General features: G+C 37.5%; 1 protein-coding gene across 1 annotated transcript; it reads left to right on the forward strand.

The window, feature by feature from the left end:
* Positions 1-14,225: 14,225 nt before the first annotated feature.
* Positions 14,226-48,006, forward strand: LOC125403388 (aldehyde dehydrogenase, cytosolic 1). Its single transcript, XM_048438690.3, has 13 exons — positions 14,226-14,380; positions 17,471-17,575; positions 20,099-20,239; positions 21,029-21,158; positions 23,047-23,108; positions 24,759-24,887; positions 26,052-26,165; positions 30,720-30,822; positions 32,348-32,532; positions 38,413-38,577; positions 40,781-40,938; positions 44,888-44,962; positions 47,408-48,006. Exons 1-13 carry the CDS (start codon positions 14,315-14,317, stop codon positions 47,478-47,480), a joined length of 1,506 nt encoding a protein of 501 aa, XP_048294647.1. The 5' UTR covers positions 14,226-14,314; the 3' UTR covers positions 47,481-48,006.
* Positions 48,007-72,089: the final 24,083 nt, after the last annotated feature.

The following is a 72,089-nucleotide window of genomic DNA, read 5'->3' on the forward strand; positions in this document are numbered from 1 at the left end:
GCAGATTCAGAGAGGATTAAAAAAAATCCTACATGGTATTCAATGTTCTTAAGAATATGTTTAGTCTAGGGAGAGAAAAAAAATGATAGAGAAAGTTCTTAAATAAGGAAGTAGGTGTGATAACACATGTCTTTAATCTCAGTACTTGGGAGGCAGAGACAGGCAGATCTCTGTGAGTTCATGGCCAATATGGTCTACACAGTAAATTCCAGGACAACAAAAGCTACACAGAAAAATCTGATGTGAGATTCCTGTCTGTATGTTTATTGATTAATAAAGAAATTTCTTTGCATCTATAGCAGGGCGAAAAGAGTTGGTCGGAAAAACTAAACTGAATGCTGGGAGAAAGAAGGTGGAGTGAGGAGAAGCCTTCTAGCCCCCAGAGATGGATGCCAGACAGAACCTTGCTGGTAAGCCACAGCCATATGGCAATACACAGATTAATAGAAATAGATTAAATTAACATGTAAGAGCTAGTCAATAAGAAGCTAGAGGTCATAGGCCAAGCAGTGATTTAATTAATATAGTTTCTATGTGGTTATTTTGGGACTGAACAGCTGGGAACAAACAAGCAGCCTCCAACAACAGAAATCCTGTCTCGGAAAACCAAAAATTAAAAATAAATATAAAACAAGTAGAACAAAAATAAAAGTTGTGTAAAGATGGAAAATACACAGAGAATTTGGATACTATATGATATTGTGTTGTCTTTGAATTGTTTGACTGCTGAAGGAGCATCAGTCACTAAAAGACATTTTATTATAAATGCTGCTGGATTAATCCAATGAATATATTTTGAAAATGCCTTGACTTAAAATTTAAGTTAAAGATATGTTACTTTGGAGAGGAGGTTTTGCTTTTGTTTCCACAGGAAATGAGAGGCTGTGGATTTATTCTGGCTTAAGAATAATAAGGTTTCATCAAGAAAGATGCCCTGAAAATTTTCCATTAGCTTAGGGTGGCCCAGATAACCCAATGTTTTAGAGTACCTCTGTTTCAGTTTCCTTTGAGTTCTACATCCAGAACAGTTTCAAGACTACTGGTTGAGATGATCCAGTCCCACAGAATACTCAATTCAGTACTTGACCATAATCCAAAATTTTCTTTGAATTCCTATAAGATTATCAGGACTCCCAATAAGCAAAAAGTAGCTTTGAAAACAATGCCCACTTTCCAAAAAATGGATTATAGATATTTTTATTTGTTTAGTGTGTTTGTTACAATTTGCTATGGAAAATAATCAGGAAAAATGATAAGTAAAGTGGTTTATATTCAGTGTCTTGTTTTGAAAAGAAAAAGGAAGAAATGCTGTGGGATAATGTTCTTGTACCCTATAAAGATTTGTCACTCATATTGTTTTAATAAAACACTGATTTGCCAGTAGCCAGACAGAAAGTATTGGTGGGGCAACAAGACTAGGAGAACTCTGGGTAGAGGAAAGGCAGAGACAGTCACCAGTCAGATATGGGTGAAGCAAGATGAGAATGACTTACTGAGAAAAGGAAACAAACCATAGGGCTAAACATAGACAAGAATTATGGGTTAATTTAAGTTGTAGGTGTTAGTTAATAAATAGCTTGAACTCATAGACAAAGCAGTTTATAATTAATATGAGTCTCTGTTATTTGGAATTGAATGACTACTGGACTGGGCTGGAGAGAAACTTCCACTTATACTAGACTTTACCTGCTGAAGTTAACAAGGACAGCACCTGGCAACTAAGTGCTCATACATGTGTTTCTGGGAGGCAGCTCATACTCAAACCAGAACAAATATAATTTTAGCTGTTTGATCCAGAGGTGAAATGCAAATAAACCACCAAGTTAATTGACTTTAAATGCTTACTTTTGTTGACCTTAAAATCTTTTGCCATTCCACCTGCAAGATCTTTTCTATTAAACCTTATCAGGGAGATTTATTTGATATATGTTTTCCTCCTAGACCCCTCTTCTTTACTGATTGTGACTTGGTTATCATTTACTTAACTGCTAATGTCCACTTATAAGAGAATACATATCATACATTTTTTTGGTCTCTCTGTGCCTGAGTTATGTCACTCAGGTTGATTTTTTTTTGAGTTCTATCCATTTGCCTGCACATATCAAAACATTATTTTATTTTATTTTTTAAAGAACTGAAAAGTACTTCATTGTGTAAATTGTGTACCAGTTTAATCCATTCTTTTCTTGAAGGTAAATCAAGGCTGTTTTTAACTTCTTTATATTATGAATAAGCCCACAGTGAACATGGTTGAACAAGTGTCTCTGTGGAAGGATAAGCATCCTTTGGGTATATGCAGAAAAGTGATATAGCTCAGACTTGAGGTAGTTTGGTTCCCAATTTCTGAAAATCCATCATATAGTTTTATGTAGTCATTTAAGAAGTATTTTGCTCCCACCATCAGTGAAGTACTATTTAACTTGCTCTACATCCTCACCAACATGTGTTGTCACTTGTGTTATTGATCCTAGTCATTCTAACAGGTGTAAGATGGAATCTCAAAGAGTTTGATTTGCAGCCAGGTGGTGGTGGTGCACACCCTTGTTGTCAGTACTTGGGAGGCAGAGGTAGGCCCGTGGCTGTGAGTTTGAGGCTATTCTGGTGTAAGAGAGCTACTGTACATCCAGGATGTTACACAGAAAAACCGAGTCTCAAGAAAGCCAAAAAAAAAAAAAAGAGTTTTGATTTACATTTATCTGATGGCTAAGGATGCTGAACATTTCTTCACGTGTTTTTCAGCCATTTGAGACTCTCAACTGAGAATTCCATATTTAGAAATGTGTATCATTTTTAAATTAGATTATTTGGTTTTTGATATCTAGGATTTGAGTTCCTTTTGCATTTTGTTTATTAATTCATCACATACAGTGTTAATAAAAATCTTTTCCCATTCTGTAGGCTTCTGGTTAATCTTTTTGATAATATCATTTCCCTTAGAGAAGTATTTCAGTTTTATGAGATCCCATTTATTACATTTATTAATCATTGATCATAAGGCATGAATTATCAGTATTTTTTTCAGAAAGTCATTTCCTGTGCCAAAGTATTCAAGGTTATTACCCACTAATGGCGAATCAATCCCACACCAGTTATGTTTTAAAAGGGTATTTATTTTGGGGGGTAAAACTTACATACACCATAAACCGTCAGGAAGGGAGCCTAGTCACTGGAGCAGGAGCCAGAGCAGGAGCTGGAACCAAGCGCTGGAACCAAGAGGCAGCCGAGCCTTGCCGCTCTTCTTTTAAACAGAAATATACCATGCCCCAGTGGGCTGGTATTTCAGCAGCTATTGGCTGATGGAGCGGAAGGCGCTCCCGCAACACTGTGGGCTCCTGCTTCAGCGACTATTGGCTGACACAGTGGAAGGTACTCCCGTAGCACCTCCCCCTTTTGTTTAAGTAAGAGAGTTCTAAGCCTACTACAAAATTATATACAGTAAGTACAAACCTACAAAATTATATACAATAAGTACAAATATCCTATTCTAACTAGCTAAAGTCTTGTATAATAAATAACTTGGCCAAGTCATGAGAGGAAAGTAGCTACATTTATCTAGTCTTCAACCCCATAGAAGATCCGAGAAGGGAAATAATGTTACCTGAGTAATGAGGAAGTACAATCAAAGAACTTCCATATCATGCAACATATCACAGAGACAACTGGCCATCTGGGCAATCACCAAAGACCTGTTTGCAGCGTTGAAGCAACCAACTTTGACTAAGGCCTAGAATAACTGACAGATTATTTTTAACAGGCAAGAGATTTTTCAAAACTGTCTTACCCTGTCTTGGCAAGATTTGACAGTTCTGTTCATCCATTTCCGGATACCGTGTATTTGTCAGTGGTTGAGATATGGGCAGTTCCTTACCCAGAGGCCAGTTTTATCAAAAAGACAAGCTCCAAGTGGAGTGTCTTTGGTGCTCAACAATCTCTTGGGAATAGGTTGGTGTTGCCAGGAGTGATTGTGTCTCACTACACAGAACTCTAAGGTTAAATTAAATGCCATTTTCTACAGCTCTTCGAAGAGGTTGAAGACTATTTATACAGAATATAATCTCTATGTATCTAAAGAACCTGATAAGTCTAACCATAAATATGACAGACATAGATGACTATTGATCTACAATTTTTAACACATATCTAACTTAAAGGGTAAGAGAATAAACAACTGTGCAATAAATGAGGACAATGACCTCCAAATGTAAACAATAAATATCAATACATAAACAAGATATGAGTATCGTAATCAGAGGTAGAAATGTACACTTCAATATGGTATACATATATCAATACAATATATATCAATACATAAAAATGTTTTAAACAGGTAGAAGCATGCTTACATACAATATTCAATATATGCTGATGTAATTATCTATAAACAATAACTCACAAATACCATTATTTTCTATCCAATCATCCCTTTTTCTTCCCAAAAGATCCCTGAGCTCATAAAATTCCTTTCCCAACTCTCAACCATATACTAATTATAATCAATCCCTAAATATTGTTCCTAAACCTGAGGATAAACTTTACTGGGAGGGGACATCGTCCTCTAGAATTACTTCCAGCTGTCATGGGGGTGAGGTTCTTTCTGGAGGATCCTGTGAAAGTAAAATGGTAGTTAAATTTCAAGATCAATGTCTTTTAAAATTGCAAACAGTCTCTGAGTATTTTGTGGAGGTCTGGACAGAATGTTGTACAAGATGCGCACCATTTCAGCTAACCAAGTTGGAATCATCTGTGCAGCTGATACCCGAAACAGGACTTGTAGTAGCACTATCAGTATCATGACGTCATATCAACCGAGTGGAGTAGTTGTTATGGGGGTCCCATCTTCTTCCTGGAAACTTTAAATGTCAGTGCAGAAAGAACTCATTGTTCATTGTGGAAAACTTCAACATTAGTTATATAGACATGTACAAACATATATTCAATGAAAGGTATGATAGACATATTCAATGAAAAGTATGATAGATATGAAGAAAAACAAAGATGTTTTCTAAACTCATATTTCTTTCTGTTTCATGTCATGGCTCTTGACATAAGACAGAGGCTCCAGATACTCTGGGTTTTTCTCCTAACAACAGGCTTGGAATTAGAGAGGGACTGAGCCAAGAGTCCAACTCCAAAACCAGCTCTATAAATTCAGAAATTTGATTTCCAGCAGCAACCCAATTTCACTTTTATCAATTTCAGTATATCTAGTTTATGATGAGGTCTTTGATCCTCTTGTATTTGAGTTTGATGCAGGATGGTATGTATGGTTCTACTTGCATTTTTCTACAAGTACACATTCAGTTTGAGCATCACCTTTAGTTGAAGATGTTGTCCTTTTACAGTATGTATTTATGGAATCTTCATCAGAATTTATGGGTATATGGACTCATGAATGGCTTTATAATTTGTTTTCCATGCCAATATTATGTGTTTTTTTTTATTACTATAGTTCTGTAGTACAGCTTGAAATCAGGGAAGGTGAAACTTTCAGCAAATCTTTTATTACTCAAGATTGTTTTAGTTATCCTATGTTTTTTCAACATCTGTAAAGAAGTCTGTTGGTATTTTAATGAAGATTGCTTTGAATCTATGGATTGCTTTTAGTAGGATGGTCATTTTTTACTATGTTAATCCTACCAATCCATAAGCATGGGACACTACTCCATTTTTTTGCTACCATCTTCAAAAACTTGAAGTTTATATAATGCAAGTCTTCCACTTGCTTGGTTAGAGTAACCCTAAGATATTTTTATTATTTGAGGCTACCGTGAAAGATATTGTTTCCCGGATTTCATTCTCAGTCTGTTTGTCATTTGTATATAGGAGAGCTACTATTTTTGTTTGTTTGTTTGTTTTTAAGTTGATATTGTATCTAGTCACTTAACTGAAAGTGTTTATTCAGTGAAAGTTGCCTGGTGGACTTTGTAGGATCACTTGAATATACTGTCATATCATTTGAAAATAATGATGTTTTGACTTCTTTCTTTACAATTGTGTTTTCTTATCTCTTTCAGTAGTCTTCTTATTATAGCTAAAATTCTGGTACTATTCTGGATAGAGAGGAAAGTGGACAGTCTTTCCATTTCCTGATTTTAGTGGAAATGCTTTGAGTTTCTTTCCATTTAACATGATGTTAACTAGTAGGGATGGGAGCAAGATGGAACAGGTTGAGATGGGAAGAGATGTCTGGAATTGAGGGAATCTTGGGAGTTGATGTGGAAACATAGTGCAGTGAAAACTTCATGGAATCTGTGAAGTGATCTTATGATGACTGCAAGTAATGGGGAATATGGAATCTCAAGTGACCATCTTTTATAGCCGGGCAAGACCTCCGGGGAAGGAACTGGGTTGCATTAAATTGCCAAGGGGGTGCATGGAAATCCCCAAACAACCTGAACTGATGCTAAGACAAAGGATTACTCCCTGAAAACTGACAGAAGAACCCCATTGATGAGTACAACAGCCACACACAACTCACTGAACATGGAGAAGCCAAGCTGGTGCCTACAAGAAACTTTTATCACTATATTCTAGTCTCTTTGGTGTGAAAAAAAATACTCTATGGGGTACAAAAACAGAAGTGTAAACAGCAACACAGTTGCAAGACTTTTGACCTTACTATCTGTCCTGCCTAGAAAATATGCTAGGGAAATGGTGGCACAGACCTTGTGGTACTAGCCAATGAATGTTTGATTTAACTTAAAACCTACTCCACAATAAGGAATCTATGCTCAACACTGTTCATGTGTCCACAAAAGACGGTTTGTGTAGCCAAGAACCAGAGACTAGATAGACCAGAGAACTAGGGTAAACCCAAACCTAACTGATCTAAAATAAAACAGTAAAATAATTCCTAATAATACTCTGCTATACTCATAGATCTATGCCTTAGCCAGTCATTATCAGAGAGGCTTCCTCTGGCAGCAGATGGGAACAGATGTGGAGACCTACACTCAGATATTATGCCGAGAAAGAGTCTAAATGGGAAGCCTCTATTAAATCTGTCCACCCAGAGCTCAGGCAATCCTGCAAAGAGGAGGTGGAACAATATTAAGAGTCAGAGGGCATGGAAGACAGCAGGAAAACACAGCTCTATGAATCAACTAATCCAGAAACCTTTCCACTCACAAAGACTGCAGCAGCAATTGCAGAATCTACATCGGTCTGCATTAAGTCCTCCTCTACATACCTTGTGACGTTCTATACATACAAAGTGAAAGAAGTATCACTCATGGCTCCATTAGAATTTGAGGATGACTTTATATTTCTATAAGAAAAATGTCTTCAGAGTTTTGATAAATGATACTTAAAATACTTTTATTTTTGGAGTAATTTCTATAAAAACTTTGGTTGTTTTAGAGTCCAGACTAACTGTCCATTTACTAATGTCTTTTTACACCAATGACTTACCAATTCCAATATAAAATTATTCTTGTACTACATTGATAATGAAATAGAAAAGAAGAAATAAATTCACTTATGTTTGATATGGACATAGTTATGTTAGGGCTATTGGTGTGTGTGTGTCCATGTGTGCACATGCCAGAAGTCAACGTTAGGTTTCTTTCTCAATCACTGTCTAGCTTGTTATTGAGGTAGAGCCTCTCATTAAATCTGAAGCACATTGATTGGTTATATTGGCTGCTAAAAAATCTTGGGACTGTTCCTGTCTCTATCTTCCATGCTGGGACAACAAGCTTGCAGTGATGTGCCTGGCCTTTCTGCTGTGTGCTCAGGATAGGGAACTGGGACCTTATGTTTGTGCAGTAAGTGCTTTCCTGATTAAGTCATCTCTCCTGACCCAAATGTAATTATTTTCAAACATACTTTATATCTGAGAGAGGTAGAATCCATAGTCATGAAACCTGTGTCTAGAGATCAGGTTGTGAATATGCTAGAGAAGCTTGCACATCTCCTATTTGAATGTAAATATTCCTCATATTAGTTATTTTTTATTTTCATTATGTTGTTTTTATATTTCTACTAAGATTTTTCCTTAGTTAAATTGCTTCTTTTGCGTAACAAAAGCATGATCCATGTGAAAATTATAAGTAGCAAGCATCACTCAACACAGTAAGAGTCCCTATTTTTGTTTCTAGTATTTACTGTGTACCTTTCTACTTCACATTCTCATTTGAAAGAGAATTTGTAATGAATCTGGCAAGGGGAATATCATTTAGAATGGAAAATAAATTTCAAGAAAAAAACATTATTTTTTTATTTTTCTCAAATTGCCTAGAAATAATTGGAAATGTACAACCCTAAAAATGTAGGAAACACATATCATTCAGCTAGGTTATTTTAATTCCTGAATATTTCAGGATTGTTTTACCTTCAAATAAAAGAAAACATTGATAAAGATAAAGAAGACTGGATAAAGTAAGATGAAATAACTGAACTATGTATGTGAATTACTTGAACTCTAAAAATCATGAAAGTCAGTCCAGATCTTATAGAACATAAAAAAAAATGCTGGTTTCTTTAAATCTGTGTACTGCCTCTATAGCAAGGCAATTAGCGTGCTATTTGGAAGAGGGGATAAAGGAGGGAGGCGAACAGAAGCAGCATTCATCACTACTTGCTGAATGTGAAGGAAGCTGGAGTCAAGAGAAGCCCTTTTGTCTCCAGGTGCTTTTGTCAGGGCATGAGAAAATAAGTAATACTTCTGTGAATGGTTCAGTAACAACTGCAGAGGAGACTCTCTGCTTAATGTAAGGTGGACATTTTATTCCCATAGCCATATCCGTGTGCACATAACATTTTCATTTGCCTTGTTAAAAACATTTAAGACTAAGCAGCTTTCAGCTTTCCTTGAACCATCTTTGCTTCAAGGTCAAGAATTAGGTAGCTGGTGATTTTCCCTTGCTGGCATTGTGAGCAGTGAAACTGAGGGTGAGTTCTTCTGTGATGAGGTATCCCAATGACTTAGCACTTTGTGAAAGGAAGGGGTGGGGATCTGTTTGCTTGACCTGTGTAATGTCTGATAGCAGGGACAATTGCTTAGTGGGAAAACCTTGCTCCAGCCTTGAGCATTGCTACACTCCCCTTGCTTTGTCAACATGTAATAATTGGGGTCATGTTAGTTTGTTACTAAAGTCCTTAGGTAAAATAAATGTGTTTGTTACTTTAATATACCTTTCTCTACTCCATCTGAAAACCTGATGACTGACTATTATTGATAGTAAGTTTCGTTCTAAGGTAAAAATTTAGCCTTAAGAGAAAACTTAGGAAATGGATATTTTAGAAGATAGTGTTGCATTTGCATGTTTATACCAAGCAATAAGAAAGGACATTATTTAAGGAGATAGTTCCCCCCAGATACTTAATGAGCACTTGATATGTAATATAGGGGTAAGAGAATTGAATATTGAGCACAGGGTCAGATGGACCCTACCAGCCTTCCCTCACTCTCCCTTTCTTCATAAATTAGGATAAAATCTATGATGTGCAGATCCATTGACTGTTCAATGGCTCCTACCACCCTTTGAAAGATAAAATGTAAGCTTCTAGGCATGTGTTAAATCAGCTTCATGGTAGGCCTGGCTCAACTATCTTGCTAAACTCCTTTCCCTGTAAATTCAGAGCTTCAGATCGCTTTGAAGAACAGAATATTCCTAAAAGCACCAAGCCCTCAAGCCTTGAAAGTACCTCCTTGCATCTCTGGGAATTCCTATGTCATTGGTATTTAATTCCACTTCCCAGTCTTCTCCCAAATTCTTTCTTCCTTTCATCTTCCTAAATGCTCCTGTACAGAAGTGGCTCTAATGCTCCAGGTGCTGGCACTGTCTTGGGCAACACTCACTGCTGTACAGTAGGATGCCTGACTCCAATGTCCTGAAAGAGTTTTTTTTTCCCCCTTGGTGGCAATGCCACATAAGACTGTTGAGACTTTAAATCATGCTTTACTCTCTTTAATAACTATGTTTAAGTACACTGATGTTTGTATATTCCTGATAATTGTTTTAATGTCTCCGTCACTTTAGAAGATCTAGAGATTCAGACTTAGGTCATGCCAAACATACCATTTCAAGGGTAAACTTATGTGCAATATTCTTCTGTATGTGTTGCTTTTATTGGCTGAAGTATCAAGCTGTTTGGGTCAATGGTTTAGTGGAGTAAATCCTGGGGGGAAATAAACAGAAATATAGATAGAGCGTAGGCAGAGTCACGAGGACCCCATGTAGTGGCAGAAGGAGAAAGACGCTGATTCTGGAAACTTTCCGGTAAGCCATAGCCTTGTGGTGATACACAGATTAATAGAAATGGGTTAATTTAAGATGTAAGAGTTAGATCATTAGAATCCTAAGCTAATAGGCCAAACAATGTTTTATATAGTTATTATGTGATTAGTTGGGTCTGGGTAGTCAGGAACAAATGAGCAATCTCCATTTATAAAATGGCACCCAACAGGGAACATGAATCCATGTAAGACCTAAAAAAGCTTAAGAGAAAAAAGTTGGAGCTTCTAGAACCATAAAACATGAGCCATGTGCTGCTTCTTTGTAGCCACATTTTTTCAGATAGGCTCTGTTTGCTGGTGGTAAGCAAATACATGACTCCATTAAGATAAATCTTTCTGACTCAACATTAGGAGCAAAAACTGTGCAACTTTTTTGAGAGTCAGCTTCCTAGATCATGCTGGCAGCATTAGCTCTGGCTGTGTGGTAGCAGGCTCCTTACTTCTTTTGGATCTTCACATTGAAGACATTTATCAGAAAAGATGGTGACATAGTAAGGTGTCAGGGTGCTTGCCCATCATGTCTAAGGCTCTGGTTCCACTCCATTGTACCAGAAAAGAAAGAGAGATGGAAAAAGTCCAAGTAATGAGGCCATGTGTAGAAAAAAGGAAATCATCAAGAGGCTTTTCTGGGTTCTTTCTTATAAAGTCATTTTTATGGTTTTTTTTTCTTATAATGTCATTAATCTCACTGATAAGATCTTCCCTGTCATGACCCATTTTTTTTCCCCATAGATACCATTTCTCACAGCAGCACACTGAAGGTTATGACTTTAGCATGTGCACTTTGAGAGAACGCAAATATTTGGCCCACTGAAGAAGAGTTCATTCTACTATTCAGTTATGTTTTGTTACCTAATCTTATTTAATTTCTGTTATTCTTATTAGTAGAATGTTCATCTGCCCATGTAAGGAAGAGCTTTGCTCTCGTAAAAAACTGCTTGTTCAATGGAGCTGTGCACTGATGTGTTGTCTGTCGAGCTGGTTTCAGTGATGGCAGAAGTCATGGTCTGTACATTTCTTGGTATAAGTACATGTTTAACAAGAGTTGGAAGTCATTGCTTAAATATAACCCTGTATTTTTTGTATGTTTGTGTGTATGAGCATGAAATATAGCTTATCATTGAAAAGGAAGTGATTAGATGTTATTTGCAAGGACCCCATGTTAAAAAAGTACCAGCTTGCGTGCGGTAGTGGTGCATGCCTTTATTTCCAGCACTCGGGAAGCAGAGGCAGGTAGATCTTTAAGTTCAAGACCAGCCTGGTGTACTACAAGAGCTAGCTCCAGGACAGGCTCCAAAGCTACAGAGAAGCCCAGTCTTATAATGCAAATAAATAAATAAATAAATAAATAAATAAATAAATAAATAAATAAGGTACCAGTTCTGTCATCAAATCAAAGCTTTGGGTCTAGTCATGAGGAGGGCCTCCACAGTTCCCATCATTTTACTAAAACCTTATTTTCCCTCTTTAAGGGGAAAAATGAAAAAAAGTCTTTGGCTTTTGTAATCATCCCCAGAAACAAACTTTTGTATAAAGTTAATTCTGGGCTTGGGAACAGTTAACTTGGAAATACCCGACCATAGCCCAGTACTGAGCAGAAAAAAAACATCCTGGCAAAGGAAGTCAAAGTTTTGGAAAGTACACATAATGGTTAGTAAGTACTTGTTGAAAATTAATGGGCTGTGATGGTAGCTGCCTCAGAAGTTTGTTTTTTTTTTTTTTAACTACATGCTGTGAGTCTCGGTTTTAGGAGTACATTACTGCACAGTTATCTAGTGAAAGACAGTGAATGATGTACCTACTCAGAGAGTAAGTGGGAACGCTAAGAATGTTTTACAACCTGTGATTTTACCTCCTCGACATCAAATAAACAAGTTTTGGATCCACAAACAACTGTGACTCTTGCAAAATGCAGCGGTTTGGGCCTTGTCCAGAGCCCTAGTCTGCATGTTATGTAATAGCTGTTGTGCAATTGTACATTTAACTCAAAGGACATTTGTAAAAGTATAATCATGCTTTTCAAAAACTTAAAGGGAACAAGAGATTAGAGGAGCAGAAATTTCTATCTTAATTCAAATGAGAGGCACAGGGTACTCAAGGATATGCAAAACATACTGCCTGAGAATCTAGAAGAATGTTCTGTTCTCCAAACCTGACTTGTCTCCTATTTTTCCCAAATACAATTATTTTAAAAGCATAATCTCTCTGACGACAGGGCAAGTCAAGTTAGGTCCCCCTCTGTCTATTGCTTAGGGTCTTAGCTGGGGTCATCCTTGTGGATTCCTGGGAATTTCTCTAGAGCCTGTTTTATGCTAACCCTATAATGGCTTCCTCAATCAAGATATCTCTTTCCTTGCTCTCATCTCTGTCTTTCCTCCATCCCCACTATTCAATTCCCTCAAGTTCTCCTAACCTCTCCTCTTCTCCCTGCCTCTTCCTCATCCACCTTCCCTTCTCCTCCCACCCCCATACTTACAATTTTGTCAGGCTATCTTGTCTATTCAACTTTGCAGGTGAATCTATATATATTTTAATTAGGGCTCACCTTAATGCTTAGCTTCTCTAGGATTGTAAACTATAGACCCAATGTCCTTTGTTTATGGGTAATGAGTGAGTACACACAATATTCTTCTTTTTGTGTCTGGGTTACCTCATGCAGGATAGTGTTTTCTAATTACATCCGTTTGCATGTAAAACTCAAGATGTCATTTTTTTACCTCTAACATGAAAATGTGACACTTTTTTTTCATACGTTCTTTGGTTGAGGAGCATTTAGGTTGTTTTCAGGTTCTGTTTAAAACAAATAATGCCACTATAAATATAGTTGACCACATGCCTTTGTCGTATGATTGAGCATCTTTTGGGTATATGCCCAAGGATGATATTGCTGGATCCTGAGGTACATTGATTCCCGATTTTCTGAGAAAGCACTATACTGATTTCCAAAGTGATAGTACAAGTTTGCATTCTCACCGGCAATGGATGAGTGTTCCAGTTACTCCCCACCCTCTCCAGCATAAGTTGATGATTAGCTTAAATATACAATAGAACCTTCATCCGGCAACTGATGGAAACAGAGGCAGGGACCTGCTTCGGAGCACTGGACAGAACTCCAAATTCTAGTTGAAGGATGGGAAGAACGAGAACATGACCAAAGATGTCAAGACCATGATGGGCACACTTACTGAAACAGTCTACATGAGCTAATGTGAGCTTATCCACACCAGCCAGACTGGGAAGGAACAAGCATAGGAACAAACTAGGCACTCTGAATGTGGTTGACAGTTGTATGGCTGGGCAGACTTAGGGGACACTGGTAGTGGCACTAGAATTTATCCCTACTGCATGTACTGACCTTTTAGGGGCTCTATTTTCTTTAGATGGATATCTTGCTCAGCCTAGATAAAGTAGGGTGGACCTTGGTCCTTCCCCAAAGCAATGTACCTTACCCTCTCTGAAGATTAGATGGGGTGGGGTGGGAGGGTGTGTGGCGGGGATGGCGGAAGGGGAGGTAGTGGGAACTTGGATTGGAAAATTTTAAAAATATACAATAAATTAAGAAAAAAATGTTCCACAGCATAAGCAAATATAATACATCTTAAAGTAATATTCTATAGCTGTTCTCTCCCCCTAGCTGCTATTGATAACAGAATCTTTTCTTCCTTACTTCACAAAGTCTAGTCAAGAAGGGAAAGTTACATGGTAACCTAAAAAGTCATGAAAACCTTAGAAAATGATAACTGGCTTCGAGTGTCCAGAGCTCCTGGTCAAGTATTCTCTTAGCACAGGTTTGGCCTGGTAAATTAATTCATCTGTAAATAGTGAGCAGTTTCTAGGTGGAACGTCAGGCTGAGGTGCAGGTTCCTTAAGGATTCACATTTAAAGGCAAAGGCTCCCTGCCAGCCTTAGATGTTACAAAAGAGTAGTGACATTTCTGCCTTGCTGTGAGTCTGCCCATCCAATCATATCCTAATATGCAAATGAACATTAGAGCATTTAGATAAATAGGAGCAATTGCCCTATCTGAACCAAATTGCTGAGCCTGTCACCAGTGCTCCAGGAGCAAAACCAGCAATGTCTTCCCCTGCACAACCTGTAATTCCTGCTCCGCTGGCCAACTTGAAGATTCAGTATACCAAGGTAAGAAAGACACTTTTAAGTACGGCTTTCCCTGGGGTCCTGGTTAAAGCATGGTCGATTGGGGCTTCTTTTCAGACAGAAAGACAAAAAGCTTGCAAAGCGAGTGGCCTGATTCAGTGGTGAATTCTAAGCCATATCAGACAACGTCTCATAAGACACACATCCAAGGGATAAGGATTTCACTGTGTGTGAATGGTTCTTGTGCCAGAGGCAGTGAACCAGAGTGAGCAGCAGGTCTATTAACCCTGTGCAGTGAGCACTTATGGGGAGACAAACAGAGGAACTCTGTGGAAGGAGCCAGGCTCATGGGAAGTCTCTCACTGTCTCTCTCAAAATAGCACATTGGAACAGGGAAATAAGGCTATATGTTTGCTTACAGTGTTAAGGTTGGAGAACTTAACCCTGAACTTTGATTGGAGTCTCCTGCCGAAACCCCCAAATGGACTTGTATTGTTTTTCTTATTTTCAGATAGAAATAGTAGTTGTTTATTCCTCCAGGGAGATTTGTTGTTGTTGGAAAAAAAAACATGCCATTATTAACTGCTAAATATTTAGAGACACAAGATCAGGAATCTGACCCAGGCTTGGAAATCTGCAGCCAAGGAGAGCAGATGATTAGACTGGGCTTGTCCAGAGGACTCTCGTCATTTTACCTACTGAACAGTTCCATGTGTAATTCTGTTACATATCTTAGGATTCAAAATTAAGAACCCCCCTCTCAAACGCACACACACACACACACACACACACACACACACAATCAAGTTATTAGAAAAGTCACTTAAAATTAGCCGTGTTATGGTCTGATGCAGAAAACAAAGTGAGAGACGAACTGTTCATCTCTGGGGAGGACCATGCTGTGTGCTGAACCACACAAGGAAATCAGAGAGTGTTAAAGTTAGTGAGGAGACTTGATGCCTTCTCTCATCTATTTCATTATCTCTGTGAGCAAATGTAGCTGGTTTTGAATTCCTGAAGTCTTTGCATTTTTCTAAGCACCTGAAGTGAGGGAGCTGCCTGGTTTAAGGGCTCTTTGCTTAGGCTAAGGTCCTTAGAGAGGAGGGTAACTTGGCAGTGATCCATTCATGCTAGACATGTCTGGGGCATGATTTCATCAGGCTTTCATGGACAGAAAATGCTTCCAGTGTAGGTTTTGCCAAAGGAGAATATACGAACTAGGATGTGTCCACACTCTCCAACAGCTCACAGGTGTCAATGTGTGTGCACTCCACAGACTCTGACCCTCTTCTCATTTGGAAGAAATACCTGTCACAATCTACAAATCAGGTTTTCCAAGAATATGGGAACTGTCCACATTGTTTTTATAGTTATAGTTTAATCACTAAGAAAAGTTTGGTTTGCATGATTTCAAAGGAAAAAGTATATTGGTCATCAGAAAGCCTCTCCTCCTTTCTTTCTTTTGCCATTTATGAATTTTCTTAAGACTGTGTGTGTGTGTGTGTGTGTGTGTGTGTGTGTGTGTGTGTGTGTGTCTCAAGGAGGTTTTAAAGTGTGCTGTCTTTACTCGGGGTTGTTTTGTTTAACACTCACTAATTAAAGATGAGGTGAAAGTACTAGAAAAAAAGTTATTCCTTAAAGTCCCATGTGCAAATGCAGGTAGAACCAGTAATCCCTAAACATAGACAGATGTTTTCAGATTGAAACTTCTTTGCTGCAAACATTACATAAAGACGTTCTAGAGAGAATGGAGAGACTAAGTATTTAAGAGTAAAGAACACATTTATTTGATGTTCAAATACTTCTCTACTTAATAATAAAAAACACCATTTAGTGAATTTTGATTTTCTGTGTATATTTGGTCTATATATTAAGCATTGTATTATTTGATGTGCTGGTTACAGCACTGTCCCACTTGGGAAGACACCAGCTATGTATGCAAATAAATCTCAATGGGGAGCTTTCTCTATCCTTCTTCATGTTCCTTTACTGCATTCCTTGGAAAATTATATTTGATTTTCACTCTTAAGAGATGTTGAAACGATGACTGTGAAGTAAGTTCCTAGTTGCAAACTAGAAAGGCAAGGGTGAGAAGTATTTATCAAATTGCTTTGCCTGACTAGTGTCTCAATTTTTGCATTATTTTCCTTCACTGTTTTAGTTTTCTTCTTTATTATTGCAAGAGGTATATTGTATTGCTGTCAAGAAATTTCAGGGTAATTTCTTGGGGTTCTCAGTCTCATGAAATGGAATCTGGAGGACTATTATTGGAACTTAGAAGGAAAACCTCAGGGAAAAACAGATGTGAAACCTCAGCAGCTAGCTACTAGAGTAGGAGACTGGAGGAGGAGGGGAGCATTCTCATCATTCAGACAGGCACTGAAGTGGAACACATGGCCAGCAAAGAGCCACATGGAGGGCAGGGATATTTTTGGGGGAAGGAATAGGAAGTTCAAAATATTGAGAGAAAGGATCAAACTGTTAAGGAAAGCATTCTCAGAAGAGACATAGAAAGAGGAAAAGGGAAAGTTATTCTTTTTTGAATAATTCATAAGAGTGATCAAACTTATCATCCTACAGTGCTGTGGTTCAAACTTATGCATTAGAGGTGGATTTTCTTGGAGAGAAAGTACAGTATTTCATTAAAGGACTCATAATTCTCCTTATCTCTTTAGCTTGGCTTAAGGGTCGCCCAGCTTCCTAGAGTGGTCCCCTGCCCAAAGTGATTGAACTGGTCCAACTCTAATGTTAAGTCTCCACCTAGGTCCGAGATTCTATTTTCTTGACCAGGAGATTTTTTTTATACAGAGGAAAGAATGGAGTTAAATGCACATAGAAAAAATTTCTTAATAAAACCCAAGTCCAGGGCGCAAACACTGAAATCCACACCCTTTTCCAGGGATCTAAAGTTGCCTCTTCGAGATACTATATCCCAGTAACACACATCTAAATTCCCAGTTGTCTAACCTCTGTGTTTTTTAGGTGTTAAGTGACACACATGTGAGCATTTTTTAGACAGGGAAAGAAACATAATATTTGGGCAACACTTAATACCTCAACTCTAGTTTATCAAACCCTTCACCGTACTGTGTATTTAAATACTTTTTGTCTGTCTTTGCTGCATCTCCTCAGATCTTCATCAACAATGAGTGGCATGAATCAGTGAGTGGCAAGAAATTTCCTGTCTTTAACCCTGCAACTGAGGAGATCATCTGTCATGTGGAAGAAGGGGACAAGGTAAGTTTTCCAACACCCACAGGTCTAGTTCACACCAGAGGTCTTTGTTTCTCACTGTTTTGAGTTCTAAGCCCACTGCAAGTTCAGTGAAAGGCATGAAAACGTGGCAGCTCAGGCAGTTGGGTAAATGTTCTACTGTCTTTGACATAAGAAATTGCCTCATATACATCTGGTAGAGAATACTTATACACAATACACAATAACTTAAAAAATTAAATATCAAGAGACCAAGAAATGCTAAAAAAAATCCACAGGCTATAGATCTGATGTTAGCATTTCTAATACTACCCAGGAATCTAAGAATAACGAGGTAGGGTGCAAAATCTTGATGTTCTGAGGCTATGGCAGCATAACGAAGTATTAATTTTTAAATAGTGTGTCTCTTTTCTTAAGAGTTAGCATTAGCATTTAGTATGGGGAATGGGGTTTTAATATAATAACATATTTAAGGTGCCTGTCTGTAGTTTTTTTAAATAATTTTTTAATACCTCTTTGGCTCTTGGCTCTTTAGTTCTTTGAGGGGCCCAATTCCCAGTTCCCAAATAAATATACAGAGACTTATTCTTCCTGGCCTTAACTTGGCTTGTTTCTAGCCAGCTTTCCTTAACTTAAATTATCCCAGCTCTGTTTGTGCCTCTGAGCTTTTATCTTTATCCTATAGGCCTTTCTTAACTCCTTACTCCTTGGCTTGCTGTGTAGCTGGGTCCTGGCCCCTTGCATCCTCCTCTCTTCCTTTTCTCATTCTTTGATATTTCCCCTGAGATTTCTCTTCCTATTTATTGTCTCTGCCTGCAAGTTCTGCCTTTCCTTTCTCCTTTCCTGCTATTGACCATTCAGCTATTTATTAGACCAATCGGGTGTTTTAGACAGGCAAAGTAACAGCTTCACAGAGTTAAACAAATGCAAGGTAGAAGAATGTAACACATCTTTGTATCATTAAACAAATGTTCCACAGTATAAACCATTGTAACACATCTTTAACTAATATTTTACAACATCAGTCAGCTTATTATGCCTTTTCCTTGACAATAGAATAACACTAAAAAAAGAAGACTATGAGTCTGTAGATATAAGTTAATAAAAAGTCATATTATCGATGCTTTAACATAGAGGCCTTGAACATTTAGCTTCTATGTGACATTTTTTTTTTGATGCGGGGGTTAGTTCAATCAGGAAAAAACTCTCTACCTGATAAACAAGAGCTGGCTTCACAGCCACATTCCTTTATCTGTATCCTGTTTTGGAATTGTTAACCAAATTGTCCTTTTAGAAATGTTGATGTTCAACCAATTTGTGAGAGATCTAATGAAGAGTGATTGGCTTTCATTAGAGGAAGGTTCTAACCTGGTAAAGTGCACAGTCTAGTCTTATATGCTATACTTACTCATTAGGTCACAGGCTAAAGGTTTCAGAGATTCTATCCACAAGGAGAATGAGACTGCCAATAGGCCAAACGTAGCCTTTCATGGTATCACAAGGGTGGGGCAGGGGCCAGAGCAAATATGTGTATATTTCCTCTTCTGTGGCTTTGACTTCAAACTGTAGTATTTTATTTTCCTAGGTCACATGATTTGATGATAGTAAATCACAGTTAACCTGGTCACTGTTGTTTGTTTAATTCATATGAAGCGTATGTTTTATATCCAAGCATAGATGAATATGTTTGTGTCTTTCCATAATGTGTAACTCTATTGAATAGCAGTAAATTCACAAGATGTAAGTATTCAAATGTGAACAATTTGATATAAAAGACACCCAGCTTAGTAGTCATCTTGAGGAGAATATGAGAACTAACATTAATTCTCATATCACACATCACATAGCAAACATATTTGGACCACTGTATATGCATTTATGGATAACTAAGTTAATACAAGTTAAAGAGTCTGCAGCAGAGTTCAGAGGCTTCAGAGGTGGTTTAGAAAGAACCTGTATGATAAGGAATCCGTGCCTGCGCAGAGCTACGGGGAGTGGCTGGGCTCGGGGGAATAGAGAAGCTGCAGAGCTCAACTGCAAGACCCAAGGCCAAGCAGGGTCTGGAACAGATAATAGCAGTGCAGACAGGTGATCATGTATAGGGGTCGGCTGCCCAGCAGGCTGCTTCAACAGCAAGGTTCCACATGAGCCAAGGGGTCCTTGGTACCTGAAACACACACTGGGTATCAGACAATAGTTTGTTTGGAGTCCATGCGTTGCAGTCTTAGTCGTCCATCAAATTTTGTGATCCAGGCAAGGGAGTTGCACCCTTTTCTGTGTGACTGTTAAATTATTTCTGTGATTTCCTTGATTTGATTAGAATATGCCTACTTGGCTACAGACTTTCCATTCTCCCTAGAATATGTACAAGACGGCTTGCTTTCTATCCCCAAGAGTATGTTACTCATCAAACTGTGCTAGGCACATGGTATATGGTGGAGTTCCTTGGTCCACCTGAGAACTGTGTTCTAGTTTACTAAGTTGTGATGTTTAGCTCGCTAGTCTAGAGTTTTGAACATCCTGATATGAATGCTTTGTGACCTCCAGGCAGATGTGGACAAAGCTGTGAAGGCTGCACGACAGGCTTTTCAGATTGGCTCCCCATGGCGCACCATGGACGCTTCAGAGAGGGGGCGGCTGCTGAACAAGCTGGCTGACTTAATGGAAAGAGACCGTCTACTGCTGGCTGTGAGTATTAACTTACACCAAAGGGACACAGTGGGTAAGCTCCAGGGATCATTCACCATTCCAACTGGTGATGGGGCAAGGGCGATCGGTAATTAAAAATCAACCAGACTAGTTCAATATAAAAGATAGAGCTTTAATAAACAGAAGGAAAACTAACACCAGAATCCCAATGGTCCATCTGAGAACACGGGCCAAGAGAGGGCGGGGAAGCTCACCTGCCAGGTTTATAGGTAAATTTTTGCCTTCGGGCAACACGCCCCATGGACAGAATGTGATTGGCTGAGCTCCACTATCATCCTGGATGGTCACTTTGGTTTATAATTGTATGAGCAGACCATTTATACAAGAGAAGAACAGGACGGTGATGGTGACATTATGCATAGTTCAGACCCTGAATTGTTGCTACAGTCAGAAGATAAGTGCAAGCTTGTTGGAACTTTGATAGAGGTGGAGACAAAAAATCAGTTTCATAACTGTGTACTTATGTAACCTGCTCTTAGACACACTTAGCCAAAGGTACTTAGAATCGACCAATATATTAGTGGGATCAGGCAATCAGAATGTCACTACCTCTCTCATCAGGATCTTGTTATTTGACCACAAACAAGTCATTTAATTCTTTTTAAGTTTCTTTCAAAAGAACTTAAAAAAATTCTTAAGATTTAAGAATCCTTAAATTTCTAAAACTCTAGTACATAATTATGAAAATCTAAAATGGTTGACTATATATTCTTTATGCAATTTTTATTGTTGAATGTTTAGACTATGATATTACTACCTATTTTTCAGACAATGGAATCAATGAATGCTGGAAAAGTATTTCCTCATGCATACATGATGGATTTACACGTCGGCATAAAAACATTAAAGTACTGTGCAGGCTGGGCTGACAAGGTCCATGGCCAAACAATACCGAGTGGTAAGTACATTTGGGAAACTACCTACATGATGGCAGAAGTGAGGCCATTTGTGCAGAACTGAATACCTTCAAATTCTCCCTGACAATTGTATCAATCAACTAGGTAAATAATTACTTTACTTTTCACGTTGACCCAACAGAGTTCTGGTGCTGGAAGTTCTTTTAAGATTAAACATTGTTGAGAATATAGACAGAATTCAAGTATGAACATTCTCATAGACTCACCTACTAATTTGAGTGAGATGTCTTATGGTCTGAAGTTTTCAAAACTGGCTACAGAAATCATTTACTGAATACCATTCTCATAATGACATTTGTACTTATCCTGTAACATTATTACCTAAGACTTTGCATGTCCAGAATGAGTAAGTTGTGCTGATTTGTGCCCAGTATATTTAGTCCAATATACCTCAACAACTCAATTTATACTAATGTATTTCAAAAGCATCGAATCAAAATGAGACTCTGATTACCAGCAGGATTAAGAATTTTTGCATGGAAGTGTGGTGTACTGCTTAGTGGGGCACGAAAGCAGCAGAACAGACACACAGCAAATATTTCATGTGAGAAAAGAATCCGTTTGGGAAGGGTTGGAGGCAGTTTCATATCTCTATCTACAATGACTTCAGGAACCCAAATAATCCATTTCACGTTCTGATGTGCACTTCCATTCTAACTGGAAGATACAGTATAAGATATATTAGCTTCTTACATCTCTTATAAGATATAAGAAGAGAATGACAACAGTGGTACTATGAACCAGGCTATTTTGTAACTCTTACTCTACTCTTGGGAAACATAGAGATGACTGTTTAAAGTACCTGTGGATCTGAACAGGGAAAGAGGTTGTGTGCTAGCTTTAGATTCCTGTGAAAGCCAGAACAAAACATACAACAGCAAAACTCCAAATGGGACCACATCAAAGTGAGTATTTGCTGTGATAAAACACTATGAACAAAAGCAACTTGTGAACAAATGATCTCTTTCACTTGTATTTCCACACAATATTCTTTCTCTGAGGGAAATATGGGCAAAAATTCAGCACAGAAACCTGGAGACAGTAACTGAGCAGAGGCCATTGACAAATACAATGTACTATAAGGTTACTTGTTATGGCTTGCTCAGCCTGATTTCTTATGCAATCCAGGATCATCTGCCAAGGTCTGGCCCTACTCACAGTGGACTGGGCCATCCCATGTCCAACACTAATTGAGAAAATATTGCATTGACTTGCCTACAGAGCAATCTCATGAGAGCATTTTCTCAATTAAGGTTTCCTCTTCCAAGATATATTTAGGTGTGAGTTGATAGTGAGGCACAATTGTCAGTCAAATCAAGAAAGAAAAGAATCTCATTTCATTTCAAATATTTTATTCATAGAATAAGAGATTGCATTTATGTTTGGTAGGAAAAAGGAAACAATAAAAACTATAACAAGTCTTAGAGAAAGACTTCTAATTCCTTGGAGAAGTTGTCACAATTTTAAAACATGTACCTGTTTAAAAGATGGAGCTCCTGGGACATGTGTGATGCTGGGAACTTTTGCATATGGTTCTGTCTTTATCAAGAGGGAACCTCATCTCCCAGTTTCTTTCTGCACCACTCTGTGTATGAGAGTGATGGAAGGCAGCCATCTTGGAATACAGAGAATGGAGTTTCCAGCCTATAAGATCTTCTCCGATCCTGTCACTTATTTTGCTGTAACTAGGTCTTTAGATTGAAATTGCTATTTGAGAGCTCCATTGTTTATGTTATTAACCTTGTAAATAGGATTTGTTTCTTTTTTGCTAGTCACTGTGAACCTCCTCTACTGCCAATCACACGTCACCCTGCCCTGAGTGGATCCTGCATTTGCCTTATTGGATGGTGTGTTTGCTCTGTTTTTCAGATGGAGATATTTTCACTTATACAAGACGTGAGCCTATTGGGGTGTGTGGCCAAATCATCCCTGTAAGTCTTACTTCATGACTCTGATGGGGGAAAGAACTCTGTAATTTCTTTTGATCTGAAGCCCATTCCCACACAAGTGAAGCTTATGTGATGGTTATGTGTGAAGTAAATTCAATAAGCATGACTACCTGAAGCACTTGGTCCTTTAACTTTGCTTCTCATATATGAGCTGTCTTGTCCAGAAACCCCTCAATATAATGCTTTGCCCTTTTGAGGATGTTTCAATATTGACAAATAAGCTCTAAGAATTTATTACATTTTTTTCCAGAAATTGTGCTTTGTTCTGGTTTCATGAGCTGTGCTTTGTGACTATATGACAAAGGTTTGTCACGGCTCATCTGTGTTTGAACATTTCTACGGGACACAGCAGTGCCCTCTGCTCCCAGCACTGCTCTCTTCTCCTTGAGACTTCCCACTGTGGATGGTGACTCAAGAAAGACTGTTTACATTCCGGAATTTTTTTTTTATTTCAGTGGAATTTTTTTTATTTCAGTGGAATTTTTTTTTCAGTGGAATTTATATCAGTGGAATTACTTCAGTGGAATTTCCCATAACAATTGGGAAAGCATGTGCCCTCTATTTAACTTTAGGTAGCAGGTTTGGAAAGTCAAAATTCTTCTTCCAAAATATCATGTTCTGGATGTAACCAGATTTCCATGAAGGTTAACACAGGACACTAGCCACATACAGCTGACATAGTTTAAAAGGCTAAATTAAAACACAATGAAGTATCCCAAAGGTTTTGGAATGACAGTCATTCTCTTTTAGTAAGACTGAACATACCAAAATATTCATGGAACTCTTCAGTACTTTAAAGACTTAAAAAACACTCAAACATATCTACATTACTGTACCAGGTAGCACTATTAGAAAAGTATAAATTTTAACTGTCCCGTTTTGTCCTGTTTTCTTTCCTGGGGATTAAACACTGGCTTTCCACATGATACACAAATGTGCACTATGCCATAACCCTGAATTTCTTGATTAATCCTTAGAACATCCATCTAAAGAAGAGTGGACTTTTTTCAGGACTCCCCGGGTGGCAAATGCCTTAAATAGAAGAAGCTGTCACATATCTTATTTTTTTACTGCTGTCCTGTTGGTTTATTGGGATGATCTGAACTCAAACACTCACCCTATGGATGAGGATTTGATATCCCTTTGATATTAGTCTGGCTCACTGTTATGGAGAACACATTCAATATGCTTACAACCTTGTGATCACTGCCTAGCGCACACAAAATCTCCTGGATGTGGATTTATCTGAATTATTATTATGGATAAAATACCGTAAGTGCCTTCCAAGAAGAAAGATGAAGAGGATTTAACACTTTTAAAACACAAGTAAATTACAACATGTTTAACATATATGAAGCCATAAAGTAGCACCTTTTCTGTAAATTAAGAGTTCAGAATAATAAGACTTAATTACAATTGATAGTTCTTTCCTGTACCCTCTCCTACATAGTTTGTTTTGAGCTCTTTTTTTTTTTAGCATTTCATGGTTTCTTTTGTAAACATAGGTAAAATAACCTAGATAATTATACACAACTTCTAAAATATTAGTCAATTTTTGTCAGGGTGGCAAGTATCAATAACAAATGAAGTTTGGAGCGATATTTGTTTCCACTGATCAATTTTTCTTTCTAGTGGAATGGTCCATTGGTCATGTTCACTTGGAAGATAGGTCCTGCCCTTGCCTGTGGGAACACAGTGATTGTCAAACCCGCAGAGCAAACCCCTCTCACTGCTCTTCATATGGCATCGTTAGTAAAAGAGGTAAGTCTCCAGAGTCTAAACGTGCAGGCGATTTCAAGGTCCCCCGTTCACCTACAGCCTCATCACTATGAGCTTTGCTGATCACACTGCTGATCCTGTGCAGTTGCACAGATGAAAGCCGCAGAACCACAGGCTGCAACTTTCGTCAGTCAGTGAAAATGTGTCTCTATCTAAATAATGACAGAGGCTCATAGCCAGTCACCCTGTAAGGGGACACTTACATTGTACAAATCTCATGAATGTAAGTTAATTAGGAATGCAACAATTTTTCAAATGGTGAAATACTGAGTTTTATCTTCATTATGTAGATTTTAAGTTACCTGGTTGCTTCTGTAATCTTTGAAGTTTTTTTCATTTTTAATTTCGTTAAAGGTTAGCGGCTTCTCTGCCAATATGTCTGCTGTTTCAATATGTTCCTAGTTTTGATGGTGGTGACTGTAAAATCTGTCTTTCTGTGTAGATAATATAACATACACTCTGATATCTTATCCATTTGAGTTCCTTTTATAAAATTTGACACAGTTAATCATTGGAGTGATCAATTGTCGCAATTTTGTTGTCAACTTGACAAACCTAGGAAACATTTACCTCATCTGAGAAATTATCTTTCTCAGATTCGCCTGTGGCCATGTTTGTGGGTTTTTTTTTTTTTTGATCACTCATTGATGTAGTAAGGCCCAGCCCACTGTGGATAGTGCTATCGCTGGGCACATTGACCTAACTGTATAAAAGAGGTAGCTGAGTCAGCCAGAGAAAATAAGGCAGTGCATATAATTTCTCCATGATCTGTGGTTTAGTTCCTGGCTCCAAGTTCCCACCTTGGCTTCCTTCAACAATAGACATAACCTATAAATCAGATAAACTTCTTCCTTCCCAACATTGTTTTGGTCAATGTTTTATCATAGCAAATGAGAAACAATTAATACACCAAAGGCAACAGATTTGCCCATGGAACACAGTGTTCTAAGAGATTACCACCTTTAGAGATACTTTCATATGCATAAGAAATTAAAGATAGTAACAAAGAACGGACAGATACACTTCAGTGCATTTTCTTGAGACAAAATCCCCACGGTGAGCATAAAGAAATAGCCCCAGTTTCCCCATCAGGTCATGTATGAATTAAGCTCTTGATTTACTAACACCTTGCTTCTTATCTTGCAGGCAGGATTTCCTCCTGGTGTGGTGAATGTTGTCCCTGGTTATGGACCAACTGCAGGGGCAGCCATCTCCTCACACATGGACATCGACAAAGTGGCCTTCACGGGATCAACAGAGGTAAAGCCATTTTCTGAATATCTTGTCTTTAATAAGCAGAAGCATGCTCTTTGTAGCTCTCTTGCAGTCAACACTTTCTTTAAAAAGTTGCTATGATGATTTGCTCTTCATTCTAGACTCCAGATATGTTTATCAAGGACAAGTGGATGAATTTTTAATAGTAAAAAATACTGTTATGAATCTGAAAGATTACAGTAAATGATAGTAGTGCAATACTACTATCTCTTTGGAGAAATATAGCCTTTGAGGCAGTCAGATGGTTAAGTGTATGGTAGGAAATACAAATTAGGCCACAATGATTTATTTGCATGAGTCACTTTATTTACTGCCTCTATATTTAGAAAAATAAATTGTAGATTTTCACCTCTAGCTCCTTGTGTGGAACTCTGTCTACCCAGCACACCCTGAGAGGGTGATGCAATCCAATTTCATCCATGTTCCTGCCTGGAGAGCCTTGGTTTTCTGTGTGCCTTGCTATGCCCTGAGTAGATAAAAGTTGAAGAATGGAACCAGGCACAACCATAACAAGACTCAGTAAGGGGAGAGGGGGCACTGGAGGAAGAGATGTAAAACAGCATTTTGCAGGTTTAGGGAGTTTCTATTACAAACAAAAGAAGATATAGATGTTAAGCTGTTTCAAGTAAAGCCATGCTGGAGTCACCCTACCAGGTTAGAATGTTATTAACTATTGACAGAAAAGATACTGCATGACTCATTGGAATAGGTGGGAAAGGTGAGCTTGAATAGACCTCACCAGGTCCTCAACCTTGTGTTCAGGTCCTGAAGCAGGGAAGGTGTGTTGGTTCAAAGAAAACTTCTGACCACCAAATGGATTGCATTCAAGTGACCTCAAATATCTAAGGCCATCTTTATTTATACTTAAACAGAGCTTTTCTTAACAGGGTTACAGGAACAGCTCTATTATCGGCTTCTATTTTTGACTTTAAGAAATATATTACAATTTAAGAAATACATTGTGATCATTATGGAAGTCCCCAATGTTCCCCTTTAGGCTTCCTCAAATAAACCTTCCCACTCCCTACATAACCTTCTTCTAGACATAGAGGTAGCATTTTTGCAGGCTTAACTAAATATCGAGTCAGATACATCCCACTCTAGCTGCATTTATGCCTGCTGGCGGCTAACTGTGGTTACAAAGTTAAAAAATATAGATGTGGGTTCAATGCTTTAAGGACAACAATATTCAAACTCTGACAATTCTTTCATACCTTTAAGATATGTTTTTATACAGTTCCCTTTTCTACAGTGGGTTCTCAATCACTGTGTAAAAGGCAGACTTTGATAAAGCACTCTTGCTCATCTCATTATACCATGCTTCTTCCACCCATATAAGCTCTGGCATATGTAAAAGATGGATGTACTCATGACACAGTTTGAATTGTAGTTTTTCCTATTGGAGCATACCAGATCCTACCAATGATTCTGTGCTTGGTGTTCAGGGAACTTACTCTCACCAGTGGCACTATGTGTATTCCCGAGGCTTTTGCCCTATTCTGTGTACCATGTGTGCCCTACTCTCCTTTCCAGAACTTCGAGCCATTGCTAATGTTCCAAGTGTTGTTTTCTCATATGTATCAAACTGTCTCTATTGAGTCAGGAAGTTCTCAGGATCAGGACTTGTAGTTAGTAATCAAATAAAAGATTTGAGAAGCATCTCCCCCTTAGGGTAGTCTTAGGGGAAATATTCTACAAAGAATAGAATTTTCAGGGGAAATTACAGCTATTGCATGTATGACTGGAAAAGTAATACTAAAAACCAACTAGAGAACCACCAATATAATGAGAGATAAAAGAGAGTACAAGCTGTATAAATTTTGCAAATTCTTATGATCCCATGGACTACTGATTCTTGCCAAGTGAGAGTCCGTTTTCACAGGTGTTTTGCCATGAGACAACCAGTTGGACAGATAGTCATATGCTCATCTCAGACTATGCTACACAGCTCCCAGTAAGACCTTACTGCCAACACAAGGAACAGGTAGAATGGAGAAGCTGATTGGATAATTATTCAAGGGATCAAGAGAAGAAGACTTATGTGGACGTGGAACTTGTTCCAGGTTTTAAGAAAGCTCATTCTGTGTAGTGATTGAGAATAAGTCAATTTCCTTATACTTGTAGTTAGTTACATAGCTCTACTGCACAGAGAATCGAAATAAGACTTTGAATTTTGATTTTCTTCATCTTTCAAATGTGTGTATATATGTTATACAAATGTTTGTTATAGATGGTAGGAAAATAGTGTATCATGTAAATCTCTGATTGAGATAAGTTAAATCAACCCCTCAGTCACGATTTCCTTTGGAACAAATATGCGAGGGTACCCAAGACATACTGATAGCTTTAGCTATGATGATGCAAGTAGGTAGTAGGTTTATAGCAAGGGAGATAGAACAGGCAGACAGAAGGAAGCCTAGAATTCCACGTGCTGTGCACTAGGGATGTGATGAGCACATCTGAGCCCAGTTTGTAGGACCACTTCTCCAGTTTGCCTCCTTGAACCTGGGATGTTCCTTGAACCTGGGAGCAGCTTTGTTGTGCAATTGTCTTAACTAATCCTCAACTTGGTGCCATTTTGCTATTTCTGTAATGCTATCTCTATGCCCATTTACCTTCTGAAAAGGAAACAGTGAAATTCGGGGATGAGAGAACTTCTGGCTTCAAATAAGAGGGGTGTGCCTTAGAAAAACAGAAGAACCCTTTCCCTTTTGAGATTCTTTATTTGAGAAACACAGGGACTGTAATTCCCACTTTATTCATTTCCACACAATAAAAGTAAAAGCTGGTAGAAGATATTTAGCGACCTGCTAAGCACTCAAGAAAATGTCTGTGAAGCATCCTTAACTTCTGCTTCCTCCTCCCACTCACTTTCTCACATTAATTTAGGAGATGTGTCAATGTGTGCTTTCATCTCCTGATTTGTCTTTCACATCTGCCCAGGCTTTGACATGAATATGGCATAACCTCCTCTCCCTGACTCCCATTGATTCTGTGCTGCCTGGATGCTAGCATCTTTAGGTCTGAGGGAATCATAAACTAAAAGCCTTCCCATTTGTGTTCTCATTGTCTAAGAAGTAGTCATTGGCATCAATGTCCTTGCCGCATAGCTAGTCTCTCATGCTTGCCTGGTTAGTCTTGAAGACTCTTATTCTTTGTAGGCCACAAAAAGATGTACAACTGCTTGTGAATTAATACTGAATAATGACATGGTAGCATGATTTTAGACAGCAGAGTGACAAAAATAGCATTATCCTACTCAAACTCATTGTGCTGGTTTCTTTAAAGATACTGGCAATTGTGTAAGAGGCAGAGACAGTGTCTCTCTTGATGATAACAACAACGAGACCCATTCTAGTGAAACTTTTATTACATTGCTTTAAAATAGACCTCCAGCCACAAAGGAAAACAGTCATTTTTTAGTGGTGGCAAACACTGGCTACATAGGCAAAGAAATGAAATTGTAGGCTAAAAATCATTTCCTGTTTTCTGTGAAAATTCAAGCCCACTTCTTGTTAACCATCTATTTGTACACACCTAGAATTAAACCACTACCTTATTTTTCTGCTGAAATAGAAAGCCTGTCAATAAGAGAAACAAAATACAGTGGTTACCTCAAAAAGAGAAAGTAGACCATCTTACTTATTGTGCTCTCAAATATATAATGAAGAATCAATAGTAATCACAACAGGATACAAAAGTCAAATGTAAAAATAGCATAGATAATGCACTAGAAAGGACAGAATCCACAGATAAAATAAAACAAAAGCAATGTATTTTTCTTCAATGAAGCAACTAGAATTAAAGAAGAAATGAGTACGGTGGGATTCCAGCTAAGTGTAGTAGGAACAAAGGACTCAGAGCCAATTTCTTTTTTGTAAAAAGCAACATGTGCTTGAGAAGGCGAGTAGTGTTAGGAGAGATGGAGGGAGAAAGAAGGAGAGAGTGAGAAGAGGAAGAGAGGGTAATAATGAGTGAGGATGCTGTAGTCAATAGTGGGGAATTAGGTAGTGACTGGGTGTTTATGAGATTTACACAGATAGACATGACATTTGAGACTGACTCAGAAACATCTTTATGAGAATTAGGAGACCAGGAGAAAAAGAATTATTTTTTTTCTTCTCATTAGAACAAGGCTCAAATAGGATCTGTGCCAAGAGCTGATCCAAGTAAAGGATCAACCTGGAAGCAGTCCAGGCTGGGAGGGTATAAAAAAGAGGAAAAAGGTTAAGATTTAGATGATGGGCGTCTACTATTTTGACTGGGCAGAATTCTCTGAATGTCACTAAAATGATGAGACATCAATACATGAGGTGCGATGGTATTTCTGATCAAATCCAGAGAGGACGTTCTGACAAAAATGAAAATAATCTTTTATCTGTCCACATTGAAGTCAGCTCTCACATCTGCCCGTGAACATTTTCAAGTCTCTCCAAATAAAATTAAATAATTGCAAATGTCCTACAAATGGAAAGTATTAAAACAACCTATCCACACAAAAACAAACTAAGCCTCCTCCTATGCAATATGTGATTTCAGGTTGGAAAATTAATCAAAGAAGCTGCAGGGAAAAGCAATCTGAAGAGGGTCACCTTGGAACTGGGGGGAAAGAGCCCTTGCATTGTGTTTGCAGATGCTGACTGTGAGTATAAGACCCTTGTTAGTGTCTTACCTTCTTCCTCCTGATGCCTGATGATATCACAGTCACCTGGTATAAAAGTAAATTCAAAGTAAAAAGAAATTGTCTAGAGTCTGGGGTGATTCTGCAAAGCTTGCAAACTATTTCTATAGCATACAACTGATGAACACAGAGAAGATTTTGCCCTGGGTTGGGATAGATTGCTACTTCCCAGTGTCAGTCTGAAGTAGTATAAGTGGGATGCATCTAGAATATATGAGATGGTTTTGATAATTCCATAACTGTAATTGTATCACGGGCACAAGATACTTGAAACATTTAGAACCAAAAATAACGTATCCTGGTTGCCAGCAACTTGCTATTATTTCTCTGCTTTCACTCTGGTTCATTATCTCGATAGGACCAGAGAAAATTAAACCTGTGAAGTCTTTATAGATATTTGTTTGTCATTTTGATGTGACCCAATTAATAATGATCCTGATCACTATGATTTTTGTTACCAAATGAAATCCTCATGTTACTTCCTAAATAATAGTGACATAACTGAGATTTGTGGTCCAGAATTTCTTTAATATGGGGAGGCGAGAAACAGGGAGGGCAGCAGAGAAAATGTAGAGCTAAATAAAAATAAATAAAACATTGAAAAAAAGAATTCCTTTCACCTATCGTTCCTCGGCTCATACTTAAAATGAGGATATAAACATTGGCTCCATGGAATTTGCTGTTGTCAGTATTAGTGTCTTTACTAGAAATATTAGGACTTACTACTTGGTTAGCATGATGTCTAGTTTGTCACTCTCTGTCACCTCTCCTCACTGCACTTTCAACAACTACTGTTAGCTCACAGTTTCACACCCAGATTCTACAATCATGAACTGAGTAGTCCTCATTCATAAAATTAAAGCACACATACACACACACCTCAAAAAATACACATCTTTTTGTATAGAATTAAAGATATTCTAATATAAAACTGAGTTTAGACGCTTGTATTATTAAGACTTTAGTTAAATTTTAGAAGCATTTTTCCTGGAGTGAGGGTGGGAGGGTGAATTGTTCTGATGTAGTGAGTTTTAGTTGTTTGAACATCACTTTCAGAAAGACAACATTTTTTTATTGTGAAAAGTATTTAGTAATGCTTGAAATTACTAAAGGCAATAGATAATTCAGTTTTCTTCTATTAGCAAATTAAAAACTGACACTTAAAAGAAATATAATTGACTAAAGAATTATAAAATGGAAGTAGTTGTAAAATTATTTGCAATATTTTATCTTCTAATCAAATGTATATTTTTCAGAAGTCATAACAGGCACCATCTTGTCAGAGTTCCCTTGTTATTATTTCCATCGTAAATAAAGGATCAAGATGTCTATTTCTTTCGAGGCTTCCATGCAGTGTAATGAATCTATGTCTCATCAGATGATTCATCACTTTTCCTATCACCATATTGCATCTCAAACATATGTATGTGTGTGGATGTATTCTTTAGAAAATGTTCTTTCTGTCCTGTGAATGTTTCCTTTGCAGTGGACAGTGCTGTTGAGTTTGCACACCAAGGAGTGTTCTTCCACCAGGGACAGTTGTGTATAGCAGCATCCAGGCTTTTTGTTGAGGAGTCAATTTACGATGAGTTTGTGAAAAGGAGTGTTGAGCGGGCTAAAAAATATGTACCTGGAAATCCTCTGAATGCAGGAATAAATCAAGGTCCTCAAGTGAGTAAACATCAGAAAGGCAAGTATTTTGGATGTAAAACTAATTTTTTTTAGGTCTAATTATGGTTAAGTAAGATTGTATTAAGTAACTTCTTAATATTGCTCATTGGTAGCTGATATTATATTGATCTGGTGATTTAAGTTATCTCACTTCAAACAGCAAACATAAATCACTTTTTTCTTTGCCGTTTTTTTTTTCTTTGAATTTACAAACATTCTAGGAGCCATGGTGGGAATTAAGCATAGGAACAAGGGCTAATGGGATGGATTAACACATAAAAAAATTTTTCACACAATACCAAAGACCAGAGTTCTGATTCTAACATTCATATAAAAGCTGGCTCGTTAGACTGGAGCTTTGAGTTCAGTGAGAGGGCTTCCCTCAGTAGGAAAAAATGAAAACCGTGGAAGAAGAAATTCAGTGTCAACCTTTGGTATCCACAAACATGTACATACATGTATATGCACCTGTATACACTTATTCAACATGAAGGTGCACACACATGTACATGCATTTGCTCCTACCTATATATACATGCATGCAAACACACACACCTGCTCACTGCACTCAAATAACACAAAAATGAAGGAATATTTTAAAATGCTATTATTTCTTGCATACTTTAATTGGTAAAATTCTTAATTTCTGCATGCATTTTTTTAGTCTGGAAATGTGTACATATCTGTAAATTCATCTTCATAATCAATTCTTCATCTCACTTGCCATTCTATAAGCAGTAGAGGACTCCCCAACCTTCTACAGGATCCTCAGTTTCTCTGATGTAAAAATATCCTGTGTTTTCGAAGGTCCTGATTTCTGGACCAGAAAAACCTTTCCTTCTATTTATCAAAAGCCAGACATCCCATGGGATCTCTGAGTTTCTTCTTTGTAGTTACATCAACTGCAAATATGAATGCCTTTGTTTTTCTCACCGCAATGTAAACTTTTGTTCTTGCACAACTTTCATTCAGGGGTCATTGTTTAAGCTCTTGGAATTCTGAGCTTACCCATTCTTCTGGATATAACAATAGGGGCCACTGACCTTATCTGGAGACAGATAAGATTGAAAGAGATCTACTTAAGAGAGGAAAGGATGCTACTGAGCACCCAACAGTGAAGAGGAAAACCTCAAAACAAAGATTTCACTCTCCCCCAAGTGCCTCACTATTGAGTTGCAACCTAACATCATTCTTGAATTATTTAATAAATAAAACTTAAATTCAATTAAATGCTTAGGGTATATTGCTAACAGTCATACCCTGAGAAAGGATCCTGGCAAAGTCTTAAAACCCAAGTGGTCATAGTCACTGCTTTCTATGGATATAATTTGCTAGCAAAATTGTCTTATAATTTTGTACTTAGCACAAGCATACAAATAGAAAAGCTTTAGCACAAAAATAACGTGGAGTAGTGAAACCTCAAAGACATAAATAAGGTAACTGTCAAGTGAAGGAGTCATTGTGTTGTTTCAATATCACTGTTATTCTTCACAGATTATTTAGAAGTACTTATGAATTTCATCACATTGGTAATTTTTCAGATTTCTATTTGTATTTCTCATAGTCCTGAATAATATAAAGTTCTGAGTGTTTTTGTTGTTACTGTTCCACATTCTAAGTATCTATTGGTCTGTATACATAAGCATGAAATATGTTTATCATTAGATATATGTGTCAAAACATAGAAGATGGCGAGAGTAGATGAATGGAAGACAGATACATGCACGACTAATGGCACAGTGGTGCACACTTAGAGGACATAAGGAAAAGAGAAGCCATGGGTATCTGTAATATATAATACTTAATGAGGGCCAATATTTTCCTTCACCAGGAAAGAAATCAATAGACTCAAAAACTGAGTTTTAATATTTCATAACTTACCAGGGGAATACATTAGAACAGACTTAAAACATTAACTCCTAGAAGTTGAAGGCACACAATCTAGGTTATTAGCACAGGGCTTTGTGAGTTCATAGCTGCTTGTGGCAAGTAGTGCTGTGCAAGTAGAATAGAAAGCCATGCTGGGAATTTGGTCAGCGCTACGGGGAAATTTCAGTCATCTCAACGCTTCTCTCTATTTCTCTTTATCGTTCTCTATCTGTAACAAGAAAAAGCTATAGGAAGAGTCATTGAGGAGGCACTTGCCTAGCATTTCATCCACTGCTAATTTAGTCACCAATTCTTTAAAAACAGAGTTTGGGAATTAATACTGTATCATAACCAAATAGGTATGGATAAGTCAAAAGCCATATTTATTTGTGTAGGAAAAACAATTTCTATAATTTTAGAGGTTCTTTTTGATGATTACCAACTTACTGCATTTGAAGATTTCAGCAGTTTTAATAGGTGTGTTACTTATTTTATATTACATATTGGAGTTTATATAAGGATATTTGTTTTATAAAGTACTCATTTTTGCTTCATTCATACACACGTAGATATGCACATATATGCATATACTTGGAATGATCAGTATTTTTATTTGAAAAGGAAGTTTGAACTTTCCTCTACTCAATCTTCTTATCAATAACGAGAATATAGTAATATGTGTCTTGATGATTCACTATGTCATAAGCCACCTTTTGGGGTGAGGTCTGCCATGGTCCAGCCATGATGGGCTCATACATTCCAGGATAGAGGTTTGTGGATTAGAAATGTTAGGTAGGAAGAAAAGAGGTATGAAATAAATACAGAGACACAGAATTGTAAAGGGAGGGCAACTCAGTGAATACTCAATATTGAATTTGCTCAGCTAATTTTTATACACTTTTATTCCCCAATACAAAAGGGGGAGGGGAAGAAGGCAAAAGACTACTTTAACATGACACAAAAGACAACCAGAACTGTTACTTGCTTCAGTACTTGAGAAATCAAGCCATTATTTCCTGAGTAAAACATTTGATGTCTTGGGCAGGATATACAGTGAACATACCCTAGACCAAGTATCCTATAGGCAGTCACTCCCTATGCCAAACCTCTTATTTTAAATGAACAAGCAGGAGTATGCTTAAATTCTCTGATTTTTTGTCAGGGTGGAATGAATCACCTCTATGGCCCATCTTAATGTCCAAAACAAAAGGAACTACACCATTGGTGTAGCCAGACCTGTTGTCAACAACTTTGAAAGAGCAAAAATAAACTCAAACTCTCTGACCCCCTATTAAGGTAGAACAGGCTTACAGTTGTGGGCCCTCAAACATTATACACTGAAATGAGACAAACTGTGTGGTTCACTGACACAGCTAGTGTCATGCTGATTTAACAGACATTTATATATTCTTAAATGTCTGTTAAATAGAAAGCCAAAGCCATTATACAAGGTAACAATTAACTTCTCCCCTTAGAAGTAATTAGTATTTTTTAATTTAAAAAATTTGAAAATTTAATATGAATACATTTCTGTTTCTTTAGCAGATATTCAAGAATTAGATTATCACCAGATAATCTCTGGTAAAAGAGAGGCAAACACTTTAATTAGGGAAATAAACCTGAAACAAGAACTAATAAATAGTGAGGTTTGAGGACACGATCAAGTTAATTTTCAGAATTGGGGAGAAAAGAGGGAGATGCTTGTGACCAACCAGGCAGTCAGCAGTCAGTCAGACATGAGAAAGCAGGAAAGTAGAATATATGGAATGAAAGAAAGGTAAAAGTTCTGAGGCAAAATGTAAATGAAACAAAATTGGTTAATAGAAGTTATAAGAGCTAGTGGGTCAAGCCTATACGAAGGCTGAGCATTCATAACTAATAATACATCTCCGTGTAATGATTTGGGGGATGGGAGTCTAAGAAAGCCAGTTAAAATTCTACAATAGGTTAGAAATGAAGAGATTTTCTTTGGGGAACATCCATTTGAATGATGTGCATAAGATATTTCATAGAAACATGGTACCATATTCTGTGCCAAAATTTCTAAAATTATAACTGATATTAGTTAGCATTTACTCTGCCTGATTGTTGAAACTGAGATAAGTGCAGTTAGAAAGTACGTCATGGATCACTTCTGACCCTCACAAGACTGAGAAGATTGGGAGAATCCAACAAGATGAAAAATGCCATTTTTAAGTCACAAAAAGAGACACATTCAATACGCAAAACCCTGACCCTTTTTGTAGTGCTTTGATATTCATTTCTTTAGTGTGACCCAACTTTTATCTCAGATAGGCTCTTTTCACCTATGATATCAAACACAAGAGATATTCAATTAACCACTTATATGGGAGCTTAGGTAACAGGAAGACTTCACATCCTATTGCATTGTAGGGAGAACTGGATCCTTCTGATATTATCAAACAGAATTTTGATCTCTTTTTACATTTTCTTATGTAAAATATTAGTTAAAACATTGTACACACAAGGAAACTACCATATATTTAGTCATAGTTCATCTTTTGAAAAACAAGTATGGTAAACAGGACTTGTTAGAAACTATTATACAGCCTACTGAGCTGAACTCAGCTGTACTGAGGAAGACTGATATGGTATCAAAGGGATGTCTGGCCACATGTTTTTCTTAGGTAATATCATATCCCTTTTGGTTATCAGATGGCGATTAAAGACTAGATAGTTACTGTTACAGTTTTCCTTGTTACCAAATTCAAAAAAGAAACTCACAAAAGAGGTATAAAGCTTATAAGGTTGAGAAACAAAGCTTAAGTTGTTTATCTAAGATAAGGTTTTGAGGTCTAAATATATAGTTTTTGGTTGACAATACAAGTTATGATAGAAAGTGAGTTAGGTGAACTAAAGATTGGAACCACCAAGACAGAGTAAATAATGAAATATTTTCTCTGAATTTGCCATATGCTATGGACTGGACTTTATGAATATAATTCTTACCTGATAAATGTTCCTACTGTATATAGTTTTACTGTATTAGATTTAAAACTGTCCTTTTTATTTAGATGAAAGAGAGGAAATGTTGTGTGATATTCGGACATTGTATGAAGATTTATTGCTGTGAACTGAATAACTAATAGCTAGGCAGGGATGACAGGTGGGATTTCCTGGGAGACAGAGGAAGAGGAGAAATCGAGGTGCACTATTTATGCTAATAGATGTCAAGAGACATGTAAAGAGTCAGACATATAGAATGAAACAAAGGCAAAAAGTCATGAGTCAAAATGTAGATTAGCATTAATGGCTTGATTTTAGTTATAGGTTCTTGTGGGACAAGCCTAATCTCAGGCCAAGCTTTCATAATTAATAATAAGTTTGCACATCATTATTTGTGAACTGGTTGCCCAAAGAAAAGTCTTTCTACTAATTAGTAGTTAAAACATTTCATGCCCATGGTAACTGATCACACTCTTAGACAATATTCATATTTTGAAGCACGAAGGTGATAAGCAGGACTTGTTGGAAACTGGGATAAAATCTACTGATCTGAATTCTAAGTCTGGTATAGTACCAACAGGATGTGAGGAAAGACGTGTGTTTTAGGAATAAAGAGATTCTATCTCTGAAGATTCGTGGTCTTCTCCAGTCAAAAGCATCTGTTCTCGAGTGGCATACCCACTGAAACTGGGTCAAAGTCCTCTTTCTCACTTCACTCTTTTATTTCATTCAGGACTAAGATTTCAGACAAATGTGTTCAATCATTAACATGTTTTCTTCCAAAGTGAATAAGCAGCATTTGTATGAAGCCTTCTTATATTCTCATGTCACCAAATTTCTATGCTTACCTAACTACACTAAATGTAAATATTTCTTAGGTTTCTCTCCTAATTCATGAGAAAAAACATACCTAAGAATTAGGTGATTATCTGTTGCCTATTTTGGAACACTGGATTTCATATGAATAACCTGGCATTTTGAAGTCTTCATTTGCAATATATTATCGTTATTAACTCTCTTTTTCTTGTGATTTCTTTCAAATAGATTGACAAAGAACAACACACTAAAATACTTGATCTCATTGAGAGTGGGAAGAAAGAAGGAGCTAAGCTGGAGTGTGGTGGTGGACGCTGGGGGAACAAGGGCTTCTTTGTTCAGCCCACAGTGTTCTCCAATGTTACCGATGAGATGCGCATTGCCAAAGAGGAGGTAATGATCCTACCTGTTTCTATTTCTGGGCATGTCATGATCTTCTGTTCATAACCTGTATGTTCCCTTAAAATGCTCAGCTCCTTGAATAGCATTCCCCTGAAATACTTGATGATAAAGTTTAAAGTAATTTGTGATCAAGACTAATTAGTGAGGACTGCAATGAGCTAGAAAGAGTTAATATCAAATGCAGAACAAAGTTCACAGCAGCTTTTGTAGGTGCTTAATTTACAACCTTAAAGGAATGGAAAATGACCCTGTCCTTTGTAAAAATTGGAATAAATGTGGATATATTGTGCTACATATGACATGCACAGAACAGCATCCACTGAATGATCTATATTATTCACATATAAAAGTCAACCAACAGAGACAGAGTGGACTGGCTGTGTAAGGGAAGTGAGGATGAGTCCTGGGGAGCACAATATACATAGCATCAGTAAAGACGGTACCCAGATGTTCAATATATGATTAAGAGGAACTAGTTTTTGATAAAAATGGTAGCTAATAGGCTTCACAAGTATGAAGGCTTTTAATATATGCAGAGATATGAGCACTTGCCTTAAACAATGAAAGTGTCATGTACTAAACTAAAATAGGAAGATACAGTGACTCAAAGTCACTCATTCATAATTTCAACATTCAGTGTATCTATACAAATGTCCCTGATATGGCAGAGGATCTGAGAGGTTATTTTCTTTACCTCCATAACATAAACAAATAAAAAGAAAAGGGGACTATTCAGCTTTCCTGGGAGATGAAATAAAGAAAAGAAATAAAAATCAAATGTGTGTGGATCATGCAACACACTTAGGACATCTTCAATTCAATATTCAACTGCATTTGCATTTCTGCACTTATTGATCAATTCTTCTTTAATCAGTCCTATGGCTCTTATAGATTTTGGTTAACATTTCTACAAAGGACAATAAAGCATAAAATAATCTTCATTCAAGGAAACTTTTGTTGTGCTCCTATAGTGGCTCACTGGAATATCTCATTTGCTGCTTCAGAATAGGAACCTAGAGCCTTTACTATGCCAGCTGATTTACTGCAACTCTGAGCAAACGCCCTGTCTTCCTTCTCCACCTGCTTCCCATTGACAGTGTTTGCATTGTTATGCTTTCCAGTTATAGGGTCATGAGAGAATGTAGAGCCCCAAGGTCTGCCTTACCCTTCTGGGAGTGGCTTCTAACTCCTCCATGGCATTTAAATTGTCTTGGAACCAGAAAACCATTTGATGCTTGAGGGATTTTTCCAAACCATGTCCACATTTCCCAGGAAATTGTACTAGCATTCAGAAAAGCCTTTTATTTATCTTTGATAAATACCTCACCAAAATATAGTAGTTTTGTATCCATGTGAAAATTCCAGGTATTTTCTATTACCTCAGAGTGAGAATGAGATACAGACTGATTTGTGTGTGGGTTTTACAAACTCGATTCCAGTAGAAATGAAATACTGGCTTATCCTTGATTAGACAAATTGTGACCTCTGTTCCCTGTCCTGTAACTCAAGCCACTTCCATAAGTTTTGTTTAGTATAGGTTCCGGAGTTAGGCTTCCCGTAATAAATCCTTTTATACTTTTTGGTAATTCTATATATGGATGGGTGACTAGTAGAATCTGGCTAAGATTTTGTATTGTTTCATTTAAATATTTTATAATATAATATAAAATACACATTATATATGTTTTAAAATATAAAAATATATAATATAAAAGTATCCAAATATAATGAAATGGATGATACTTCAATCAATGATACATCAGTGTTAAAGGCATAAGTATTGTTTTCAATCATTGTCTGTTACACTCAGAGCAAAGCACTGCTTTCTAGGTCTTGTTGTCTTGTGCAGTAACTTGAAGAAAACTAGGCTTAGGATTTCAGACATTTCCAAGCAAGTCATGTGTTTCCTGATTTGTTGTTTAATCTTTACATTTTGGGAAGTTCTGTCACAGTGTGTAAGAATAAACACTGCCACGATGATTGGTGTCTACTCCACAGAGAAAAATCACACACAACCAGAACATGTTTCTGAGTTCACATGAATGTCTATTTGTTTTTATTCTTACACATAGGATAAAAGAGAGAGGCAACATCTTAGTCCATGGAGAATGGTTTCTAAGAAAGCATAGGAAGTGTATTTAAAGCACATGCAGCGTGTACAGTGTTAGCCTGTGTTTGTGTCATTCCTGTGTAGATATTTGGACCAGTGCAACAAATCATGAAGTTTAAATCTATAGATGATGTGATCAAGAGAGCGAACAATACTTCCTATGGCCTGGCAGCTGGAGTCTTCACAAAAGACCTGGATAAGGCCCTCACTGTGTCTTCTGCTCTGCAGGCTGGGATAGTGTGGTAAGTGCATCTGAAGTAAGCTGTGCCCTTTTTATATTAGACAAATGAGCAGGCTGAATTGGCCTCCTCTAGACTTGAACTTTCCTAGAAATTATCTGACCTGCTAGACAGATAATTTTTATAAATAAAAAATAAAAACAAATTATCATCTTTCAGCTTCGCAAGTTACTTATGTAGAATATTGACCACTTTATGGCTGTTTGATTTATAAAATACATGCATTATTAGATAATGCCAGGACACTTTGTACTTTGCTGTGTAAACGGGAAGATGAAAGTAAAATTTGTTATAATCAACTATATATTAGATAATGTATATTGGTACCTTATGTACACCACACATTATTGCAATTACTATTTGTTTACTGTATTTGAAATCGAACCGAAGGTGTTACATTAGCTGATCTTATGCTCTACTTGTGAGCTTCATCCTAGTCTGTTTTATAATATTTAATGCAAGAGCTCAGTTTCTCAATCTGGCCTTGAGCTCACTCTGTGGCCCACATTGGTCATCCTCGTGCATTGTGCTTATGAGAGGCTGGGATCACAGGTCTACAACCATAGGCTTGGTGCTATTTAATTATTTTTTAAATTAATATATGTGCATATGTATTTTGTTTTCATGTATGTCTATGCACCATGTGAGTGCCTGGTGCATTCAGAAGCCAGAAGAGGGTATCTGATCTGTTAAAACTGGAGTCATAGACAGTTAGTTGTAAACCACAATACTGGGACACAGCACAAGTCCTCTGTAAGAGCATCAAGGACAGTTAACACTGAGTCTTCTCTGCAGCCCTTTCTATATCTTTGACTTAGTCTGTTATTTGATTTTTGTAATTTTACTTAAATACAAATTCGCAGGCCTCTCAAACTGAGTCTTTGCCCAAACATTTCCTCATCAAGCCTCCCTTCCTTCAGTCCTGGAAACAGCACAAGCTATTTTCTTTTCTTTTTTTAAAATTAATTTATAAAAGTTTCCACTTCCGCCCCTCCTCCCAATAACCTCCCATTCCCCCCACTCCCTCTCCTCCTCCCTCTCCAGCCATAAGAGCAGTCAGTGTTTCCTGCCCTATGGGAAGTTCAAATTCCACCCCCCTCCTTCCAGGTCTAGGAAGATGAGCATCCAAACTGACTAGGATCCCAAAAATTCAGAACATGCAGAGGAAACAAGTCCCAGTGCCATTATCAATGGCTTCTCAGACAGTCCCCGGATTCTCTGAATGTGGCTGTTTTCATTCTCTCACCTAGTCCAATTAAAGAAAACTAGGCACTGAAAAGCATCCTAAGGGACACAATGAGGCAGTTCTTGACCCTCTTGTTTACTTGAAATACCTTTTCCTTCTATCAAAGTGATAGTCATCATCTAGATACTACTGACCCAAAATTGAAATGTATTCTTACACTCATCATTTTGTCTTACTCAAAAACTACTCTTTGTCATCCCAAATCTTGTCTGTGATAAAAACTGGGAGCTTGCTAAGATTTAGGAATTTATCAAGAGCATACGATAAATAGCAGAGTGAGAGCTATACACACTAAAACATCCTTCTCAACATGTGTCTCTTTAGTGTGAGTTTAGCCAGCTTCACACTAAAATGACAAATCCAAAATGCTATGAAATATGCCAACATAATGTTGAGACTGTATTCTCGGGTATTTCAAATTTTGTATTTTCAAATATGGATTTTCAACCAGTAAAATCTATGTGAATAATCCATAGATTGAAAAAACCCTCAAACTAAAACACTTCTGATTCCCTGAATTTCAGAGAAGAAGCTTGAAGCCTGTATCATTGAGAGCTTAAGTCCTTGTAACATGGGGCTAGAGAGACTGCTTAGCAAGGAATGTACTTGGTGTGCAAGTGTAAGAAACTTCAATGTAAAAGCAAGATATGGTGGCCTGTGCTTAGAAGCTTATCACTGTGATCTGAGACAGAAGAATCCCTGGACTTCACTGGCTAGGCAATTTAGCAAAATTGTGGCACCTGAAAGATAAGAGAGGACTAACCAAAAGAAAAAAAAAAACACTTCACCTTTATCTCTTCTCTGGCTTCCATGTATCTTCCCCATGCATGCATGGGCACGTGTTCACACACACGCATGCACACACACATACATATACACTCATGTGCACACATTAGATGTATAAAAAATTTATCTATACAACCAAATGAGGGATGCAGTTGAGAATCAGACAGCAAAATTACCATGTCTCTGGGTTTTACTCTGAACATAAGTTTTTTTACTCAATGAAACCTGTGAAAACGACCAGTTTTGTCTGTTAGCGCTCTAGATTATGTCTTTCCAAAGCACCTAAGCAGTGCACCTATTCTGTAGTTGCAGCTATTGCCTGAACGTACCTTAGCTGACAAGTTGTTGATAATTAAGAACTTGAATTTGTGATTTTTACTGCTAGTTAAAACCTAAGCAAGAAGTCTCGTGTAATTTTGAAGTAGAATTACATTGTAATGAACTGTCTACCTTTAGTAATGTAAATCAAGGAAAACAGTTAAGGGATTTCTTAATTTACTTTTTAACTGAATAAATATCAGTTAAAGGTTGCCAGCATGGTTACAGGTAAACTGACTTTCAAAATCCACTGAACTGCTAAATATGGGATTGGATGATAGACGTCCAGTGCTGCTAAGGCTGTGATCTGTGGCCATTTTACATAGCACATCATTCCTCCTATAGGGATGAACTTATTCCTGGCACGAAAAGTAGCCGCTCTGGTTGAAGCTTTGCATATTGTAACAGGCTTTTATTTCCAGGTAACATGTCTGTGGAAGACTTAATTCTGATAGAGTTATAGATATTACTGGAAACTAATTTGTTTTTTTTTCTATTATACTCAGCTTTATTGAAAAAGTAAAGCATTTAAATTGTGCTCCAGAAATTCAAATGTTGTCTTGCGATCTTTAAACAATAAATGGATGATTTCCCCTTAACCAAAAAAAAACTGTCATAAAATCTTAATATACAATCAGCATTAAGCACAGGAGCTCAAAAGCCTGATTTTTTTTCTTATCATGGCATTTCCCTCTAAGTCTCTTAAAGGAAATTAATCAAAGTCCCATCTAGTTAGTATAACCGATGATCAACAGAGATTTCTCTATGATAAAAGTACTGGAAAATTCAGTGCTACTAACTCATATGTATTCATAGTCTACATTTGCTAAAGACTTACTGTGTCCCATGTATTTTTATAAATCATCTGTCAGAGATCAATAGCAGTTCTGTAAAATATAGAACATTCTTCTCTCACATTCACATTAAAATAATTGTTCACAGCCTGCAGAACTGCGCTCCAATCACCCTCTCCCATCGCCTTGATCTACAGTGACCTTCTCTCTAGTTATAGTCACACTTTTTACTGTGTGTTTATTAGAAACATCTTAAACATCTTTCCAAAAACTGGTTACCAGACTGAAAATGGGCCCAATTCCTGCCACCACTTCTGTTTAAACTGTGTATTTATCAATGAATGAAACAAATGAAAAAAGTATTGATACATATAATAATTGCTGAAGATAGTTGATTTTTAGACTACTAAATGTATAACCTTCAAGATTACCACAAAGCTTCACAAATATAACCCATTAAAGAACTACAATCAATCCCAACCTCAGACACTTCCATTTATGGCGTATTGTTCTTCCCTCTGTTATGATTCAAACTAACAGTATGTGCGTGCTTGCGACATGTGTACACACACACACACACACACACACACACACACAAATTCATGCTCATAGTTTTGTCATTTATTTCTAGGTAATATATACGGATGCTTTTTGCATTCTAAATTATAGTGCTGCTTTTAATCTCAGTGATCATACTTGATCAAAACAAAGGAGTTTTTAAGGAGATTTCTGAATTTTTAAATTTCCTGCTTAGAAATTATGGATGTGTTAAGTATTACCGACAGTACCCACCTCTTCTTTATTTTAGGGTGAACTGCTATTTGGCTATGGCTGTCCAGTGTCCTTTTGGTGGATTCAAGATGTCTGGAAATGGGAGAGAACTGTAAGTTAAACTTTATATTACAATAAATACTTATTTTGTGATGAGAATTGTCACTCCCAGAAAACTGTTCTGTTTTCACTACTTTGGGGGTAAACTCGACCTATATATAGTAACAAACAGTTTTTTAAATATGGGAAGTACTTCCTAAGTGAAGAAAAGAGATAGCAGGTGGAATATACTTAAGTTCCTACTACCCATTCAGGGTCATGGTAAGTACACTACCTTGGTTTAAATAAATTGTTGCCTGTTTTTAGGATTCCCTATGTTATGTGTAAATAGAAGCTATTTTTAGAAAGCAGGTAAAATGCTAGACTGGTAACATTGAGATGAATGAAAATAAATATTGAAATGCTCAAGATATTTGAATATACCTCTTAAATAACTTAAAACTGACTTATCTCAGGCTGATATGCTTCTGATGAAGTCTACCTAATAACTATGATGCATCTGTTAAATAAAGCATTTGCTGCAAAATGTCCCCCAGAGAATTACTGAGATAATTACTTAGAATGACTCCTTTCAATAGTTATGGGTTATTTTCAAAGGAAGAAAAGCCAAATTAATGAATTTGAAAACAGGTTTTTCAAAGAATCCCAAATAGTGAACTCAGATGAATTTTTATTTTCTTGATTGTATTTATCAAGTCAGCTTAGCAAATATTGCTCTGAACCTTCATTAAGGCTCATCTCTTCACACCAGGGGGAAGCAGACAGAGCTTAGTCTCATATTATTTTATGCATTAGGTGGTCTGTCATGAGAAGCAAGACTGTTATTTCCAGGCTTACTAGAGCTCATTTATATCTGCTCAACCAGAATCGACATTTGATGATGAGAGAACAGGATGATTTGTATACAGAAGACTTAGAAGTCAGGGAGAGTAATATAGAGATTTTTCGTAGCCAAGAAGAAATTTAAGGAGGTAGATGCTCTTGTGGTCTGCATGAAAATTTTATATAATATATTACATAAAATTATAATTTTATAATATTATAATATAATATTATATTTATTATAATTATATAATATTATAATTTTTAATGTTATATAATTATATAATATTATATATTTATATGTATTATATAAAATTATATATATACATATATATATAATTTCTGAGGAAGGTGACTCAGGTCAGTCTCAATGTGACAATACATGTAGAATTCTGTGAGTGTCCAGTGTCCCAGTGACCCTAAATACAATTGAAAGCAACTTGGTCAAATTTATGAACTAAGGTGTCTACCTATTTGGTATGAACTAGTTATTAAAACACTACATTTTAATGGACTTTAGACAGCTGTGTCAAACTATTTAATTATGTTGAAAAATGTGCTTTTGAATTTTTTGAGAACTAGTTCCAAAATTTTAAATTATTCACAGAAACTACTAATATACAGCATTAATATTTACTCAGGAGAATAAGACATTGGCTATATACACAACTGCATCTGTAACAGAGTAGATAGAGAAGTATCAGAAATCAGCTCCCTGACAAACCTGTGTGTGTATAGGTTTCATGATCCAGGGAACGGTCCTATATACATGTAATGTGATTTTATCCAAATGATGCAGATCACAACTGAGTGCAGTCCTTATAAAATAAATCATCCATCACGTGGAAAGAACTCATAATTTCAAAAATTGGCCTCAGGTAGAACCTTAATAGGTTACTGTGGTATCTATACATGGACTCAACTCAGCTTCTGATCACTTGAAATGAACTTGAAAATTTTTAAGTTTATTGATAACGTTGAATAATAGAGAAAACCAACATCTGCTAAAATCTGAAAAACCTGAATCAAGCCATCTTTAGTTTCTTTCCTCCATAAAAGGAAATACAAGTATTCCAAAGACAAAATGAAGGAAAAAAAAGAAACACACAAAGAAACAAAATTCCAACATATGAAAGTTAAATGGTTGTTTGGCCTAGATTAAAATGTTCCTATTAAAACTACAGCTTCAGAAGAACAGAGCCCTGAATAGAGGAGGATCTGGGTCATCTTCTACCTGATCACCTCTTCTGTGACAATGTATATTGTGAATGCAGGTTCAAGTGAAGCTGGTGGTTTATTCTGTTTCTCTTCAGTCACTGTACAGTGCAATATGAACTCCTCCTCCTTATTTATTGGTCCAATAAAATATAATCAGATTGAATTATGTAGTAGTTAGCCATATGGCCAAATAAAGTAATGAAAACAATGGATATCTTTTCTGAAAATGAGCTGAGAAAATAATTATTTAAAATAAATGACATATTGAAGAGTGTTTTCCTCCATTGGAGAATTTATGTTTGGTTATAAACCTTATGGTCATCTAGCAACTATATGAACTATTCTATATTCAGTAAATATTTTCATTGTCCATACTCAGATAAGCAAAACAAACACCTTGTACCAAATTATTTTCAGTGTGCAATCATTTTTATATGAAATATTCTTTCCTCTCTAGGGGTGAGTATGGCATGTATGAATACACTGAGCTCAAGACAGTCGCAGTGAAAATATCTCAGAAGAACTCATAGAGAATCCAACAGAGAAAAGAGAAACCCTTCAGCAATTGGACACATCTCCTATAGTCACCAATAGAGTGGTGTTCTCCTTTAACTCTTTCTTCTATTGACTTTTTAAACATAAGTGATTCATCAGTATTAATATCACCCCTAGAAAACTTGTAGCTTCATCTAAAGGAATCATTAGCCTTCTAATATGTGACCCCAATTCCTAGTCCATATGAAAAGATTGATTTAGGTACCTGTTCCTTGTGACTCTCTCATGATCAGGTGTTTTCCACTGTTGATACTTATCTAGAATATTTACTTGGTAAGGGGGACCAGTAGTGATTTAAGTTCTGTCCCTCAGTGACCCTTTGTATGCCTATTGACTACAGAGTAAGTTGCTGTGTTTCCTATGGTTATCCCCTCTGAGTGTTGTGAAATGTTTTCTAGAATGTCTAGCTGGAATTAGAATGTGAAGTTTAATAAAGGCAATCTCACATGATTTCTGTTCAACTTGAGTTGTTAAAATAAATTTTATTGCTTGAAAATTTCATATATTTGTACTTTATGTTATGGTTATATTCAAACCCAGCCTTCCCTAGGGCTCCCCAGATCTGCTTCCATGTACATCCTCCTTCCAATTTCATGTACTTTCAAATTTACTGTTACTTACTGAATTCAGCTAATGCTGTCCACATGCACACAAGTGTGGAGAACTCACTGAATTCAGCTAATGCTGTCCACATGCACACGAGTGTGGAGCCATTCTCTGGGGACACAGTCAATCTATCAGGAGCCAATCTACTTCTGGAGAAAACTGACTTCCCTTCCACCAGCAGACATCAACTGCTAATAGCACCTCTCACAAAGGTGATTTTTGTGCTCCTGCATTCATGCTGTAATGTTGACTGGATTTTTCTTGTGTAGATCTTATGTAGTTAACCACAACCACCATGAGTTCATGAGTACAGTGAACCTGTCATACCTGGAGGCACTATTTTTTTAAGTCTTTCCTGATCTCTGCTTTTATAATATTTTTACCTCTCTTTCATGATGTTCCCAGGGCCTAGGGAAGAGTGTTCTAACAGAAAAGTCCTATTTATTGCTGAGCATTCCACTGATATTTTTTCTCTACATTATAGCCTGGTGTGAATCTCTAAATTATTAATTCTATGTTGTATGGCCTCCTGAAACTGCTGGAAGAATATCTTAACTTGTTTTGCTAGTCCCTATATAATGGATGGTTTTCAATATTTGAAGAACATATAAATATACCAGCTGTCAGTATATAGAGTAAAATCCTCATTTGCAAAATTTTTAAACACTAAAGCTACAGCTTGCACCTCAACAATTTTAGCTGAAGCTGGTTTTGTCTGCACAGCATGTCCCTTATCACATAAGCAGCCTTCCCATTATATGAGCCATTAGTAAAACTTAACAAAGCATCCTTTATAGAATCTTTGGCCACCGTTTTAGGAAAAATGAATGAATGCAGCTGTGTAAAATGCAGTAACTGGTCAGCTGGGAAAAGATTATTAATCTGACCTTGAAACTGAGCAGACACAATTGCCCAAGAATCATTATTTTGTAAAAACAATTTAATTTGATGCTTAGTGTAAGAAACATTGATTATAGCTGGTTCCTTGCCAAAAATATTTCTAAGATTCCATCCTGTTCTTTTGTGCTAAGCATGCTACTGCTTCAAAATAAGGATTTAATACTTTAACTGGCAATACAGAAAGGTGCAGCCATAGAAGTGGCCTGTTTTGCCATAAAACTGCCGTAGGAGCTTGTTTTGTAGGTAAAATACATGCCTGCCATGTTTGGCTATAATCAATATAATGTACCTGCTGTTCTTGTGTAACCTGCTCTATCTGTGAGAGAATCTGTTTGGCAGCTTCCAAAAGCTGTCTGCTGGAATTTGGATTGCTATCTCCTTTAAGGACTTCACTTAGAGTCTCGAGGTCTCCTGTAGGAAACCTTAGATAAGGCCTCAGCTATTGTTTATTTCCTCACAACCTTTGAAAGTCATTGAAAGTCTTTAAATCAGCCTCTCTAATTTCTATTTTCTGAGGCTTAATTTTTGGGGGGTATAACAAATGACCTAAATATTGAAAAGGTAGGTGCCTCTGTACTTTTTCAGGAGCAAAAATTAGTCTTACATGTCTTAGGCTCTGCTGTAATAATACATATGTTTCTAGTAAAATATCCTCATCTCTATGAGCAAGCAGGATACCATCCATATAATAGATAATATAAACCTGTGGAAACTGATCTCTAGCCTTTTGTATAGCCTGAGCTCTGAACTTCTGGCATAAAGTGGCACTGTTTGCCATGCTCTGATGTAAGACATTCTATTGATACTTCTTCATTGGCTCTCTAAAATTAAGTGAGGAAATACTGAAATATTTTGCAATTTTGTGGTGCCAAAATGATAGTATAAAAACAATCTTTTAAGTTTAAAATAATTTGATGGGTAGTCTTTGATAGTGCTGTCGGAGAAGGCAGCCCTGGCTGTAATGCTCCCATTGGCTGCATGGTTGTATTAAGCTCCCTTAAATCATGAATCAAACTCCACTCTTTTGATTTCTTTTTAATAACAAAAATTGGAGAATTACATGGTGAATTAGATCGTGAAATGTGCCCATTATTCAGATGTTCCTGCACTAACTGCTGAGCAGCTTATAATTTTTCGTGTGTTAGATGCCCCTGATTTACCCATACAGGCTTGTCACTCTCCATACTATTGGGTCTGCATGGAGTGCAGGATTTTCAGTGACCTCTCCTAAAAATACACTAATCCTGCCCTAGGAGGTCCACTGTCTGTTATGATAGGATCAATCTTTTCCTTATTGTTCTTGCCTAGATTTTGATTAGGTAATAATCCTTGTTGAAACATCTAATTAGAGACAGCTGTCTGGGAAAATATAAATAAACCCCCATTCTGGACATAATATTTCAGTACCATAAATTCACAGGTAAATAAGGAATAATATACTGCAGGAAAGTTTGTTCATGTCCTTCTCCTTCTTTCCAATGTAGTTCATTACTACTTTGTTCAGGATTTCCAGTCTAACCAATTTCTTGTAGCTGTGTAACAGTCTTCGTTTTTGGCCACTTAGAAGGCCATTGGCTGGTGGATATAACTGAGCTATCTATGCCAGAATCTAGAAAGCCAGAAAATCTTTTTCCATTTATAAAGTGTGTTCTGATCTCTGAAGACCTATAACTTGTACCCAATATGCATCAGATGACCAAATCCATCCTTTCCTCTCTTTTCTTTCTTGATCTGATTATTGGTTTGCACTGTAGGAAGTAAAATTAATTGTGCAAGCCTCTGACCTGCTTTTACTATAGAAACTCCACTTAAGTGAGTCATCACCTTGATCTCTCCCTCAAAGTCATCATCAGTGACTCCATGAGTGACAATGATCCCTTGGATTGTTGAGCTACTTCTCCTTAAAAATAATCCTACAGTGCCTTTTGGTAAAGGGCTATATAGACCCCTGTGGGGAAAGCTTGCACCCCCACTTCAGGTGTCAGAACCATGTATAAGAAAAAGCTGAGGTTAAGCCCTGTGCTTCCTGGGGTTGTTCTGGAGAGATCCTGTGTGGATTTCCTTGTGGGGAAACAGATGGCTGGATCACCCCATGATTTTGTCTTGGGGCCTTGGCTGGGTCCTGTGTCCTTTTCCCAAAAGGGGATTTCCTAGATCATCTCGTTTTTTTATCTGCACTCATTAGTCCAATACTTTCCTCTCCTGCATCTCCTATGTAATCCTGATTCTCTTCTCATCCTATACTTAGTATCCTATGAGGACATCATCTGAACTCATGCCCCATAAGACTGCAACCAAAATGACTTCCAGGTATTTTGTAGTTTGCATTCTCCCTGGGCCTATTTCTCTTTGCTGGGATAAGATGTCATTAATTGTCTTTCCCTGCAAGGCAGTAGCTATGGCAACTCCTTGTGTATATCCGAGCAAATTCAGATATAATCTGCAATGTTACACTGCTTTTTAAAAGATCTTATAGCTGCCTTACACACAAATTTGGCATTCTCAAAGGCTGTTTAATTATTAATTGCTCTGTTTCCGAGTCTCCAACCTATTAGGTGCCCGTGTTAGTCTGGAAACAAAGACTTGAATTAATTCATCTGGTCCCTGTCTTATAGTAAATAACTCCTCAATCTGTTCTTTTGATGATGGAAGCTTACTCCAGGCATTCTATTTTAAAATTATTGTTATTATTTTATTTAACACTTAAAAAAAACAATCCAAATTCCCACTTCCTCCACTCCTTCCACTCTCTTCCTACTCCCTCCACACACCCTCCTACCCTCGCCCTCCAAACTTAAGAGAGGGCAAGGCACTCTGCTCTGTGGAAAGTCCAAGGCCCTCCCCACTATATCCAGGTTGAACAAGGTATACATCCAAAGAGAATAGGATACCAAATAGCCAGAACATGCAGTAGAGACATATTCCAGTGCTATTTGTCATTGGCCCCTCAGTCTGCCCCAACTGTCTGCCACATTCAGTGGAACTAGCTTGTTCATTCCCAGTTCAGCTGGAGTTGGTGAGCTCCCATTAGCTCAGGCACATTGTCTCAGGGGGTGAACCCCTTGCGGTCTTGAGTTCCTTGCTCATACTCTCCCTCCTTTTGCTCCTCAACACGACCTTGGGAGCTCAGTGCAGTGCTCTGATGTGGGTCTCTGCCTCTGTTTCCGTCTGTTGCTGGATGAAAGTTCTATGGTGATATCTAAGATAAGCATCAGTCTGACTAGAGGGCAAGGCCAGTTCAGGCACCCTCTTCTCTATTGCTTAGGGTCTTAGCTGGGGTCATCCTTGTGGATTCCTGGGAATTTTTCTAGAGCCAGGTTACTTGCTAACCCCAAAATTGCTCCCTCAATCAAGATATCTCTTTCCTTGCTCTCATATCCGTTCTTTCTCCATCTCAACTATCCCACCCCCTCAAGTTCCCCCAACTCTCCCCTTCTCTTCTCCTTTTCCCTTTCTCCCCTTCCTTCTACCCCTCAACCCCATGCTCTCAAATTTTGTTGGGCAATCTTGTCTGCTTCCAGTTTCCAGGTGGTTTTATATATGTTTTTCTTTGGGTTTACCTTATTACTTAACAGGATCATGAACTGTAGGCTCAAAGTCTGTTGTTTATGTCTAGTATCCACTAATGAGTGAATACATATCACATTCATATTTTGGGGTCTGGGTTATCTCACTCAGGATAGTGTTTTCTCCTTTCATCCATTTGCATGCAAAATTCAAGATGACAATTTTTTTTAACCACTGAGTAGTACTCTAATGTGTAGATGTGGCACACTTTCTTTATCCATTCTTCTGTTGAGGGGCATCTAGGTTGTTTCCAGGTTCTGGTTATTACAAATAATGCTGCAATGAACATAGTTGAACAAATGCTTTTGTAGTATAATTGAGCATCTTTTGGGTATATTCCCAAGAGGAGTATTGCTGGATCCTGAGATAGGTTGACTCCTTGACCCACCTCTAATTCCTGTCTGGTTGTCCCACCTATACTTCCTGTCTGGCTACTGGCCAATCAACATTTATTTAAAATATAATTGACAGGAGACAGACCATTGTCCCACAGCAGAATTTTCATTTCCTCTTTAAGAGTTTTTACAACTCTCCTGAAGTCATTTTTCAGGTCATTTTTTCCTACTTCATCTATATTTGGTTGTTCAAGTCTTGTTGCTGAAGGGTCCTTAGGTTTTACTGGTGTCATGTTTCTCTTTGTGGTGTTGCTTGTGTTCTTACTTTTTCTACTCACCTTTTCCTCTAATAGGTGTTGTTAGGGCTGCCTGTAATTCTGTTATTTAATCTTCTCGGTGCCAGTGAAACCAAGGCTCAGGTGGTTGTTTGTCGTGGTATATTCAGTGTCATGGTTCTACTTACCCCATTGGTCATTCCATGTTCCTGGAAGTTGCTCGGTACTCCTGGGCTTTGCTCCACATCCTTGAAGTTTTCTGTCTCAGGCCTGCTGTAGCCTAGGTTGTTGGCTCAGACTTGCTTTTGTAAATGTCTCTAGTCTGGATCCATTCCTGTAGAGGTCCCTGGTTTGGGGGTTTGTCCTGTAATGGATACTGGCTCTGATCTATTACCTCGGAGTTCCCAGGCTTGGGTGCACCTAGACTGGCAGAAGACCTGGCTCAGGCTTACTCTCTTGGAGGTCCAAGACTCAATTTCAGACCCACAGAGGTTTCTGGTTCCTGCCTATTCCTTTTGACATCCCAGACCAACGCCCAGACCCAGAGAGGTCCTGACCCAGTCCTACTCCCTCTGAAGTCCCAGACTCATGACTGGATCTACAGAGATCTCTGGTTCCTGCCTACTCCTTTGGAGGTCCCAGATTCACATCCAGACCTTCAGCGATCTCTCACTCTGACTCATTTGCTTAGCAGTTGCTACCCTGTACTTGTTCCTGTGGATGTTTCCTATCTCAGATCTGCTCTGGCCCAGTTTGCTGGCTCAATCCTGGTTCACAAATGGTCCTAGACTGGATCTGCTCCTGTTCACATGGAGCTCACTTTCTCAGGCCTACAGCAGTCTAGGTAGCTGGTTCAGTCTTGCTCCCTTGGAACTCACTGCCTCAGGCCTGTTGTGGCCTAGGTCCTTGGCCCAGTCCTGCTTCCATATGACCCCGGTTTGTATCTGCTTTTACTCTCATGAACTTCACTGTCTGAGGCCCGCTCTCATATTATTTCTCTTAAAATAAACCAAACCAACCATTCCCCAAAAATCAATGAATGACTCAATCACACAAACAAAAAACAAAAGACAATACCAAAGCTAAAAAAGAAGAATGGAGTCCATTTTGTGTTGACCAGTTTACTCCTGGGCATGGGCACTGCCTTGGTGTGTAATTCATATACCCAGGGAAGCTCCATTGGAGAAAATGGATTTTTCCAGAAGCTATCTATTTTAAATAGCTTCTTGGTGGGGTTAGGACTTTGTGTCCAGGGTTCCCTGCCCCGTGGGAAAATTCTTTGTCCTTTATCAGGGTGGCATTCGGTAGCCTTTTTCTACATGCTGACCAAGATAAATTTTCCACTCATATGATCAAAGGCAGTCCAGATTTGGAGGCACATAATAAACACTTCAATTAGGATCAGTTTTGGACTGATTCAAATAGTAATTGAGAGAAGTTAGGCCCCTGCTGTCTATTTCAGTTCCTCTACCGGTGTGCTTTAGTCAAGTAGCAAGGAATGAAGAATTCATAGTTCTGTGGTGCAGAAATGAGTCTGACAGAACATTGAATACTCAAACATGTTTGGGCATCAGCAAAGTGCTTCTTAGGTGTTTATACTTTGCAGGAGTTAGATTGCAGAGCTCAGTTCATAACTGAAACAACAGCAGGATGTTAAAGCAAAATGTACTTACCAGAGCCCTTCCAAGGCTTTGAACTCTGGAAACCAACTTCTTTGGATAAAGATTTTGGAGTGTTCACAGATCACTTTAGTAGATTCTGTGCTTATGAAGGTAATGACCCTTGAATCCGAGGAAATGGTTTTCATGCAGAAGAAACACACATGAATGCACCGCTGTGTTTTTGATGGTAAGTTGTTTTCTGGCAGAGTATCTCCATTTGGTTGAGAAAGACTTTGAATCCTGGGTACTGGAAGAACCACGATGCAATTGCCCAAGACAAACTGTTTTCTCTATTTATACATCATTAGTTTCTAAAGTGCTTTAAGTCTATTTTTTGAGTTTTTCTGTATTGTGAGCTACTATAGACTCCTGCCAGGGAGAAATGAAGCCTAACTGTCAGAACTCTGTTTAAACCCTTATGGTGAGTAATCAGGATAGCTTAGAGACATTTTGAATTAACACCCACTTTGGGTTTAGTCTTTGAAGCAAGGAAAACTTGAGGGAAATTGTATCTTCAGAAAATGTTGAAAAACAAGAAAAGTGCACAAAAGCTGGCCCTGTGGACCATCCTGGAAGGGCTATTCAGCATATGCCAGTGGCATCTAAGAGCTGCAGAATCATTGAAGAAGAACATCTGAAATGGTATCAAAATCAGATCTCCACAGGTATCTGTGGCTGGCTCAGTTTGTTAGCATATTTAATTATAAAGCAGAAGCATGTTTCTGGTGTCTGTAAAATCCTCAATGTTACAGTGTCTGACATCCTTTTAATGGGTCACATGTACCCTGTTTAATAAGACCCCAAATTTCAACACATGGTCACAAATAGGGATCTTTGAAGTTCCCTTTCATAATTACAACTTCCTACATCACGTGTGTGTGTGTGTGTGTGTGTGTGTGTGTGTGTGTGTGTGTGTGTGTGCATGTGTGCTTGTGTTTATGTGTAATTGTGTGTTTGGTACATGTGTGTCAGCCAGAGGATGGATATTCCCTTTTACCTTTTGTCTTTTTGTGGAAGGATCTCTTGTTTTATCTTGTGTATTTTAGGTTAGCTGGCTTGTGAACTGGCAGCTCATCTGTTTCCACCTGCCATCCTGCCATACTAAAAGTTGGGTTATGGATGCATATTGCTGTCTGGTTTGGGGGATCCAAGCTGAGACTCCCATACTTGCATGGAAGAAGCTTTACCTAATCTCCCCAGCCACTAACTCTGTTACTTTAAAAATAATTTAAAAAGATGAAATTGATATAGTTTACAGGATGAAAATTTATGATCATTACATTAAATGTTTTGATGTCATCTGTTCATCAGCCTTTCCTACAGGCACAATGTTGTGCAATCACCACCCTTATCTAACTGAAAGCATTTCTTACCCCTCAAGGTAGATTTTATCTCTGAACATTCCTCTTGGCCCCCACCAACCAACAGCCATTGTCTCACCTGCTTCCCCTTTCCTGACCCACTCCTTTAAATGTGAGAGTCATGACAAGTGTTTTTGGTACCTGTGACCTCATCTGACAACACACTGCTTCCACGGCCAATTGATACTGGAGCATAGGACACTGTCTCCATTCATACTCACCAAACTGCCAGGGTTCATCGGCTACCTGCCTGCTGTCTTATCTCCCTAGAGTCTCTATCACCTGGATGGTCTATAACATGGATGTTCTATTACCTACATGTTCTATCACCTGGATGCTCTATCACCTGCATGCACTATCTCCTGGCATGGCTGTCCAGCATCTGTGTAGCCTGATCTCCTTGGATTTCTCTATGCACATGAAAATATGAATTAAAAACTTTTTCATTAATTAATTAATTTCACTTCTCTGTACCTACTAATAAGATTAGAAAAGATGTTTGGGAGATGGAAATTTGAATCAGAAGCAAGTGTCAGATTCGACTTCCATCTCTAACAGAAAATGCGTCATTAAACACAAACTAACTTGCCCCTGCTGTCTGCATTTAGTATTAGTGCCAATATTTTTTAACATGACCTATAAAGGTGCTTCTGAAGGGCAAAGTATTAATATCTCCAGACACAGTGACTATTATTTGGATACAAGTAATCTTTATGTTGATTTAAACCCACCTGGGAGATTTAAATAAAAGTATGAAACTTCATGTTGGACGAATGACGAAGTGTGGTGACTGGCAACTTTTGACCTGAAATTGATCAAAAATTCTGTGATGGTTATAGGTGAAAAAGAACAGGCTCAGATCTTCAGAGACCTTACCTTCAATATAGATCTGAGTGTAAAGCCTAGAAAAACGACAGTATGAGAGGATGACAATGTTCAGAATTTGATTGCTACTTAGGAGGACAACTTACCAAACTGTGCAAAACTAAACATATACAAACTAGTACAATCTATTATCTAGGAACCAATCAAGTTCTTTCCTAAATATTGTGCTTTTTTTCTGGTAGAAAAATAATTACCATTTCATCCAACATAGCACACTAGATTACATGAGAATTACATTTCAGAGTAAAACAAAACAACAACAAAAAAAAAAGGGCAGGGAAAATTTATGTGTTGCTATCAAACATACAATTGCTCCAATTAGAATGGCTGAGAAAGCTTCAGAAGTCAAAAGAAAAGATGAATCTGAAATCCTGGAGAAAATCAAGCAGTTCCTGTCTTTTAGCATTTTCAGCCTTGATGGACCAAGGTTGGAGCAGCCAGGAAAGAGGAGCAGTAAGGCTTGGAGAAGAGGTAAGACTGAGACTCACACCTTTCATTGACTTCTACCCACTCATCAATGTAATAGAAAAATATGTTCTCTGAATGACTAGATAGGGATGTGGTCATAGCTTCAGCCAGAACTAGGTAGAAAAAGGTTCTTCCTTTCTTGGCATTTGATAAACAAAGATGAATTGTCCTTGTCAGTGTTCATGGTGTTCCAGTATTGAGACCTGGCACTGTGGTAACTCCCAAATGCCAAGAAGGGGTAATAGAAATTTAAGGATAAAATGTTCCTTTTCCCCATACAGAAATCCAGCAACACTTATAATTCTATATCTTATATGTAGTTCTGATAAAGCATAAATTGAGAAGACTTACAAAAATCTCAATCCCATTCTCCTTGTCCCACATATGGAGATCTATGTGAAAGTATGTAGTTTTGTGCAGTTCCCTTAAACAACTCTAGATATTTTATTTAGTCAAAGTGGCCTTTTAAACATTTAACATTCCCGGTGACTGCTGTTGTGTCTTGTAAAACATATCCTTTTACAAGTGAACCTGCATGGGCTTTGCTGAATCCAGTGTTTAAACAGTACTTCAGAGTTTTCATTAATGTCACTCAAGATGTGTAACATAGTGCCATTTGCTGGATCCTAGCCACTTAGTCCTGAAATAATCACACAGAAACTATATTAACTAAATCTTTGCTTGGCCCATTTGCTCTAGCTTTTTATTGGCTCTTACATATTAATTTAACCCATTTTTATAAATCTGTGGATCACCACAAGGCTGTGGGTTACCTTCTAAAGTTCCATCTCTCTCCGATGGAGGCTGCATGGCTTCTCTCTACTTCCACACTTCTTTTTCCCATCATACAGTCTAGCTTTCCCTGCCTAGTTCTGTTCTTCTCTGCCATAGGCTCTTTATTTATTATTTATAATAAATAAAGCAGTTCTTTATTTATTAACCAATTAAAGCAACAAACAGACAGAAGGATCTTCCACATTATTTCTTCTTTTCTGTTTAAACAAAAAGGAAGGTTTTAACTTTAACATAGTAAAATTGTATATAACAAAACAGTTATCAAGCAAGAATTACAGTTACAACATTTATATGTGCTTTATTTTTTATCATAATTAAGGAAAAGTATAACTATTCTTCAACTCCATCAAAGACTCTAGAAGGATATGATATTACTTAGGTAAACAGAAAGTGCATTGCAAGAAACTTCCAAAATTTTAGAATTGACAGAAATATCTCACTTCCTGTACAGTCACCCAAAGTTCCCCTGTACCATTGGGGCATTCATCTTCAGCCTACATCCCATAGTATGCAGCTGACTTCTCCATGAAGCATGAAGTTTCAAAGACTGTTCCACCTACATTGGCAGTTCGTCCATCACATTTTTCTATGTCCTGCAGACTGTCTAGCAGACTCTTTCATGTAGCAGGAGTCCCAAAGTATCGTCTCATTTTTAGGCAAGTCATTTCACTGCAGGTACTGCATGTCCAGTTTATCAAGCAGTCCAGGAAAGAGCAGTTTCTTGCCCAAATGACTAACCAACTCCATAAGGAGTCTCTTTGATCTCCATCATCTCCTTGAAGTAGCTGGTGCTACCAGGAGCAGATGTATCTCATTGTTATGAAATGTCCTAAATTTATAAAACATTTTAAATGCCATATTCTGAAGGTCTTTGAAAGATTTGAAGAAAACCTAACTGAAATATATCTCTATATATCTAGAAAACCTAACTAACATGATTATAAGCTTGACTTTTATAAATGATTATCTATTAACCTATATTTCTTAATAATACATTACATTTTTAAATGAGATGGACAAACACAATACCTTAATCAAGATGGAGCATGTGATCAAACTTGACACTTTGAATGTGACTGGCAATGAAGGCTGACTGAGAAGCCAAGGACAATGACACTGGGTTTTGATTCTACAGCATGGACTGACTTTGTCTATTTAGATGCTTACCTTTATAGACCTGGTCTATTTAGATGCTTACCTTTATAGACCTAAATGGAGGGAGGAAGATCTTGGACTTCCCACGGGGCATGGAAACCTGACTGCTCTTAGGACTAGAAAGGGAGGGGGAGTTGGGTAGGGGAGGGACAAGGGAAGCTGGAATGAGGTGGAAATTTTTAATAAATGAATAAATTAATTAAAAAAAACAGAAATACATATATAGAGCATAACAAAATTGCCTTTAAATTTGTATCAATAAACAAAGATCTATACTAATGCAAGTTTCTATAGCATATCCCCATTAAATATAAAGAAACATTTAGAAACAATATTTGGGAATAAGGGCATAGTTCTGTCCAAACTACTTCCTGCTGTTTAGTGGGCAAAGAAATATTTGAGGTGTGTTTAAGGCAACTTTTCATATGGTCTGGATCCATCAAACCAAATTAGTCTAAAAGGATTTCATAAGTTCTCATCTTCTGTGGAAACAAAAGAAGAACCTTAATTTCAAAGCAACATATCCTTAGACTTAAATTCTGAAGTCAACATACCGTTATAATATGCATACTGGTTTAGCTTAGTAGGCCACACAATGAAATGTCTTTCTGTTCTTAGCTCCTTTACAGTCAAAAAGTTCAAAGAAAAGACAATGATATACAAAATCCAGACTATCTGTGAAGTTTTGTCTTTAAGTGGCTTATTTATTTTACTCTATTACTTTTTTGTACTCTGTCTTTTTAAAAACTTTGTTTTAATTTTTTATAAATCATTTACCTATTTTTATAATTATACTATTTTTCTGCTCTCTCCAAAGCCCAAGTACATTTTTTTTAAAAACACACTGATCTCATTTAAAGGTCTTTTTTAAACCTGAATTTGTCTTTATTGTATATCTCTAATTTTTTACTGTCTAGGAAAGCTTTTTAAGATGCTAAGAGCTTTTGAAAACTTAAGCTGCACCATTGCTAGGGGAAATATGGGAATAAATGCTTTGCCCAGAACCCCATGGTAGAGCTGCTCACCTCTTCTGAGAATCTTGCACCACTGTTGGAGAAAAGAGGATGCTTGATGATTCCCTGCTGCCCAGCTATCTTAGTCTAGAGACTAAAAGTAGAATTGCAATCAGAGGAATGGATTCATACATAAGAAACTTTATAATCTTGAAGCAGAAGAAACCAAATTGCAAGGACATCTTGGTAAAGTAAAAGCAGCAGTACTAATGAAGCCTATGAAAAGAAAACACCAGCAGTAACAATAGAAAGGCTCAAAGGATGAGTCTTTATGTCACCAGGTGACAACACAGCAACAGGAAAAGAAGAATCTAGCATGGGATAAAGTTGTAACATGGCTTCTATCACAGAATTTCTCACCCAGGAAGGACTAGTGCATTATACTAAAATATAAAACTGAGTTAATTGTATGTACATTGCTTTTATTAATATGATCAGCCGTACACTGTAAGAAGAAAGGCAAAATAAATGCATATTTACTGGAAAAAGCAAATATAATCCATCAAAAGAAAATTCTACCTAAAATGCAATAAATAAACACTAGTTGAAAATCTTTTTGGGTACAGAAAAACTATCCTTTGTCTAAGTTTAGAGGCAAAGGGAGAACAATACAAATGAACATAATTGAATGATTTATAAATTGACAGTTTCTCTAGCTATATGTATATATTCTATATAATATAAATAAATACATATATATTTAGAAAATTTCAATTAACATCTCATAATTTCAAGCTATGTATACATATAAATGTTGAAAAAGAGGAATCTAAAGGAACAATTGCTACTTCTAGTTAAGCCTAAAAAAGAAGGCATTTTGAAGTGATAATCTAATTAATTTTTATGTTTCTTGACCTTATATATTTTATACATCTTTTTTGAGCTTTTTTTCTGAATGTGCTATGTCACTGGGATACCTGTTCACAGAAAGTTCACCCTCAGCTTCACTGCTCACTATGTCAGTAAATGAAAATCACCAGCTACCTCATTCTTGACTTTGAAGCAAAGATTGCTCAAGGAAAGTGGCTTAGTATTAAATGTTTTTAACAAGGTAAATGAAAATTTTATGTGCATACATATATGACTGCAGGCATATTCTGTCCACATTATAATAAGTAGAGAGCATCCTCTACAGTTGTTACTGAACCATTCACAGAAATATTACTCACTGTTCTCCTGCTGTAATAGAACCCCTAACAAAAGCACCTGGAGACAAAATGGTTTATCTTGACTCCAGTTTCCTTCACAGTCAGGAAGTAGAGTGATGAATGCTGCTTCTCTGCCCCTTCCTCCTCTATCCACTTCCCCCACTATGGGTACCTAGCTGTTGAAACATTGCCACCCACATGCAGCATTTTCTCACCTCAATCTAATCTAGGAGATTCCACAGAGGCTTGCCCAGAAATTTGTTTATATGTTAGTTTCAAATTTCCTCAAGTTACAATAAAGATTAATGCTGCTCGCACTTTTCTGTGAAACCTCACTCTCCTGGCACAGGGCGCACCTCCTGTACCAGGCCACGCATCTGGATCAATATCCTAGGAGTTGAACGGACACACAAACACACAGAGAGATCGGATCATTCACCCAAAAGGTAAATGTCAATCTTTATTCAGCACACATAGGCTTATATACTTGGAGGCAAGAGGATGAGAGCCCCCCTCCCACCTGGGAGTGAGATCATAGGGTTGACTGCCTGGCACCAGTGGCCTGAGCCTCCATGCAGGGGGTAACGAGCTGGGAACCCTGACAGACAGATGGGAGGAGATTTAGGGTGCCTGTGAGGATCTTCCTTAGCAGGTGAAATTATCATAGCAATGACAGAAACAAGGCTTTGAACTAATTCCCTCCAGCTGACAGAATGAGCAGAGGAAGCTAAGCTGGTTAGTGTAAACAATTCTTGCATCCTGTGCTTCGGCCTCAAGGAACAGGGAAGACAGGGCCCTACAGATTAATGGCCACATTATGTACAACTGTTTAAGATTTTAAGATGGCAAAATGTAGATTCTTGCTTAAATTGGTCTTTATAAATGCATAATTGAATTCTGATTATGGTAAATGCATACTTAAAAACATTTTGAGTGTATGAATTCTACAGGAATGCATCCACTGGAGATGCTAAATGACAGGCCCATCAGGTCAAACTGTTTACAATTGGAAGCATAAAATAATAAACAATTTCACTCTTCCATAATTCTTCCTGGCATATTCTACTTTTGTAAGGTGAATCCCAGAATCCTAGCTGCTGATTTGAATGGGTATACTACTGACTTAATTTAGAATTTTGAGCTACTAACAGATTGGAACACATTGCTTACAGTGATGTATCAACATATACAAACCATAATCATAAAATATAATTTAACAGAAAGAACAAAAAAGATCTTTTAATAGATTCAGAAAAGATACTTTATAAAATATGGCATTTTTTAATGATCAAATGGACAAAATTATGCCCATATTTTAAAATATTGCTTGTAAGTATTCTTTTACATTTAAAGGTGATGTAGGTGGGTTGTCTTCCTATGTGTTGTTTCCATTGGTTAATTAATAAAGAAACTGCTCGGCCTGATAGGCAGAGTAAACAGAACAGAGTGCTGGTAGAAAGATGCAAAGTCAGGCAGATGCCATAATTCTCTGACCCCAGACAAATGTAGGTTAGAATCTTTCCCGGTAAGCCACCACCTCATGGTGCTACACAGATTATTAGAAATGGGATAATCAAGATGTGAGAATTAGCCAATAAGAGGCTAGAACTAATGGGCCAGGCAGTGTTTAAATGAATATAGTTTCCATGTAATTATTTCGGGTAAAGCTAGCCGGGTGACCAGGAGCCAGGTGGGACGAAAAGCAGCCTGCCGCTCCTTTTACAATTGACTGCCCAACATGGTAACTAACTCCACGTAACACCTAAGTGGGCATAAAAAAGGAATTCTAGACACAAATATAGAGTTTAACGCAGCTTTTTGCTGTTTGCTAGGGAGTGAGGTAGAGAGATTTCCTGTTTCAGCAATAGAGGCAGAAAAAAGCTGCAACATTTTAAAATGCAGATTCCTGAGCCCTGCTGCTGGTGCAAACTCCAGCTATGGAGCATTTCTGGGCTCAGATGCTTGTGTGCCCACTCAGGATCAGAAAGAAACTACTCTGAGACCATGCCAATAGCTCACTGCTCCATGCCTGCACCTGGGCAGACTGTGGGATCAGGCTTAGGCAGGTGGGAGAGCATGGCAGATTCCTGCTGCCATACAGAGAGATGTTTCCAGGCTGTGCAGTGCTCTGCGCATCAGATTTGACTGTAATTTGGATGAAAAGAGTTTCTGTGATGCATACTCAGAGTTAAAGTGTTGAGTACTGCTCCTACCTGGTGGCCCCACAGCTAGCAGAATGCAGCTCTGCCATGCTGGACTGGGTGGGGCAAGCCCACAGTACCTGTTTTTGACCTAGGAATGTCAAAACTTAGATTCTTAAGTGCTTAGTGACTTAAAACTGCAAAGTAAAAATGCTCCTGGATTGTAAAAAATTACATATCACAATAGGACAGACTCAAGCATAAAAGACCTCTAAATGGGTCACAATGTTGGATAAGTGTGCATAGGCTTGAGAGAGAGGAAAAAAGGAATATAGAGAATAAAGTTAATGTGTTAAAAAGGGTAAATTCTTTAAAGAGACAGAGTACAGACAGCTATAGATTAAAAAAATAAAGAATAATAAGCTATGTAAAAATGGAAAATTCACAGAAAGTCTGCATTATGTACATTGTGTTTTCTTTAAAAATTTTTGACTGTGAAAGAGCTAAATACAAAGAGAAATTTTAAGAGGGTCTTCTTTTGTTTTCACAGAGCATGAGACCCTGTGGCTTGCTTCTATCCTAATATGGTATGATAGACCACACCCTTCAGAAAGGTGGCTGTAAAAACCCTCAAAAAAATATTTTGCTCAACTGTTGACTAAGATGAACCTAGCACACAGGTTATGCCATGAAAGACCTGAATAACAGCGCCCCCATTCAGTACAAAACAGTTTGGAGAGAAATAATTGTCCCCATATTCCCAAATATTGCTTATAAATGTTCTTTAACATTTAAAGGGGGATATGATATAGATATGAATAATTTACATTGGTATAAATTTTGCCTTATTGATAGAAATTTAAGGTCAATTTTGTTATATGTTTATGTATTTCTGATATTGATTAAGGTATTGTGATTGTGTAGTTCATTTTAAAAATGTAATGTGTAATTAGGAAATATAAGTTGTTATTGGATAATCATCAATAATAGTCAAGCTTGTAGTCATGTTAGATTTTCTAGATGTGCGTAGATATATTTCAGATAGGCATCCTTCATATCTTTCAAAGTCTACAGAATATGGCATTTAATGTTTTAATAACTTAGGGTTTTTCATGACAATGAGAAACGTCTGCTCCTGGCAGCACCAATCTACTTCAAGAAGAAGATGGGCACTGAAGAGGCTCCTTATGGAGTTTGATAGCCATTTGGGCAAGAAACTGCCCGTGCCTGGACTGATGCATAGACTGGATACAAAGAACCCGCAAGAGAGAGGACTGCTGAACTTGCCAAAAGGTGAGATGGTCTTTTGGGGTTCCTGACTCATGAAACGAGTCTGTGAGACTTTCTGCAGGACACAGAAAAAAGTGACTGAACTGTCTTTGAGTGTTCCTGCTTCTTGGAAATGTCTGCTGGATACTATGGGCCTGTAGGCTGAAGATGGATGCCCCAACGGTACAAAAGAACTTTGGGTGACTGTACAGGCAGTGAGATGTCACTTCTAGAGTTTTAGAAGTTGCTTACTTCTTGCTTACTTAGGTAATATTATATTTTTCTGGAGTCTTTGATGGAGTTGAAGAATAAATAGATAGTTGTAATTTTCCTTAGTTATGACAAAATATAAAATAGATATAAATATTGTAACTGTAGTTCTTGCTTGATAACTGTTTTGTTATATGTAATTTTACTATGTTAAAGTTAAATCCTTTCCTTTTTTGTTTAAACAGAAAATGGGGAAATTATGTAGGTGGGTCTTCTTTCTATGTTTTGCTTTCATTGGTTAATTAATAAAGAAACTGCTTGGTTTGATAGGTCAGAACAAAGATAGGCAGAGTAGACAGAACAGAATTCTGGGAGAAAGAAGCAGAATCAGGCAGAAGCCATGATTCTCCGACCCCAGACAGATGTAGGTTAGAATCTTTCCTGGTAAGCCACCACCTTGTGGTGCTACACAGATTATTAGAAATGGGTTAATGAAGATATGAGAATTAGCCAATAAGAGGGTAGTACTAACTGGTTAGGCAGTGTTTAAATGAATACAGTTTCCGTGTAATTGTTTCAGGTAAAGCTAGCCGGGCGGCCAGGAGCCAGGATGGATGAAGAGCAGCCCGCTGCCCCTTCTAATAATGGGGAATAAGCTATAGAGATTTGCATTGATATGGATCTTTATTTATTGATACAAATTTAAGGTCAATTTTGTTATAACAATGAGACACATCTGCTCCTGGAAGCACCAATCTACTTCTGGAGGAAGATGGGCATTGAAAGCCATTTGGTCAAGAAATTGCTCTTGCCTGGACATGCAGGACCCACAGAGAAATGATTGCTGAACATGCCTAAAGGTGAAATGATCCTTCCAGTTCCAGCTTCATGAAAGCATCTGCTAGACATTCTGCACGATACAGAAAAAATTGGCTGAACTGTCTTTGAAATCTCCTGCTTCATAAAAATGTCTGATGGATACAATGGTCCTGAAGGCCGAAGATGGATGCCCCAACAGTACAGAAAAACTTTGGGTGATTGTTCAGACAGTGAAATGTCTCTTTCAATTGTAGAGTTTTGGAAGTTGCTTACAATAATGTACTTCCTGTTTAGTTAAATAATACTTCTGAAGTCTTTAATGGATTTAAAAAATTTATAGTTATAGTTATCTTTAGTTATGGTAAAAATAAACTAGATATAAATATTGTAACTGTAATTTTTGCTTGATACCTGTTTTGTTATATGTAATTTTACTATGTTAAAGTTAAATCCTGCCTTTTTGTTTAAACAAAAAGTGGGAAATGGTGTAGGAGTTCCTTCTGTCTTTGTGTTGCTTTCATTTGCTAATAAAGAAACCACTTTGGGCCTGTTGATAGGGCAGTACTTATGTAGGTTGTGAAAACTAAATGGCATGCTGAGAGAAAGGAGGCAGAGAGAGAGAGAGAGAGATGTCATGGATCCACCAGAGTCAGACACTGGGAATTTTACCTGGTAAGCCACTGACAAGTGGCAAAACACATATTAAGAGAATGATTTAAATTAAGCTGTAATAATTAGCCAATAAGACATTAGAGCTAATGGGCCAAGCAGTGATTTAATTAATAGAGTTTCTATGCGGTTATTTCAGGGCTAAGCTAGCCAGGTGGCTGGTATGAACAACCAGCCCTTCCCCTGAAGCACAGAATAAGCATAGAAAATTCTTTCCCAACACATCAAACTCCTAGCCAGCATCATACTTCATGTGGAAATGTGAATTCTGTCCTTTAGAAGAAGACTCAGCCAGGGTATTCACTTACGCTACTCTTAGTTTGTGTCATATTTAAGTCTTATCCAGAACAAGGATAAGTGAAATAAATTATAGATTTTGAAGAAAAAAGTGGAAGTAAAATTATTTCCATTTGTGAGTGTCATGATTTTCAAAAACTCAAATATAAAAAAGTCACACTGACATACACTCTCTCCCTCAAACACACACACACACACACACACACACACACACACACACACAGACACACACATGCACACACACGCAGGCACATACCAATGAAAAAAGAAATTCAGCCAAATTACAGGATAAAAAATATAAATATCAGTAGCAACTTGATATTATAATGGACATTCTGAGGAGGAAATCATATTATTAAGAGTTAGCTGATATTAAACATTTTGGAAATCATCTATATTCTAGTCACTTATTGTAGTCATGGGCCTCTATAGAAGGTCCTGTGCTTTAACATTCCTCTGTGTTTAGTAGCGTCAGCAGCTAGGTAAATGTTCAACAGTGTGTGTGAACATTTATCAGATGTACTTTTTTGCTCCCTGAACAGTACATAGACTCTACAAATCATTACCTTAAGGGTAATTCTTAAAATAATCTATTTTGAGATAACCTTTCTGGAATTTTTGCTTTCTTAGTTTGTAATCCCCAGGAAATATTAACCAAAGTTGTGCATTCATTGATTTTCTAATCAATAAGTAGTATCTAGTCCAAGACGGTTAATTATTCCTCTCAAAGGTCTTTGAAAAAAGCAGCCTGGATTGGTTTACAACAGGTTCAGACATGAGATTACAGAAGATCCTGGGGGCATAAATCTGTTGAATATTGAAAACCACAAAATCACTATCATCTGGGTGAAGAAAAGACCTGAAAGGAACTAGTATTGATTCTCCAAGAACCCAACACTGACTCTTTCCATCAAATATTTCATTGTGAGATTTGTAGACTCTAACAGATCTTTATGACTGAAAGATTTGTGATAGTCCAGAACACCATGTTGATTGTAAAGCTATGACATCCCTTCCCAGAAGTTTGAACCATTCAATGTGTCATGTGATCTCTTTTAAATCCTACTCTGGAATGTTAATCAACCTGACATTTAATTTCCAGAGATTAGGAGTTACAGCAACTTTATTTCCAACAAATACGTATTGAGATAATGCATAATGTGTGTATATTTTCAAATCTTCTTGAACACAATATATAATTATATATTATATAATATGTGATATTATGTATATATATATAAAACATTTTTAGAAGGTTATTTGAAGAAAATTTCATGACACAATATTGAATTACAATACATAAAACACAAAGGTACATATTTTATTCCATTGCATTTTATTTTTCAAAATCCTGTGTTTGACACATTATGCTAACTTGATCCTCTGAAACCAAATTTTTCTTTGATAATTATTTTGATTATTAGGTTATTTTGTTTAAAAAAATTAACACTCCAGGACAATGTGCTTGTCTTCTCAATGAGGAATGGTTCATTCTGGTAAATGTGTCCAGTCTTTTCTTATGTTCAAGGTGTATTGTGTTAAGTCATCAAAACTGTTAAATAATATGTCTCTCATTTCAAAAAAATAAGACACAGATTACTCTTAAGGTAGTATCTAGTCAAAGATGAATTGCCATGGTCTAATTTGACCCAAATAACAAGCCCCAATTTGAAAATGTTTTCATTTTATAGGTACATATTTTAGGGAGTCCATGCCAGACCATAGTACAACTTCCACTAAAGTCCAACATGATGAAACAAAGACTTTTGGGGGTTACTTATAGGGATATGGATGAGAGGTTCCTTCCAGGAGCATAAATGACTTGAAGACAGATGTATTATTGAAATGTACCCTAGTATGGGTCACAGCTCACAAACCTGGAACCTGGAGCACACTGTATGGTCTGTAGGCAACTTAACAGATTCAAAACTACCCTTTCCAAGTGACTCAATTGGTTTAAATCATTTCTAGGCAGCTGTCCTTGTTACTGTTTCTTCCAGGCAACTGGTCTTGTCTCATTAACTTCTTTGCAACTTGCATTATTTGAGAGTCTTGTTTCCAGCTTGGCTTCTCAAAGTGACACTTTGTAGTCTCTACTGTTTACTTTAGGGAGGGAAGGTTAATTGAGTAAATCTGGTCAGTTTTAGGAAGTTCCTTAAGACAGGTTTATCTTCTGTGTTAGGAGCTTCCTAGAAGATTACAATATTTAATTAACAGAAAAAACTTCTACACAACATTATGGAACAAAGAAAGTCATAAATCAGGACATTTTCAGTTATTATATAGGTATCATATAGGTAGTTACAGAAAAATGGGAAAGCTCTGCAATTGGTCTCAGAGCTATCTGATGAAATTCTGAAATTTGAGTTGTTCAAAGATCTAATTCATTCTGAAAGATGTTACCTGAAAATTTCAAGGTTTCCAGATTAGAAAAAGAGTTTGTCAGTGAATAACTATGGGATTGGGGATGGCCTAACATAATTTGCCTTTTGCTCTGGAACACTGAAACTCTCCATGATCATGAAGCTAAATATGCCAATTTGTCCTATAAAGCATTTAATATGAGGTTTTTGATATTACTTATGAACCTTTAATTCATTAAAGAATGATATGAAACATCACCTCTCATGATAGACACAAATAACTTAAAATATCTTGGGGTAACTCCAACCAAGGAAGTGAAAGACCTTTTTGACAAGAACTTTAAGTCCTTGAAGAAAGAAATTGAGGAGGATACCAGAAAATGGAAAGATCTCCCCTGCTCTTGGATTGGGAGAATCAACATAGTAAAAATGGCAATTCTACCAAAAGCAATCTATAGATTCAATGCAATTCCCATCAAAATCCCATCAAACTACTTCACAGACCTTGAGAGAACAATAATCAAGTTTATATGGAAAAGCAAAAAACCCAGGATAGCCAAAACAATCTTATACAATAAAGGAACTTCTGGAGGCATTACCATCCCTGACTTCAAACTCTATTTCAGAGCAACAGTATTGAAAACAGCTTGGTATTGGCATAAGAACAGAGAAGTCGACCTATGGAATCGAATAGAAGACCCGGGTATTAACCCACAAACTTATGAACACCTGATATTTGACAAGGGAGCTAAAGGTATACAATGGAAGAAGGAAAGCATCTTTAACAAATGGTGCTGGCATAATTGGATGTCCACCTGTAGAAGAATGAAAATAGATCCATATCTATCACCATGCACAAAACTCAGGTCCAAATGGATTAAAGACATCAACATTAATCCGACCACTTTGAACCTGATAGAAGAGAAAGTGGGAAGTAGTCCACAAGATATAGGCACAGGAGACCACTTCCTAAGCAGAACCCCAGGAGCGCAGACAATAAGAGAAACAATGAACAAATGGGACCTACTGAAACTGAGAAGCTTCTGTAAAGCAAAGGACACTGTCAGTAAGACCAAAAGGCTACCTTCTGACTGAGAGAAGATCTTCACAAACCCCTCATCAGTCAAAGGTCTGATCTCCAAAATATACAAAGAACTCAAGAAACTAGACACTAAAACTCTAATTAACCCAATTAAAAAATGGGGTACTGAACTGAACAGAGAATTCACAACAGATGAACTTCGAATGGCCAAAAGGCACTTAAGGTCATGCACAACCTCCTTAGCGATCAGGGAAATGCAAATCAAAACAACTTTGAGATATCATCTTACACCTGTCAGAATAGCCAAACTCAAAAATACCAATGGTAGCCTATGCTGGAGAGGATGTGGAATGAGGGGAACACTCAACCATTGTTGGTGGGAATGCAAACTTGTGCAGCCACTGTGGAAATCAGTGTGGCGGTTCCTCAGGAAACTGGGAGTCAACCTCCATCAGGACCCAGCAATTCCACTCTTGGGAATATACCCAAGAGATGCCCTAACATACTACAAAAGCATTTGCTCAACTATGTTCATAGCAGCACTATTTGTAATAGCCAGAACCTGGAAACAACCTAGGTGCCCCTCAATAGAAGAATGGCTAAAAAAGGTGTGGAACATATACACATTAGAGTTTTACTCAGTGGTAAAAAACAATGACATCTTGAATTTTGGATGCAAATGGATGGAAATGGAAAATGCTTTACTAAGTGAAGTAAGCCAGACCCAAAAAGAAGAATATGGTATGTATTCACTCATAAGTGGATTCTAGCCATAATTAAAGGTCGTGATCCTAGAGAAGCTAAATAAGAAGGTGAACCTGATGAAAATCATGTAGCTATCCTCCTGGAGATTGGAAATAGACAAGAGTCCCAGGTAACCTCGGGTACATGGGGGGGGGTGGGAGGGTTGTTGGAAGGGGAGAGGATTAGAGAAAGGGGAGTAGGGGAGGAATGGAGAAAGCTCGGTGGACTGGGATGTGGGGGAGGGAGGAAGGATGGATATGGGATCAGGGAAGAATATATTTCAACTAAGGGAGTCATTTTAGGGTTTACAGGAGACTTGATTATAAATGGTATCCCAGGTCCAAGGAGAGATCTCCAGATTGTTCTCTGGACAGAGGAGAGGGTGCCTGAAACGGCCTTGTCCCATAACCATACTGATGAATATTTTGCTTATCACCATAGAACCTTCCTCTGGCGATGGATGGAGATAGAGACAGAGACCCACATTGGAACACTGGACTTACCTCCCTAGGTCCAAATGAGAAGCAGAAGGAAAGAGAACTTGAGCAAAGAAGGCAAGACCAGAGGGAACCTTCATCTGACGATGGATGGCGATACAGACAGAGACCCACATTGGAGCACCGGACTGAGCCCCCCAAGGTCCAAATGAGAAGCAGAAGGAGGAAGAAAAGGAAAAAGGAAATCAGGACTGCGAGGGATGCGATCACCCACTGATACAAGGGGACGGATCTAATGAGAGTTTACCAAGACCAGTTGGACTGGGACTGAACGAGGACGCGATCCAACCAGATTCTCTGAATGTGGCCGGATTCTCTGAATGTGGCTGGCCCGAAGTCTTTCTGAAAAGCCATTGACAATGAC

The sequence above is a fragment of the Myodes glareolus genome, chromosome 7 (genome assembly GCF_982192425.1).
Source record: "Myodes glareolus chromosome 7, mMyoGla1.1, whole genome shotgun sequence".
Taxonomy (NCBI): domain Eukaryota; kingdom Metazoa; phylum Chordata; class Mammalia; order Rodentia; family Cricetidae; genus Myodes; species Myodes glareolus.

Bases quoted from the DNA above. Each gene is read 5' to 3' on its own strand.
- LOC125403388 (XM_048438690.3), top strand. From the start codon at position 14,315: ATGTCTTCCCCTGCACAACCTGTAATTCCTGCTCCGCTGGCCAACTTG. The intron at 14,381-17,470 runs GTAAGAAAGACA...GCATCTCCTCAG, and splicing joins TGAAGATTCAGTATACCAAG to ATCTTCATCAACAATGAGTG. The intron at 24,888-26,051 runs GTAAGTCTCCAG...CTTATCTTGCAG, and splicing joins TGGCATCGTTAGTAAAAGAG to GCAGGATTTCCTCCTGGTGT.